The sequence below is a fragment of the Artemia sp. Qi Xiang Cuo genome, chromosome 6, assembly GCF_049724085.1.
Source record: "Artemia sp. Qi Xiang Cuo chromosome 6, ASM4972408v1, whole genome shotgun sequence".
NCBI lineage: Eukaryota > Metazoa > Arthropoda > Branchiopoda > Anostraca > Artemiidae > Artemia > Artemia sp. Qi Xiang Cuo.
In genome coordinates this window covers 58,313,941-58,378,898 of record NC_142799.1, presented here as the reverse complement: position 1 = coordinate 58,378,898, position 64,958 = coordinate 58,313,941, and the positions used below count along the sequence as shown (strand labels likewise).

Here is a 64,958-nt window from a genome sequence, read left to right as displayed (position 1 = left end):
CACACACACACACACACACACACACACACACACACACACACACACACACACACACACACACACACACACACACATGCGCACGCTGAAATATTCTTACAGTTTGAAAATACGTTTCTAACCCCTTAGCCTATATTACATTAGCCTATAAGTAATTGTCTCTGAAGTCAGATAGAAACGTGCTGCGGGAACCAATTAACGTGCTGCGGAAACAAATTAGGAAATGTCAGAATTTATACTTTAAAAATTCTTAATTTTCTCATAACTTTTGATGGATTAAGTTAAACGAAATAATTTAAAGATATTCAAAATCAGCATTAAAATACAATTCAGTTGATATGTATATTGAAAAATTTACAGCACTCGGATCAAACATAAGAAATAATGAAATGGAAATATATACCATTCAATCATTATATCGTTATTGAATTTATACTATCTCAATGAATTATCGAGTAGACGTGGCGCATGCCCCGCACACTCACACACACAGAAAAACATGCGCACAAACGCACACATGCACTCACACACACACACACAACACACATGTGCACACACTCACACATGCACACAAACTCACACTCACACACACACACACACACACACACACACACACACACCTGCGCACACACTCACACTTACACCCTCACACTTACAGACACACTCACACACGCACACACACTTTTATAGTGTTGAAAAAAATGGCGAAAAGGCTAATTAATTAACCTATAGAAAAAAAGGTTTTTATTTTCTATGTGAAATAGCGATTAGTTTATAAAGTTAAAAAAAAAACATGTTCATTTTTTTTCACCCCATCCTCAAAACTCAATTCCTCCTAGAATTATTTAAACTATATACTTGCCTCCACCCCCCTCCAACAGAAAGTTCAGAAAGACGCAAAAGAGTGTTTTTTTTGTTAATAAAAAAATGCATTATATTCAGCTATCTCTGAGGGGAGCAGAGAAATCTAAAACAATGGTCGGGGGGGGGATTAACATTTTAATATCTCTGACATACAATTTTACGATGTTGAAAAACGGCGAAAAGGCTAATTCATTAACTTATAGAAAAAAGATTTTATTTTCTATGTGAAATAACCATTATTTTATTAAGTTAAAAAAAACATTCATTTTATTTTTCACCCCATCCTCAAAAGTCAATTCCTCCTAGAATTATTTAAACTAAATACTTGCCTCCACCCCCCTCCCACAGAAAGTTCAGAAAAACGCAAAAGAGTTCTTTATTTGCTAATAAAAAAAAATTTATTATATTCATCTATCTCTGAGTGGAGCAGAGAAATTTAAAAAAATGGTTGGGGGCGGGGGGATTAACATTTTAATATCTCTGACATACACTTTTACGATGTTTAAAAATGGCGAAAAGAAAATACTTAAAAAAAAAAGTTGGATAGAAATAGGTAGAAGCTAGAGGTGAAAATACTCACATTTCCAAATTCAGACTGCTGTTGAATGCCGTCCGTTTCTTGCATAGATGTGGTGCCGATGTCACTGGCTTGTACAGATGAGCCAGTGGGGCTCCCCATCATGTGAGCAACCATCCATTCTCTTTTCAGCTTTCTACCTGGCTGCATAGGAGTTGGCACTGGTAGGTTTTGAGCAGGCAGCGCCGGTCTAGTATGGATGTGAGTGGCCCCCAATGGACCGCCTATCTCCACTTGTTGTATTGGAGTAACGCCGTTAGTCTTAGCTCTCTTTATCTGGGGGAGAGTAATTGTGGGAATCCTCTTCCTTAAAAAGAAGAGAAAATTTAGCATGGAAAAAACAATTCCCTTTTTTTTACAGAAGAGAAAATTAGTCTGCACGAAGAATCCCCCTTTAACCACACGGAATCAGGGAACAGAGTCTCTCTCAAGCCCCGTAAAGTTCTTTTAAAAGATACAAGAATTAATTATTTAACACGAAAATTTCGTTTTTAACGGGTACCAAGTAAAGAAAACCGTGTTAGAATTAATACATTGCCCCCCCCCTCCTCCTTCCCCGTCATATATTTTTATAAAAGCCTCGTAATCATCTGTGAAATCCATTTGCTTTCATCAAATACAATTGAAAAATATCCGTTTAATTTGGCCAAAAACAAACTCTCTTTCTTCAAAGCGTTTAGAATTACACGATTCCATTCCATTGTTTTCTTAATTCAGATAATGCGCATGCCAAATGGTGTTTTGAAATTATCCCCTCATGGTAACAGTTTAAACACAAATGGTTTTATGACAGCACATTTTAAACGCACGATTAGAAAAAGGACATTTTTGAACGAAAAAGAACTGTTTCAAAACAATTAAAACTTGTAAACATAGCAGTGGAGGAGAGATTTTATTTACATAATGGAAAAAAGCGTAAAATGCGTTTTCTAGCGAATATACTCATAATATTTTAAGGTTTGTATTGTTGGAGGGGAGTGGGGGGCTAAGTCACCCTGAAATTTGAATGTACTGGAAAAAAGATTTTTTTTTATCTGGAAATACATGCTTTTTATCTAAGAAATTCAGTAAACTATGCTCACATTGACAAATGAAATATCCATTGTTTTCAAAGTTAATAAAATTCAGTGTACTATGTTCGATATTTTAAAACATAATGTAAATTAAATTGTAGTGCATGAACGTTTTATACGGAATTTCAATGATGAATTGTTAAGCAGTTCTCTAATTGGCTGCCTAAAAAACAGGTGTCAGCTCGAAAAAAACACTGGTTGAAAAACTTGGAGTTGAAACAATTTTGTGCGGGGAATCCCCGTTTTAGCCCAGAAACCTGTCTGGTTTGCCCACAAACCTGTCTGGTTGGCCAAGAAAGCTGTCTGGTAGGTTTTGTATAATTCCATATGCATTTGACAACAATAGCAATAATCTGCCATGGAAAGGTGCCATGGAACGTAAAGGCCCCGAAACTTAGAATTGCCCCAGAAACCTGTCTGGTAGGTTTTGTATAATTCCATATGCAATTGACAACAATAGCAATAACTTGCTAAGGAAAGGTGCCATGGAACGTAAAGGTCCAGAAACTTAGAGTTGGCCCAAAAACCAGTCTGGTTGAAAAACTGGGAGTTGAAACAAACTTGTGTGGGGAATCCCCGTTCATACTGCTATCTTTTTTGCAATGTTTAGGAACAGGAGGGGAATCCCTGCTCGTTTGGAATAGTACCAACTGGACATAAGCAAATAGCACGTAGTTTCATAACGTGTTTAATCACGTGTAGAGGTCCCGTAGAATAACAGTGGAAGGAACATAGAATAGCATGGAAGGAACATAAGGCCATGTGAGAGGATACTCACTTTCTTTGAAAAGGTGTAGAGCTTCTATAGAATAACATGGTAATTCCTATAGCTTCTATAGAAATGGTAGGTACTTGTCTACTTCTATTGGGTCCCTCCTACTATAATAAACATTTCGTTACTACAGCCGTTTGAACATTGTCGCATCTAATCAAGCAGTTCGTGGTAACGAACTATAAGTAAGGAGCGACCCGGCTGAATAGTGACCGAAACTCTAAAAAACGGAATTTTGATACCAATAGATAATCAAAATAATCAGATTTTTCTGTTAATTTCAGATATATAAGTTTCATCAAGTTTAGTTTTACCCATTAAAAGTTACGAGCCTGAGAAAATTCGCCTTATTTTTGAAAAAATGGGGAAACACCCCCTAAAAGCCCTAGAACCTTAATGAAATCACACCATCCGATTTAGCGTATCAGAGAACCTACTGTAGAGGTTTCAAGCTCCTATCTCCAAAAATTTGGATTTTTGTATTTTTGGCCAGAAGAAAGATCACTTGTGTGTTTATTTTTATATATATATATATATTTTTTTCTTCCCAGGGGTGATTATATCGACCCAGTGTTCCTACAATATTGTGAGAGGGCTCACTCGAACGGAAATTAAAAGTTCTAGTGCTCTTTTTAAGTGACCAAAAAATGGAGGGCAACTAGGCCCCCTTCCACGCTCTTTTTTCCCAAAGTCACCCGATCAAAATTTTGAGATAACCATTTTGTTCAGCATGGTCAAAAAATCTAATAACTATGTCTTTGAGGATGGCTTAATTCCCCACAGTCCCCGGGGAAGGTCTGCAAGTCATGAACTTGGCCAAATTTTTACATACAGTATTGGTTATTGGTAAGCATACAGAAGTTTTCAGGGGGGATTTTTTTCTGCTAGTGGAGGGGGGTTACGTGGGAGGATCTTTCCATGGAAAAAGTTTTCATAGGCGAAGGAACGTTGCTAGGAAGGGGGTGCCGGATTTCCCAGCATTATTTAAAAAAACGAAAAGAGATTAAATAAAAAAACAAGTTTTTCAACTGAAAGTAAGGAGCAATATCAAAACTTATAACGAACAGGAATTACTACGTATATTATTGGGTTCGCCCTCTAGTCAGTGCCTCACTCTTTACGCTAAATTTTTGTTTAGTGCTTTCATAAGAGCTATTTATTCTAATTAACGGCCTTTGTGATTAAGGGGTCATTGTTAAAGAATTGGAACAAAATTCGAACTTTACGTAAAGAGCCTGGTATTGACTAGGGGGTGAACCCCTTGTTATACGTAATAAAAATATACGAATATGGAAGTTCGTTACGTAAGTTAATTCTTAAGTTATGTATATTTATTACTAAAAAGAACGTTCGTAAATAAAAATAAAAGTTATAATCCCCTTTTTAAGTAACGAAAAAAATTGGAGGACAGCTACGCCCTCTCCTCCGCCCCTTTTTTCTAAATATCGCAGATCAAAACATCGAGAAAACCATTTAGCCAAAAAAAAAGTAAAATTGATATGCAAGTTTAGTTTTAGTTATTCATGTACAGTGAGCAAAAATCAAAACCTGCATTAAATCAAAAACGTTCAGAAATTAAATACAAAAAATAAGTTTTTTTAACTGAAAGTAAGGAGTGACATTAAAACTTAAAACGAACAGAAATTATTTCGTATATGAAAGGTGCTGTCCGCTCCTCAACACCTCGCTCTTTACGCTAAAGTTTGACTCTTTCTCACAAGTGTATTTTTTAAAACAATAAAAAAATTTTGCGTAAAGAGCGAGGCGTTGAGGAGGGGACAGTCCCTTTCATATACGGAATAACTTATATTTGTTTTTGGTTTTAATGTCGCTCCTTACTTTCAGTTAAAAAAAAATTTTTTTGTATTGAATCTAGCAACTACTGACGTCCTATAGCTATAGTTGCGACTTTGGAGCATCAAAGCTTCAGACATTCAGTCTTCATTGGCGGATTCTGGCATTAGATTCCAGGGAATGGATTCCAGCATTAGATTCCATGGTGACAACACTGACTACTAGTTCATGCTTGATATGGATTTTCGGGTACTTGCGTATTATTTAATGCGTATTTATTTAATATAATGCCTTCTGGGCGGCCTGCTTTCATTAATTCTCTGTAGTAGATTCCATAATTTTGTTAATAAAATTTATGTTTTAATCATATTTTCTATATTTCATTAGGACTAACTTCACTTCTTAGGTATGGTCAGTATAATACACAAGTACTAGGTTTTCAAATGTCTTAATATACTGGGTGAAGGAGACGGATATAGAAATTGTAAGAAAAAGTAAAGAAATATAGATGAATATGACGAAGATGATAATTGAAGAATGATGCTTCTTGAATAAATGAGTTGTACAAGAAAATTGCTACACCAGTAAATAGAATTATAGCACTTGAATAAAAATTTAAGATAGGCCAAGCTTATTTATCAGGAATAACAAAATGCGAAACTAAAATAGATCTAGACAGCTTTTTATAAATAGATGCAATAATAAAAAAAAATATTTGGACTTACTATTGCTAAATTCTTCAAAGTGATAGTTCCATACCTCCTTTTACGGTTAAGAGGAGATTTTCTTTGGGAAGGGATTTACAAAAACGGATATATAAAGAGCGCCATATGATGGTCATAGAAAACGAGGCTATTGGGCTACGAGATTTAGTTGGACCTAGCCTGAACTCCCTTGTATGTCTGCTATGGAAATTTTCTGCTTGGAATCAGTTTTACTCACTTTGTTTAAGCTTTTCCATTTAAATTGGGCTCTAAATAATAAATGACAAGTGGGTATACGATGGCTGTTAATTAGTGTAAACATAACAAGTCGTTGAGTCTCTAAATGAAAACTGTCTTAAAACTACTGAACAGAAATTTTGAAGAAAATAGGCAGACGATAGCCCTCAATTATTATTTTAGAATACCCACTAACCTATTCGGAACCTAGTCAGGATGTCGGGTAGAAAAAACAGCTTCTCAACTTAATTTCTGAAATGGAATTTTCCAGTGCTTAGTTGCGTGAAAGTTTCCGCAGGTCATGCCTCAAAACAAACTAGCTTCTCGTAATTAAAGAAATATTGCTGTCACTTCTTTGCAGTGAAGCTATACGCTAACATTCAAGCTGATGTGCAGTAGTCTCAACTTAAAAGGATTATTTTAAAGGTAAAAAGTTTATTATTTTATAAATGTTAAAAAGAAATAAAAAAGCATTATGTGTGCTAGCTAAACCTATCTAACAACTGGCGTAGCTTAACTATGGTTACGCATATAAGTAGACGGCAGGAATCTGCGATCAGCCAGATTCAAAGCATGTCACTGGCCACTTTTCAGGAGTTTGATTTGGATGCATACTATTGTATATGAGTTTAAGAAGTATGAAAGGAAGACACCTTCTTTTCAATTTACTCTGATTCAAAACTCTCTTTGTACCATCCTTTGTCTTGTAAATCTAGTAACTTCAGTAAGTTAACAATTTTTAACTCTTGCTTCCAACTTAGTTGTATGGGTCTTCAAGTAAATGGTACCATATGGCTGGTACTCTTCTGGTACCTGTGTAGGATATAGAGGATATTCAACATGAGAGCAGCCCGTCCAACTCTGAGCAGTAATGTCAGGTGCCTGACATAGGATAGTACAACAAGAGAAGCAAAAATGCGCCTTCAGCGCATTTTCACTATAGATTTTTTGGGTGGAGTTCGAAATTCAGGGGAAATTAGATCTTGCAGGGATGAGTGCAAAAAAAAAAAAAAAAAAAAAAAAAAAACAAAAATTCACAGACAACGTTACTAGATAGGTACAAATTGTGTGAATTTTCCTTTTCAGAATACTACAATTCAAGATTGGTAGGATTCAGTCTTCATTGACAGGTTTCGGCATCAGATTCCGAAATCGGAAACAATGAAGCATTTTTTGACTGATTGCACGCGCTTTTGCGGTCAAAATTTTCTGTTCTCAGTCTCTGGCTTGACAAGAAAGATATTTTCCTCAGTTCTCTGGTATGTTGTCAGATAATTAGATAAAAGCGGGAATTAAAGAAGATCTAACAAAAAAAAATATTTGCCAATATCTAAGCTGGCATTTTACATTACTTTCTGGCTGATATAGTAAATTATTCCCTATCAACAATAGAAATTGTGATTAAAGAACTAAAAGAAAAAAAAATAAGTACTCAGTATACTGATCTTGCAATATAGATAAGTTATACAAAAACTTGGAAGTTAAAGGCTCATTTGACAGAGATAACTAATAGATAGGATTTTCTAAAAAAAAAAGAACTAAAGAAAAGCATGATCCTTGAAGCATCAATGTTGACTTCCTTATACAATGTTTTTGTGACATTGCATTTCTAAGCTTCAAAAAGATGTAAATTCTCAAACTTAGCTATGAGAACAAAATCTTTCGTAGCTTTCGAAATATAAATTAGAACGACAGGAACGACCAAGTTAAAGATAAGAAATTAGATCGGCCGGTATTAATGCAACAGCGTAACTATCTATAAAATTGCAGGCCAAAGACAATGTTCTGAGATTTTTGTCATGAAACAGAATCCAAAGACATACATGAGACAAAATTGTACTTGGCAAGGTCCTTCAAAAGTTCTGATTCGTATTTTATTTGTGTTTCCCTTTTAATGAACTACGAAATAGTTTTGTACATTTTTTAATCAAATATTATATTTATCTTCGACTAGAATTCAAAATCATTTTCAAAGTTAAATAACAAACCCTCCTTCTATATCGCCCAAAATTTCCCCAAGAGTTTCATCTTGATTTTCATTGTCATTGGATGGTTTTTTGATGTCAAGCATGTCAATGGTAAATTTATTCAACATAGTGGGTGTAGAATCAAAGTCCCTACGGCACTTTCCCTGGCAATTTAGCTAAATTCGGATAGTCACAATAGAGTTAAGCATTTTTAGCTGCATCCTGTTTCGAATTTTGTACTTGACAAGATTCATAACAGAAAACACTCTCTCGACGAAGGAGTTGCTGCTGGGTAGGCTTAAGACAGAAAGAGCTGCTTGAGCTATGTCGAACAAAGGTCAGATTTTCCAACTCTTCTCTGTATTTTTTATCGAAATTTGACCACTTTCCCACATCTGGTTTTTCACGCTAAGGATAGTGCACGCTTTGATAATATAAAATTTAGGTCCTCATGGAGTCTGGAATGCGATATGAGAATCCCTGTGGGGTTCTTAAAATTCCATCTGTCTTTATTGACATATTCCTGAATCTGTCAGTAGAAGTTGTCAGTAAACACTAAACCTTAAGATTTTGAGTTTTGTCATTGTTATTGTGAAGGCAAAATACGCCTACTTTGCGCCGATATTTTTGACATGCGCAAATCGGCGCAATGTGCCAATTTGAAAAATTCAATGTGCAATCAAAGCGCCCAAATGGCGCAAATGTGCACCACTTGGCAACACAGAGGCTGACTTGCGTTTAGTCGAACCTTGTCTTTTGCTGAGAACGTATTATCTTTAACGGCCGTATAACTGTTTTCAAGGGACGACTCTAGTGGACTTATGAATGTATAATGAGCTAGGAGATGGCGAGCGGTTGGCCCCCTGAAACGCTCAAAGCTGGATGTAAGACTAATTTATAATGGAAGATGGTGAATTAAATTTAGCCTTTCTATTTTGACTGACTGATCACCTCCCCAGGAAAAATCTTCTAGCTTCACCATGCCTAGGAAACAGACCCGACTGAACTTGAAAGTGATTAAAAATCATATATATATATATATATATATATATATATATATATATATATATATATATATATATATATATATATATATATATATATATATATATATATATATATATATATATATATATATATATATATAAACATATAGACTACAAAAATAAGATATGTAGACTGTATTTTTAAAACCGGCAACATGATTTAGAATAGTCCAAGTCATATATACATCTCTACAATCATTCAAATAAAATTAAGCCTTAAGAAGAAAGATGGGTCAAGCTCAATCCTTCAGGGAATCAGCTATGGAAAGATTTTTTTTCAAGTCAATATGCTATTAAAAGCATGCAATTTTGCTTAGTCTTTCATATTTCAAACTAGCCCATTTTACTACTTTGATTCTTTATCCACGTTTCTACCTAGATGCTTTTTTACTATCAAATTTAGACTCTTTATCGAGGGACAAGTTATTTCTGAAACAGAGGAGGGGTAGAAGGAAAGGATTTACCGTCATTCTCGATCTCAAGATCTTACTTGTCCAGATTAATCCTTAATTCTACTTTATCCTAGGAAGATATATGCACACGCCATTCCAGACCATTAGTGAACTAAGAGATATTTCTCGGGGGGATTCCCCCATTTATTCCTAATTTAATGCACTCAGAAAAAGATCATCTGGGGATATGGCAGCCGTTTTATCGACCACATACACTCAAAAACGTCGTCCCAATTGATTAATCATTTTGCCTGATAACCACAATTTTTCCTGGAATGAAAAATTGCATCGATTAATATACGATTCTCACTCGGAAGAAGAAGAATAAAAGCAAGCTGCAGTGGCTAGTTCTGGTTTCTAAATTGACTTTGAACAAAATTGGACAAATGACGAATGACATCTTAACAAAACGAAAACTTTTTAAATCAAACAAAGAGCTGAACAATTGGTTATAAATTTAAATTCACAGGGAAGATTCGTAAAGAAAAACCAGGTTGCCATTTTAATGTTTTTTGAGGTCACAATAACATAAACTATGTCATAGCATTGAATACAGGGAACATTTTTACGATGACAGACTTTAAAAAATAAATGTGTTATTTGTGCATAAGCTATCATAACATATTCATCATTTGCGCATTAAACTTCTCTCCGAGCGATAGTTCCTATAAAGTATGTTTTTCTAAAATCGTTCCTTTTCACCTTCTTCATATACGCTTCTCGTTAAATGTGGGCTGCTTGCTCCAAGTAGATAACACTTACGCTAAACAGCATTCCAAAAGCATTGCTTCCACTATGGCGGATTTTTACAACTTTATCGGATTTTCGGCCCGCTTGTAAGAAAAAAAAAAATTGTGCCAGACGTCGGAATTTTGTCGGATTTTTAGTAAAAACTGGATATTTGCCGGATTTTTAGTTGTTCTAGATTTTATTTTATTTTTTACTAGAGAAGGATTTTCAAACTAGCGAAATGGGTGGACCGTTCTCTTAATGATTAAAAAAAAAACTATCGCTAGTTTAAGAAAGGCGAAAATTTTGGAAATTTGTTGCAGTTTTGTTCTGTAATAAGGAGTTTGAAATACAAATAGACCTCTTTGACGTGGTTGGGCGTTGTGATGGAAAAGTGGAAACCGTCTTCAACCTTATTTGTGATGTTTTTCAAGATAAAAAGATACCTACAGAGAACTGGGTTGGATTCTGCGTGGACACATGTAATACTATGTTTGGGTGTGATAAATCGGTTGTGAGCAGAATTAAAGACACATCTCCATCTGTGATATGTGTCAAGTACAGCAGTCAATCAATTCATTTAGTTGCTTCTTATGCTTGCAAGCAATTGCCAAAGTAATCGGAAGATCTGTATCGCACAGTATATAATCACTTCAGCATGAGTGCCAAATGCCGCTCCGAGTTTGGATTGCACCAGAAGTTTACAGACACCCCAATCCTGAATGTGCTTGCCCCAGGCGAAAAAACGTTGGCTGTCTTTTCGGATGTGCGTTTAGCGACTATTGCACAATTGGGATGTGCTTAGTAGCTACTTTCAGGGAGTAGCAGCTGAGCATCCAACTTACACAAATGACAAGGCATCGCAAGCCCTAAAAAATCCAAGTTTTCAGATTCTACTTGAGTGCCAACTTTATGTGCTGGAGTTGTTTACAGGTTTTAATTTTCTTTTCGAATCTGAAAAACCTTTGTTTCACAAAATAAAATTAAAGGTGGAGATACTTCTAAGAAATCTGACCATCAATTTCATGAAGACTAGCTACACTAGGTCAACCTCGCCATTGCATCTCGACGATGACAAAGCAAATGAGTACTCGCCAGCTGAAAATGCGTACTTTCGGATGGCAGCTCACGAGTTTCTTCAAACCTTGCAGTCAAATCCAAGTGCAAAAGCAGATGAACTTGAAGTGAAAGTCATCTATAAATGTGCTCGTAGGTTATATGTGGAGGGGGTGAAGCAAATCAAGCAGAAATTCTCGTTTGAGGACAAACTGTTGAGGTCGTTTGAGATCCTTGACCCTACAAAAGAAAGGTTATACAGAGATATAGTGCTCCGTCGTGAGATGGAAGAAAGATAGTAGAGGAATGGCGAAGTTTACTGCTTTTAGATCTTCCATATGTGACAGATGTCTGTGATTTCTAGTGACACTTGACTTCTATGAAAACATCAAATGTTCCTAAGAGGTTCTTTAACATAATCAGCATTGTCCGATACCTCCTGGCCTTGCCATTTTCAAACGTTGTTGTAGAGCGGTGCTTTTCAACTTTAAAAAGATTTTAAAACGGTTTCATAGAAACTCGTTCATAAGTGTGACCCTTACCTCAGATATGCAGGCCAAGTTTGGCATGAAAAGAAAAAGACATGTGTCCCATGATGCCAGTAGTGCCATGATTTAGAGATTGATGCCAGTAGTATAAGGGGTTAATTTCCGAAACGAACAACGGGACGAACATCGTATAAAGCAATAAGAACAGGTTATATTCTGACCAAAATGATATATGATACAGAACTTACAGCCCGAGGGACTAGACCATGTCAATAGGTACTGATTACACATAATTTAATCCAAGAATTAGGTAAATGAGATGCATTTTGATACCTGTATTTATGTAGCTCAACGACTCAAATTATGGTTTTCGTCCAGTATAGTATAGAATTCAAATTGTATGAAGGATCTTAACTCAGGACATGAATATCGAGATAAAACCATATGACAATAATAAGAATATTTTGTTTTATTTGGATTGAATAAAACAGGTAAAGGTTTGAAATTTTAAATGCTTACCAACTAAAGGTAAGTCTGAGGGAATTTTGACTCCCACGCAACATTATATAAATGTCAGAACATTATTAGAATATATTCATCCTTCACAAGTCGATTGATTCGATTGACCTAACTTCACTTCTAGGGTGTGGTCGCTATAATACGGAAGTACCAAGTGAGTTGAACATCCACATCCAACCACCAAGGACTCCAATCATTAAGGACCCCAATACCCCCTCCCCCAACTTTTTGGTCCCTCACCCCATTTTCTTATACTTTTTTGAAGTTTATTTTTTTTTTACTTTCAATTCTTATATTTTTTTAACATTGAATTTTTTTTCTACTTTTTTTACGCGTCTTAAAATGACGTGAAACATACTTAAAACAAAAAAATCACATTTTTTTTTATTTTCAAAATAAAAATGAGAATGATATCGATATGTTAGTTGTGATTTTTACTATTAAAAATAATGTTTGTAGTAACACTTTTCTTTTTTTTGTTACTTAGAATTTTTTGGACTTTATTTTATTATTTTTAATTATGCGGCAGTACCAATGGTACTCTATGGCTGGTTATCGACACTACCTAGTTTACTTTACGTAGTAAATCAGTAATTTTCATACATTGGAAGGATAAACACTTGCATAATATTTAAAAAAAAAGGAATAAAATATTCGAAAAAAGTATGTGCACATGATGAAATCATCATTCGTTAAATGCCGACAAGGAGAAATATTTGAACGATGAAACAAGCATTAATGGGGATTTTATTGGAAATGTATGCCTATGTTGTCATGACAGCGAGGAGCTAAATTCCTTTAGACTAACGAAACCATTCAAGTCTTATGATGGTGGATACAATAAGTGAGAGTGAGACATCCAGAGATGATATCGCTCAAAAAGAATGCCAATATAAAAATCACAGTTGATGAAGATGGGCATCTTCTTGCTAATGGTTCTGATAGCTGTTGATAGATCCTATTGCAATCGTTCTGGTATAAGTATTCAAATGAAAGCAAAGGCAAAAAGAAATGCCTGCTGCATTAATATCATAAACCATATCTTTTCTACGTACCAGAACTGTTGCGTGTGTAAAAATAATGTGATAATAGACAATGAAATCTCTGGAAAAATAAACAGGGTATTGGCAGACAATATCATTAATGAATATAAAGATGAATGGATTAATGATTATTCTACTGGATACGAACTAAGAGATGAGAATACCTACACTATCAAGAGAAAACATGATGAATTATTTTATGGAACAGATTCAAAATGTCCCAAGTTGTTCAATGATATTAATAATGTATAATAATACATGTAATGTATTTTTATGTTAATATTCTACATGTCACTATTTCAATAAAAATATTTTATGCATTACTTTGTTATGTTTCCATTTTTTTTAGGGTACGCTATCAAGTCAACGTTTAGAATGTTTATTTAAAAGTCGGAGATGTAAGAAAAGTAATTTTTAGACATAGATGCTACTAGCAGGCTCATAGGGGATATATTAGAAACTGAGATAGGTTAACAGAGCTTTTACCAAGTCTGAGAGAGATGAACTGAATTATGTTCTCCAAAATTCCCAGAGCCAAGCAAACACCCGCCCAGAAACACAGACACAGAGTTTGAGCGAGACAAAAAAAAACAGATTTAGACATACAAATAGACAAAGACACGTACTGGGAATAAGCAAACCTCTCCCCAGACACACAAGCCCAGAGAGTGAGAGGCGAAAATACATGTAAGTACACAGATTCAGACATACAAACAGACAAAGTAGACAGACTCTAGGACAAGCAAACACCCACCCAGGCACACAGACAAAGCGATTGCGAGAGCTAAGAACACATAGAGACGCAGAGATTCAGATATACAAACAGAAAAAGACAGATACTTGGACAAGCAAAGACCTTCCCAGACACACAAGCACAGAGAGTGAGAAAGACAAAATCACATGCAACCACACAGATTCAAACATAAAAACAGACAAAGACCGATACTAGGACAAGCACGCACCCGCCCAGACACACAGGCACTGATAGTGAGAGAGATAAAAACACACACAAACGCACAGAGTTAGATATACAAACAGACAAAGACAGACACGAGTAACAACAACACCTGCCTAGGCACACAGGCACGGAGAGATAGAGAGACAAAAACACATAAACACACAGATTCAGACATACAAACAAAAAAATACAGGCACTTGAACAAGCAAAGACCCACCCAGACACACAGGCTTAGAGTGTGAGAGAGACAAAAACACATACAAACATTTAGATTCAGACATACAAACAGACAAGGTAGACAGACTCTAGGAAAAGTAAAGATCCAGCCAAGGAACAAAGACACAGCGGTTGCGAGAGCCAAGAATAAAATAAGACAAACAGATTTAGACTTACAAAAAGACAGACACAGGGACAAGCAAGGCATAGCAAGGCATAGCACAGGCATAGTGAGCTAGAGAGAAAAAACACATACAAATAAACAGATTCAAACATACAAACAGAAAAAGACAGACACTAGAAAAAGCCACCCAGACACACAGGCACAGAGAGTGAGAGATAAAAATTAATACGAACAAAAAGATTCAAACATAAAAACAGACAAAGACAGACACTGGTAATAAGAAAACACCAGCCCGGACGCACAGGCACAGTGAGTGAGAGAGAAAAAGACACATACAAACACACAAATTCAGACATACAAACAGACAGAGACAGACACGGGGACAATCAAACACCCACCCAGACAAACAGGCATAGTGAGTGAAAGAGACAAAAACACATACGAACAGATACATTCAGACATACAAACAGTCAAAGACGGACACTGGGAGAAATTGTATTCGGGTAAAAATTTGATCATAGGCAGCACGCGCTAGCCTGGCTAAGTAAAGAACGATTTGGGCACAATGTGTTTTTTTCTCAATATCCGGGCACTTTGTATCGAAGGAGTTGTCGTAGAAACAATGAAAAGGGCTTATTCGATTAGAAATTGGAGTGGCTAGTGCCCTTTTTAATAGTCGAAGGGGATTGGAGGGAAACTAGCCCCCAACCCACGCCCACTTTTCCCCCAAACACATCCAATCAAAATTTTGAGATAGCCATTTTCTTCAGCGTAGTTGATTTCCAGATAGAAAATATTTTTTTGAGGAGGACACTCCCCAACAACCCTCAGGGCACGGGTTTTAAGTTATTCCAAAAGGGCATATAAGAACGATGTTGGTACAATGTACTATTTATTATTTTTTCCTTTAGAGCAGGGCAGTTCATATAGAAGGGGTCGTCGTAGAAACTTCAAAAGGGGCTCATTTGATTGGAAATTGAGAGTTCTAGTGCCGTTTTCAATAGTCGAAAGTGATTGGAGGGCAACTATTCCCCCTCACGCCCAACATTCCCCCAAACACATCCAATCAAAATTTTGAGGTAGCCATTTTATTAAGCGTAGATGATTTCTAGATAGAAAATAGATTTTTGAGGAGGACACACCCCAAAGTCCTTTGGGGCAAGGATTTTAAGATCTTCCTAAGGGGAATATCAGTTTATAAATGTAGGTGTTGGCACAACATGTTCATAAAAAGATCATTAAACTGGAATTTCAAAGGCCTCATACCTTTGTGAAGTGTAAACAGTAATTTAAGGACCGGCACCCCCCCACACCCATCCTTACCCCAAACACATCAAATAAAAATTTTGAGAGATCCATTTTGTTCAGCGTAGTTGATTTCAAGAGAGAAAATATATTTTTGAGGAGAACACTCCCCCAAAACTCTCAGGGCAAGGGTTTTAAGTTATGCCCTGGGGCATATAATGTTTTTATAGAAGGCGTTGTCGTAGAAACTTCAAAAGGGGCTCATTCGATTGGAAATTCAAAGAGCTAGTGCCCTTTTTAATAGTCGAAAGTGATTGGAGGGCAACTAGCCCCCCATCCCCCACGCCCATCATTCCCACAAACACATCCAATCAAAATTTTTAGATAGCCATTTTATTCAACGTAGTTGAAAGTTTTGGAAATTAGGTCTTTAAGGATGACAACTCCTCCCCCCACAGCCCTCAGGACAAGGGTCTTAAGTTATGCCCTGGGGGCATATAAGGTTTATATAGAATGTTGTTGTATAAATTATAGGCAGCGCCTATGTAACAGTAAAGTAAAGAAATGCCTAAGTAAAGAACGGGGACACTCGAAAACGAGACAAGAAACGGGGACTAAGTAAAGAGGAGGACACGCCCCTACAACCCTCAGGGCAAGGGTTTTAAGTTATGCCCTGGGGGTATATAAGAACGATGTTGGCACAAAGTATTATTTATTAATTTTCTCCTTTAGAGCAGGGCACTGCGTATCGAAGAAGTTGTCGTAGAAACTTCGAAAAGCGCTCCTTCAATTGGAAATTGGAGTGGCTTGTGCCCTTTTTAACAGTCGAAAGTGATTGGAAGGAGACTAACACCCCTTCCACGCCCCCCCCCCCCCCATTTCCCGAAAAACATCCAATCAAAATTTTGAGATATCCATTTTGTTCAGCGTAGTTGATTTTCAGATAGAAATTATGGTTTTGAGGACAGTCACCCACAGCCCTTAGGGCAAGGGTTGTAAGTTATGCCCTGGGGGCATATAAGGTTTTTTTATATAGAAGATGTTGTCGTAGAAACTTTAAAAAAGGCTCATTCGATTGGAAATTCAAAGGGCTAGTGGCCTTTTTAATAGTCGAAAGTGACTAGAGGGCAACTAACCTGCCTCTAACGCCCACCTTTTCCCCAAACACATCCAATCAAAATTTTGTATAGTCATTTTATTCAACGTAGTTTTAAATTCTGGAAATTAGGTCTTTAAGGATGACAAACCCCCCACAGCCCTCAGGGCAAGGGTTTTAAGTTATGCCCTGGTAGCATATAAGGTTTTTATAGAAAGCGTTGTCATAGAAACTTCAAAAAGGGCTCATTCGATTGCAAATTGAAATGGCTAGTGCCCTTTTTGATAGTTGAAAGTGATTGGAAAGCAACTAACGCCCCTTCCACGCCCAGCATTTTCCCAAACACATCCAATAAAGATTTCGAGATATTCATTTTGTTCCACGCAGTTCAAAGTTCAAGAAATTATACCTTTGAGCAGGACACTCCTCCAACATTCTTCAGGGCAAGGTTTATAAGTTATGCCCTGGGGGCATATAAGGCTCTTATTCAAATCTTTGTTGTGGGAACTTGAAAAAGGGCTCATTCGATTGGAAATTCAAAGGGCTAGTGCTCTTTTTAATAGTCGAAAGTGCTTTGAAGGCAACTAACCTCCCTCTCACGCCCATCTTTTTCCAAACATATCCAATCAATATTTCAGATAGCCGTTTTATTCAACGTAGTTGAAAGTTTGGAAATTAGGTCTTTAAGGATGACAACCCCTCCGCCCCCCCCCCCACAGCCCTCAGGGCAAGGGTTTTAAGTTATACCATGGGTGCGTATAAGGTTTTTATTGAAAATGTAGAAACTTCAAAAGGGCTCATTCAATTGGAAATTGAAAGCGCTAGCGCCTTTTTTAAGAGTTGAAAGTGATTGGAGAGTGACTAAGGCCCCTCTCACGCCCACCATTTTCCCAAACACATCCAATCAAAATTTTGAGATATCCATTTTTTTTCAACGTAGTTGAAAGTTCTTGAAATTAGGTCTTTTAGGATGATAACCCCCTCAGAGCCCTCAGCGCAAAGGTTGTAAGTTATGCCCCGGGGGCATATAAAGTTTTTATAGAAAGTTGTTATAGAAATTTCGAAAAGGGCTCATTTGATTGGAAATTGAAATCGCCCTTTTTAATAGTCGAAAGTGAGCGGAGAGTAATTAACCTCCCTCTTACGCCCACCATTTACCCAAAAATATTCAATCAAAGTTTAGAGATAGCCATTGCGTTCAACGTAGTTGAAAGTTTTGAAAATTATGTAGTTAAGGATGACAAACCCTCCAGAGCCCCAGGGGCAAAAGTTGCAAGTTCTGCCCTGGGGGCATATAAGGTTTTTATAGATAGAGTTGTCGTAAAACTTCAAAAGAGGCTCATTCAATTTGAAATTGAGAGGGCTATTGCCCTTTGTAATAGTCGGAAGTGATTGGAAGTTATATAACCCCCCTCTCACGCCCAACATTCCTCCAACACATCCAATTTAAAATTTCAGATAGCCATTTTGTTCATCGTAGTAGAAAGTTCTGGAAATTAGGTCTTGGAGAATGACAACCCCCCCCCCCAGCACTCAGGGCAAGGGTTGTAAATTATGCCCTGGGGGCATATACGCTTTTTATTGAAAGTTTTGTCGTAGAAACTTTAAAAGGGCTCATTTGATTTGAAATTGAAAGGGCTAGGGCCATTTTAATAGTTGAAAGTTATTGGAGAACGACTACCGCCCCTCTCACGCCCACTATTTCCCCAAACACATTCAATCAAAATTTTTAGATAGCCATTTTTGTTTAACGTAGTTGAAAGTTCTGGAAATTGGGTCTTAGAGGATGACAACCACCCTAACAGACCTTGGGGTAAGGGTTGTAATTTATGCCCTGGGGGCATATAAGGCGTTTATAGAAAGCGTTGTCGTTTTCAAAAATGGCTCATTCGATTGGAAATTGAAAGGCCTAGTGCCCTTTTTAATAGTCGAAAGTGATTGGAAGGCTTGACATTTTTATAGTAAAGATCGACGTGAGTATAATGCATTATTTTTTGTTGTTGTTGTTGTTTAGACCAGGGCACTTCGTATCGAAGGGGTTGTCGTGGGAACTTTGAAAATGGCTCATTCGATTGAAAATAAAAAGGGCTGCTGCCCTTTTTAATAGTCGAAAGTGATTTGAAGGCAACTAATCCCCCTTCCACTCCCACCCTCCTACGCCGACCCTCCCACGTCAACCCTCCCATTTCTGCTCTTAAAATTTAACCAAATTAAAATAGCGTAAGTGTATCCAAGCTATCAAAGAAAGTAAACAGATTTTTTTGCGAATGGTATCAAGTTTTCCATTTCAGATCAACTAGTGGAGGTATGAAACTATATTAAACAGTACTATTTGTGTCCAGATTTATAAAAGGGTGTACGTTGTTAAAAATTGCTGAAAATTTTTCTCCAGTATTGAAATAGCAGGCCAAACTATAAAGTCTTAAAAAACGAAAAGATTTAAAGTATTATTTTCTTTTTCACTAAAAAGACTATGTCAATATAAAACGAAGAGAAATTAATTTAATAAACTTTCCACAAAATAAGCTTTTCAAAGAAAAGTAAAGAACTCCATTAAACAAAAAATGAGCAAAAATAGAATCAAATAATCCACCAAGCGTCAAGCTAGCACAAATCATCATCAATAAATAAATGGAACCCAAAACGAACATAAATTACAATAATTAACCGAGTCAAACTCAAAACGAGCAGAAATTAAAATAAGTTGGGTGCAAAACCCCTATGCCTTCCCAAGGCCAGAACAAAATTTGCACTGTACTGAAAAAATACAAATGAATGTGCATTGTCAGTTTAATATACATATACTGATATTTAGTAATCAAAATGTTAATATTATTTGATTTATTAAAGTTATAAAAGTAAAAACATTTATATTTTTTCAGTAAAGTGCAAATTTTGTTCTGGCCTTGGAAAGGCATAGGGGTTTTGCGCCCAACTTATGTTAATATCTGCTCGTTTTGAGTTTGACTCGGTTAATTATGCTTGGTTAATTTGGTTCTTGTTTGTCATTAAATAAAAAAAACAAGTTTTTTTAACTGAAAGTAAGGAACGACGTTAAAACTTAAAACGAACAGAAATTATTCCGTATATGAAGGGGACTGTCCCCTCCTCAACGCCTCGCTCTTTACGCTAAAGTTGTTTTATGGTTTAAAAAAAATAGAGTTGCGAGAAATTCGAACTTTGGAGTAAAGAGCGAGGCGTTGAGGAGGGCACAGCCCCTTTCATATACGAAATAATTTATGTTCGTTTTAAGTTTTAACATCGTTCCTTACTTTCAGTTAAAAAAACTTGTTTTTTTTATCTAATTTTTGAACGTTTTTGAATTAATGCAGGTTTTGATTTTGGCTCACCGTACATGAATAATTAAAACAAAATTTGCATATTATATTTGGTTAAATGGCTTTCTCGACACTTGTTTAATTTTATTTACGAACGTTTTTATTAGTAATAAATATACGTAACTTAGAATTAACTTACGTAACGAACTTCTATATTCATAAATTTTTAACATGTATATTAGGGGGTTCGCCCCCTAGTCAATACCCTGCTCTTTAAACTATAGTTCAAATTTTTTTTTCCAGTTCTTTAAAAATTACCTCTTAATCACAATCAGTTGATCAGTTGAAAAACTTTTTTTTTATTTAATTCCTGATCTTTTTCTTTAATAATGCTGGGAAATCCGGCGCCGCCGTCCGAGCCCTGGCCCGGCCCCCGGGAACACTTCCGGCATGGCCCGCTCCTTCCCTCTAGCCCCCGACCCTCTCCTTCCCCCAACTACCAGAAAAAATCTCCTCTGAAAAAGTCTGTATACTTCCCAATAACCAATACTATATGTTAACATTGAGTAAAGTTCATAACTTTCAGCCCTCCCCTGGGGACTTTGGGGGATCAAGTCATCCTAAAAGACATTTTTATCATATTTTCGACCATGCTGAACAAAATGGCTATCTCAAAATTTTGATCGGGTGACTTTGGGAAAAAAATGAGCCTGGGAGGGGGCCTAGTTGCCCTCCATTTTTTTTGGTAATTTAAAAAGGGCACTAGAACTTTTAATTTCCGTTCCAATTCGCCCTCCAACTATTTTATAGCACCACTGGTTCTATACGAAAACCCCGGGGAAAAAAAAAAAAAAAAAAAAAAAAAAAAAAAAAAAAAAAAAAACACGCAAACGGTATCTTTCTTGTGGCAAAAAATTGAAAAATACACATTTTTTTATATAGGAGCTTGAAACCAATACAGTAGGGTTATCTTATAAGCTGAATATGATGGTGTGGTTTTCATTAAGGTTCTTTAACTTTTAGGGGGTCTTTCTCCCTTTTTTCGAAAATCAGCCAAATTTTCGCAGGCACGTAACTTTTGATTGGTAAGATTAAATTTAATGAAACTTATATATTTGAAATCAGAATTAAAATCTGATTCTTTTGATGTATCTATTGGTATCAAAATCCCGTTTTTTAGAGTTTCGGTTACCATTGAGCCGGGTCGCTCCTTACTTACAGTTCGTTACCACGAACTGTTTGATAGTATATGTCTTTGTCGATTTTTATATCTGAATCTGTGTACTTCCATGTGTTTTTGTCTCTCACTCTTTTATTCCCAGTGTGTGTCTTTGAGAGTAAAAAGAGATTGGAGGGCAACTAGCTCCCCCCTTCACCCCTTTTTTCCCAAATGTATCCAGCGAAAATTTTGAGATAGCCATCTGGTTAAAAATTGTTCAACAGTCAGATAACAAAAACATCAGGTGTCGATACAAACCCCCGGGGCCCAGGAGCAGGCCCCGGGGGCCTGCTCCCGGGCATATATATAGGTATCCCTGGGCATATATAGTTCTCATGAAAGGGATGTTCGTATCAACTTCAGGGAGAGCTCATTTGATTGGAAATTGAAAGTTCGAGTTGACTTTCCAAGCGTCAAAAGAGATCCGAGGGCAACTAGCCCCCCCCCCCCCCCCTACGCCTTCTCTTTCCAAACCCATCTGATGAAAATGTTGAGATAGAGTTTTTGTTGAAAATACATCAAAGGTTGGATAAGAAAAACTCCGGTGACAATACAACCCCCCAGGGCCCGGGGGAAGGCCTTCTAAGTTATGCCCTGAAGGCATGTATGGTTCTTATGAAAGGGATACTCGTATAGACTTCATAGAGTGCTCATTTGATTGGAAATTGAAATTCTAGTTCACTTTTTAAGCGTCAAGAGATTGAAGAGCAACTAGCATTCCCCATGCCCTTTTCTCCCCAGCCCATCGGCTACAAATTTTGAGATAACCATTTTTTTTAAATTGTTCAAAAATTAGATAACAAAACTCCGGTGTCGACACATCCTCCCAGGGCCCGGGGGTTAGGCGTTGCAAGTGTTGTCCTTGGGGCGTATGTGGTTATTATGGAAGGGATGCCCGGATAAACTTCATAGAGGGGTCATTCGATTAGCAATTGAAAGTTCTAGTTCACTTTTTAAGAATCAAGATATTGAAGCGTAACTAGCTCCCCCCCCCCTTCCTCACACGCTCTTTTCCCCCAAAACCCATCCAATAAAATTCGAGATACCCATTTCGTGAAAAATAGATCAACGGTCAAATAAGAAAAAGTCCTGTGTCGAAGCAACCCCCCCCAGGGTCCGGGGGCAGGCGTTGTAAGTAATGCTCTGGGGGTATATATGATTCTTATAGAAGGGATGCTCGTACAAGCTTTGGAGAGGGCTCATTTCATTGGAAATTGAATGTTTTTGTTCATTTTTTAAGAGTCAAAAGATATCGGAGGGCAAATAGCCTCCCCCCTCTCCACGCCCTATTTTCTTCAAACCCATCCGATAAGAACTTTGGCAGAGCCATTTTTGAAAATGGTTCAAAGATCATATAGCAAAAACTTCAGGGTCGACGCAATCCTTCAGGGCCCGGGGTAGGACATGCTTGTGTAAACTTCAGAGAAAGCTCATTTGTTTGAAAATTGAAACTTCTATCTCAGTTTTTAAGAGTCAAAAAATATCAGAGGGCAATAATCCCCCGACGCCTGTTTTCCCCCAAATGCATCCGACAAAAATTTTGATATAGTCATTTTGTTAAAAATAGTTGAAAGGTCAGATAAACATACTCCGGTGCCAACACAACCCCCCAGGGCCCGGGGGCAGGCACTGCAAGTAATGCCCTGTTGGAAGATATGGCTCTTATGGAAGGGATGCTCGTGTAAACTTCAGAGAGGGCTCATTTGAACGGAGATTGAAAGTTCTAATTCAATTTTTAAGAATCAAAAGAGATTGGAGGACAACTAGCCCCACCCGACGCCCTTTTTCTGTAAATCTGATACAAATTTTGAGAGAGACATTTTTCTAAAAATTGTTCAAAGGTCAGATAACAAAGGCTCCGGTGTCATCACAACCCCCAGGGCTTGAGGGCAGGCTTTGTGCTGGGGCCGTATGGCCATGTCCATGTCCTGGTGCCGTATATGGTTCTTATGAAAGGGAAGCTCGTATAAACTTCAGAAACGGCTCATTTGATTGGAAATTAAAAGTTCTAGTTCCCTTTCTCAGAGTCAAAAGAGATCAGAGGGCAAATAGCCCCTCCCCCCTCCACGCCGTTTTCTTCCCCAAACCCATCCGATAAAAATTTGAAGCCGCCGTTTTGTTAAAAATGGTTTCAAACATCAGATATCAAAACTTCGGTGTCGAAACAGCCCCCCGGGGCCCGGGGACAGGCGTTGTAAGTTGTGTCCTGGGTACATATATGGTTCTTATAGAAGGGATGCTCGTATAAACTTCTTGAACAGTTTTAGAAAGAATTAATAAATTAAACGGAATATTTGATGTTTAATGATATTAATTACTGAAAGCTCATCAGTTCAAAATTTTACAGTAATTTTAATGTTTATTTTCAATAGTAGGCACGAAAGAACGTATTTGTAATACAATTTGTATTCAGTAAAGCGCCAATGACGCAGTAAGTTTCAGACTTTTACAGTGAGAGAAGGAGGCAATTTCCAAACTCTTGTTTGTAGTGAGTTTGGTTCGTTTCAAGCTTGATTTGCATATTCAATTTAAGTTTCAGTCTTTTTAAGATTTATTTATTCATTTACATTAGTATCTATTGTATGTTTGTTTAAATTGATTCTTTATTTAATTCCTGTTCGTTTTGGGTTTCATTTATACTTCAATAGCAAAACATTTTTTACGTTTTAAGCTTGAATTGCATATTCAATTTAAGTATTACTCGCTTGAAGATTTATTTATTCATTTGTGTTATTACTTGTTGTATGTTTTTTTTGCTATGATTTTTTATTTATTTCTGTTCATTTGGGTTTTATTTATTCTTTAATAGTAATTTTTGGTCATTTTGAGTTTGAATTTTAACAGGTATTTGTATCTGCTGATCTTAAGTTTAACATGGCCTTTAACTTTCTTTGAAAAACTTCTTTTTCGGAAAGTTTTTTAATTAATTGTATAAAACAGATGTGTCATGACGACAGAGGACCTGAAAGTAAGCGTATTTTTGTTAATTGGCACCTGGACTATAGGCTATCCTGATTCCCTATGTTTGAACCATTTTTCCATGCACATTACAATTACAGACCTAGTTTGTGTGTTACCTACATTGGGAGGAAACAGACATTAGAAAAATCAGTCAAAATTTGTGTGGAAGACTCAATAGTCTGCGGTTTTTGTCCACCCATTAGCTAAAACACAAAACACTTCATGGGTCAGTTTTTCCTCCGCCGTGAGGACTTGCCACACCAATGGGTGCTTTACATCCTTTTTTGTTCAGTTTTTCACCACTTTTGAGCCAAAACTAACCATGCACCCTTGTGATTTGAGCATATTATCATTGTATTCAAAACTGTCATTGTAAATAAAATACTGACTGCAGAATTGTTTCCTCAATAAAAACGAAATTTGTTGGTTGTATCCAAGCTTCAGATTTTCAAAGCTTCACGTGATATACTGGATGTTGATCAAGAGGTGGAAGGGACTGAAACTGAAGCCATAGAATAAAAAATATCATGTCAGATAGAGAAAAATGTTCAAATTTTGTTCAACAGAATGAAACTTGGAAAAAATACATCAAACATTATTTTTCATATTTGTGGTAAATTTACTAAAAAAAACTTACTAAATTTCAGAAATATTCAGAAATTTACTAAATATGACCTTGATTTCCTAAATTTACTAACTCGGGTTTGTTTTTTACTAAATTTAGTAAAATTTTACTAAGTGTGGCAACACAGGATATAAGTATGTGAAATTTCCGCCCAATTGTACCTATGCCACTGCGGATGTGGGCGTTTCCAATAGACACAATATCAATATGAATTATTGAACATATTTTATTTTGACAGACCACCAGAATCCTAGCTTGTTGATAAAAGGGTTCTGACTATAACTGATAAGGGGCTTCAACTATTGGAAGTTGATGGAGAAGGGGTGTCGACTAACATTTGAGTGGACATTAACCCTAAGTTCGTTAACTTGAAACCTAATATATACAAGATCAGTGTGGATTTAAGCTGTAGGAACTAAATCCTGGGCTTCCATGGCCCTTTACAAACACCCTCCAACACCACTCCACCTCCTATTTTCCTTCTAACCCAACCAGTCATAAGTTTAAGACAACACACACCAGCGAAAGGCTAAGAAACCTAGCTAAGAAGAGGCACGAAATTGGAAATAAAACATCCCAAGTATGAATTACACAGAATTCTAACCAGCGAAATACAAAAAATATGTATCCCAAGTCATAAGTTTCAGACAACGCATGCCTAAGAAAGGCTAAAAAACCTAGCTCATAAAGGCCCGAAAGTTTCAAACGACACACATCTATGAAAGTCTAAGGAAACTAGCTCAGAAAGCCCCTGAAATGGAGCACTAAACATATCAAGGTTTCATGCAACTTATACCTATGTGAGCCTAAGAGGCCTAGTTCAGAAAAACTCAAATTGGCAAACCAAACAACTGAAATCATAAGGTTCAGAGACATCAAACTATGAAAGGCATGAAAACATAGTCCAGAAAGAACTGAAACAGCAACTTAAACTGCCGAAATAATAGGTTTCAGACAAAAGAAACCATGAAAGACAAGGAAACCTAGCACAGAAAGAACTGAAACAGCCAACTAAAAACCCCAATTCATAGGTTTTAGACGACATACACCTACCAACGACAAAGAAACCTAGCTCAAAACAGTTCCAAATCAGCAAACTTAACTTTCCCAAATCATAATTTTCAGACATGTCACTGGGGAAACACCATAAATTCATAAGTTTGGGACATATCAAACCACAAAATACCATACTAAACACCCCAAATCATAATACTGAGCCAACATCCATCTGCAAAAGGCTAAGAATCCTAGCTCAGAAAGGCCCGAAATAGAAAACTACACACTCCAAATTCATAAGTATCAAACAAATCAAACAAAGAAATATCAAACTCAAATCGTAAGTTTCAGACAACAAACACTTCCGAAAGCCTAAGATTTAGCTCAGAAAAGCTCAAATAACCAAAATGAACATACAAAGTCATAATTTTATGACAACACACACCAACGAAACCCAAAGTAACCTAGCTCATAAGAACTCGAATTAGCAAACTTAACATCCAAAATCACAAGTTTCAGACAACTCACACCTACGAAAGCCTAAGAAACCTTGCTCAGGATGGACTAAAACAGCAAACTAAACATTACTAAATCGTAAGTTTCTGACAAATAAAACGGCAATTTATTAAACTAAACACCCTCAAATAATTAGTTTAAGACAATACACACCTGGTAAAGGCTAAGAAACCCAGCTTGGAAAGGCCCCAAATAGTAAATAAAAATTCCCAAATCATAAGCGTCTGCCCAGTCAAACCAAGAAATACCATGCTAAATATACTGAATTCTGAGGCCTCAGACAAGCCAACCATGAAATATCGAGCTAAACATCCCAAATTATACGTTTCAGACCACACACACCTACGAAAGGTTAAGAAACCAAGTTCGGAAAACCCAAATTACCGAACTAAATATTTCAAAACGTAACCTTCTGACAAGTCAAACCATGAAATACCAAACAGTAAGCAACACAGAACTACGAAATCCTAATAAACATAGCTCAGAAAATCTTAAATTATCAAGCTAAACACCCCAAATTCTCAAGTTTCATAGAAGTCAACCAATTAAATACCAAACAAAACATCCAAAATTGAAAGTTTTTCGAACAACACTTACCTACGAAAGCCTTAGAAACCCAGCTCAGAAATTCCCCCACAATAGCAAACTAAGCACCCCAAATCATAAGTTTTGGACTAGACACACGAACAAAAGCCTAAGAAACCTAGCTCTGAAAAGGTCTAAAAGCAAACTAAACATCCCAAATCATCCCAAATCAATTTCAGACATGTCAAGCCACGAAATGCTAGACTGAACATTCTATATAAAAAGTTTCAAACTACGCCCACCAAAGAAAGCCTAAGAAATCTAGCTCAGGAAAACCCGTATAGCATACTGTGTAATTTGTGTGTGTGTGTGTGTGTGTGTGTGTGTGTGTGTGTGTGTGTGTGTGTGTGTGTGTGTGTGTGTGTGTGTGTGTGTGTGTGTGTGTGTGTGTGTGTGTGTGTGTGTGTGTGTGTGTGTGTGTGTGTGTGTGTGTGTGTGTGTGTGTGTGTGTGTGTGTGTGTGTGTGTGTGTGTGTGTGTGTGTGTGTGTGTGTGTGTGTGTGTGTGTGTGTGTGTGTGTGTGTGTGTGTGTGTGTGTGTGTGTGTGTGTGTGTGTGTGTGTGTGTGTGTGTGTGTGTGTGTGTGTGTGTGTGTGTGTGTGTGTGTGTGTGTGTGTGTGTGTGTGTGTGTGTGTGTGTGTGTGTGTGTGTGTGTGTGTGTGTGTGTGTGTGTGTGTGTGTGTGTGTGTGTGTGTGTGTGTGTGTGTGTGTGTGTGTGTGTGTGTGTGTGTGTGTGTGTGTGTGTGTGTGTGTGTGTGTGTGTGTGTGTGTGTGTGTGTGTGTGTGTGTGTGTGTGTGTGTGTGTGTGTGTGTGTGTGTGTGTGTGTGTGTGTGTGTGTGTGTGTGTGTGTGTGTGTGTGTGTGTGTGTGTGTGTGTGTGTGTGTGTGTGTGTGTGTGTGTGTGTGTGTGTGTGTGTGTGTGTGTGTGTGTGTGTGTGTGTGTGTGTGTGTGTGTGTGTGTGTGTGTGTGTGTGTGTGTGTGTGTGTGTGTGTGTGTGTGTGTGTGTGTGTGTGTGTGTGTGTGTGTGTGTGTGTGTGTGTGTGTGTGTGTGTGTGTGTGTGTGTGTGTGTGTGTGTGTGTGTGTGTGTGTGTGTGTGTGTGTGTGTGTGTGTGTGTGTGTGTGTGTGTGTGTGTGTGTGTGTGTGTGTGTGTGTGTGTGTGTGTGTGTGTGTGTGTGTGTGTGTGTGTGTGTGTGTGTGTGTGTGTGTGTGTGTGTGTGTGTGTGTGTGTGTGTGTGTGTGTGTGTGTGTGTGTGTGTGTGTGTGTGTGTGTGTGTGTGTGTGTGTGTGTGTGTGTGTGTGTGTGTGTGTGTGTGTGTGTGTGTGTGTGTGTGTGTGTGTGTGTGTGTGTGTGTGTGTGTGTGTGTGTGTGTGTGTGTGTGTGTGTGTGTGTGTGTGTGTGTGTGTGTGTGTGTGTGTGTGTGTGTGTGTGTGTGTGTGTGTGTGTGTGTGTGTGTGTGTGTGTGTGTGTGTGTGTGTGTGTGTGTGTGTGTGTGTGTGTGTGTGTGTGTGTGTGTGTGTGTGTGTGTGTGTGTGTGTGTGTGTGTGTGTGTGTGTGTGTGTGTGTGTGTGTGTGTGTGTGTGTGTGTGTGTGTGTGTGTGTGTGTGTGTGTGTGTGTGTGTGTGTGTGTGTGTGTGTGTGTGTGTGTGTGTGTGTGTGTGTGTGTGTGTGTGTGTGTGTGTGTGTGTGTGTGTGTGTGTGTGTGTGTGTGTGTGTGTGTGTGTGTGTGTGTGTGTGTGTGTGTGTGTGTGTGTGTGTGTGTGTGTGTGTGTGTGTGTGTGTGTGTGTGTGTGTGTGTGTGTGTGTGTGTGTGTGTGTGTGTGTGTGTGTGTGTGTGTGTGTGTGTGTGTGTGTGTGTGTGTGTGTGTGTGTGTGTGTGTGTGTGTGTGTGTGTGTGTGTGTGTGTGTGTGTGTGTGTGTGTGTGTGTGTGTGTGTGTGTGTGTGTGTGTGTGTGTGTGTGTGTGTGTGTGTGTGTGTGTGTGTGTGTGTGTGTGTGTGTCTGTTAGCATTGTTTGTGTTTCCTTGTCTATCTCGAAGGGAGTTTATTTAAATGTTAGGATTGGGCAAATTCAAATAATAATTTTTTATTATTTGAAGTGTATGTGTTAGTCCTTTCTGAGCTAGGTTTCTTAGGCTTTCTTAGATCTGTTTGTAGTCTGATATCTGTGATTTAACTATGATTTTGAAAGTATTCTAAATCCTCCAGAAACAACCATGGAGAAATACACTTTTCTTTCAGGGAAAATAGGTGAGTTCGTTGACCTGTTCAATTCCCTAACAAGTGGTAGTATTCATACTGATCCAATTGACACAGCATACTCTTATGTAAGCATGATTCGGGCACGTCTCGAAATCCATATGCGGAGGCGGATGGACGGGACAGCATAAAAGCATCCATCACACTTAAAATCATTTTTAATGCAAGTTCGGGTGAATTGCGTGACCGTCACATACAGACAAGAATGCAGACACTTCACCCAGACTTGCAGAATTATGAGGGTGTTTTCGGATTGGGGGGGGGGGGTGAAATTTTTAGTAGGATGGAAGGATACAATGAAAACGATAGTGGCTTAGTAGTTTTGTTTATTGAAACATTAGAGGTTAATATTACTAAAATTAAAAGAAAATTTGTTTTAAGAGGCGGGAGGAGGGAGTTTAAAAAATATAATGTAAATTTGAGGGGTACTAAGGGTGTACAACATTTTCGTTTCGACACGTGCATGGAGTGTTTCAAAATATTCCGTCCTTGTTGAAGGTCATAAGCCAGAGAGAGATACTGTTAGCAAGACAATGTTAGACAATTGGGCATTTAATGGCGATGGAGAGGGAGCAGAATTTCCGAACGTAGATTTTAATTGTTTAAAGGGGTATTATCCAATTACACTCAGGGGATTGACATTTTTGAAAAACACATGAACATTTGAAAGTTGGAGTTATAGTTTTACAATTTGACGAAGAATATGAAGAACGGGAACTTAGTGGTAAAAAGAGGCTAATATATTCCATAAGGGCACCATCCACTGAATCAGTGAAACACTGGGTATGGCTTCTTTACGAGCTGGCAAAAGCTCCTGAGTTAATTGGATATTTCTTTTCAATTCCAGATATTAGTTGGGTTTTAAGTGAGGGTAAAGGTCACAATTCACGTCATTGATGTCCAGTGTGTCTGTCTAGATTTTATAAAGAATGAAAATTAAAATATCACTTGAAATACTGCAAGCGGCATGGGTACCAGTCTGTGGAAACCGTTTCTGGGAACAATACCACCTTGCGGTTCAAAAGCTTTCAGAAAACGCTAGTGCAGAGCAACAAGGCGTCATTGGACATTGATCTACGCTCACGAATGTGTCCGATCCGTAAAATTTGAATCATGTTAAGGAACTTAAAGTCATTGCAATCTCTTTCGCCCAAGCACGAAGAGATTCAAGTAATACCATACAACTGCTGGATTTTGTTAAGACCTTCGGAGGAGAGGATTGTTTTGGCACTGCTATGGTTGCTCTTATTAAAACAGCAAATGAGGCATTTTCATGGCTGCGCCATACACATTATCCAATAAATCTATCACCAAAAGACAAGATGGCTATTAAAAATCTAGATATTTGTTGGGTTTGTAAAAAGAAAATTAATGAGGGGGATGTGAAAACCCACCATCATGATCATTTATGGTAAAAAATGTTATCAAGGGGAAGTAAATTTGGGAGGTTGCGCATAAATCGTGTAATTTAAATGTTAGACAACAACACTTTTTACCGGTTAAATGCACAATTCCAACTTTGAATGGCACAATTGAAGAAAGATGAAGTTGTAGATGGCGCACGGGTAGATATTTTATTTTTCGTATAACATCATACCGAAATCATCTGAAAATATCCTAATCTTAGAATTTAAATATCAAGCAATTGATAATGGTAAAGCGTACTTGAATAAACTCTGTTTCTTTGATTCCTTTAGTTTTTCCCCAAATCTTTAGTCAATTAATTCAAGTACAGAAAAGTGACGATTTTAATAGTTTCCCCCTCCTCAAACAGCACTTTCCAGATAAAGAACTGTATGATTTATTAACATGTAAGGGCATATACCCGTACGATTACTACGGCTCCGCCTCGAGGCTAAGTGAGAAAAAATTACCGCCCATTGCAGTTTTACGATTCACTTCGCGATAGTTAATGCACCACTGCTGATTATGAATTTGCCAAGAGGTTTTGGGCAAAGCAAGGGTGTAAAAATAGGTACGATTATTGTAAAATGTACCTGGCAAGTAATGTGTTGACGTTAATGGATATTGTCTGTAATAACACGGACAAAATTCATGAAGAATTTGGGTTCGATTTGCGGTATTATTTTTCCACTCCTCATCTGGTGATTGATTTAATTCTTAAAATTAGTGAAGCTGAAATAGGTCTGATTACGACGTGGACCAACATCTGCTTGTAGAAAGATCAGTGAGGGGAGGGTATGTTTTCCACGGGGATCGTAACCTTGAAACCGACCCAACTGAACAACACACCGGTGAAAAGCCAAATGTCGTTTTCTTGGATATGAATTACCTTTATCCGTCGGCAATGTCTCACTTTTATTTGCCATGTGGGAATTGCTAATAGCTTGACAATCTTTCTGCTCTAGATTTCCCCAACATTCACACTGTTGAGGAGAATGGACCACAAGCATGATTTTTTGAAATTGACGGTGAAATGCCTCTGAAACTTCATGATTCAGTACAAGACTTTGTTTTCCCTTGCATTAATAGGCCAGTGCATAAGGACTCTGTGAGTCCCTAAAATTTATCATTAGTAGAAAATACGGGTATACATTGGACACCTTCAAAACACAAGTTTATCGCTAATCTTCAGCCGAAGCGGAATATTGTTGTACACCATGTTCTTTTGCGGTGGATGCTGGCCAACGGTTTCAATATCACAAAGATTCATAGAGCCCTTCAGTTTGACCCTAAACCTTATATGAAGACGGTTGTTGACACCTTTCTCAACAAACGGTCTCAAGAAAAAACTAGGGTCGAAAAAGAAATATTTAAACTCATTTTAAATTCATCCTTTGCTAAAATGTTTGAGAGTGTGCATAACAGGGGTCGTTGTGACGTTGTAACCGACCCAAAAGAATGTGCCCGAATCATTGCGGGTCCAAAATTCACATCCTTCACGATCATAGACTCTATTATGGTCCTTTTACATAGAAAAAAGAGAAATGTAGTTTTAAATAAAAACATTGCCGTTGGCAGTACCATTTCAGAAACTTCTAAAAAACTCATACTGAAGTTTATTACAATGTGTGTAAGCGCCAATGGCCAAGGGATGGGAGAAGTTCAGATGTATTATGGAGACACCTATTCACTCCTGTTGAAAATTAAAACAGATAATCTGTTACATGTTTTGGAAAAAGGAGAGTAATTAGCTGCGGGATGGGTTACACGAAAAGGGATGAGTCCCTCTATCCGGGGCTGGCGAAACACCAGGCCCGAATCAGTTGTTGAAATTAAAATCTGAGACGGGGAGTGACTTGGTATTCCATTGTGTGTTTTCCGGTACGAAGGTGTACTGTGTGGAAACGCACAATGAGACTACCAAAAAAGTCTACAATGGAGTGCCGTCATACTATGTAAAGGAAATCTATGTAAAGGAGATTTTTTCTTTGTGGACCGTCCATGTCCGGCAAAACAATACTTTTAACGAAGATAATTCAAAATCGTAATAAAATGTTTTTAGAGAACCCGAAAAATATCTATTATTATAGAATCTTATGACAAAATAAAGAAAATTGATCCAAACATATAATTCATATAAGGACTTTACATGTTTACTAGTATTGCGCCAAACTCGTGGTTGATTATTGACGATTTAGATGAATCTATTGAAGGATGGTCTCAGGAAATGTTACAATTATTGACGGTTCGGTCCAATCACAAAATAATTTCTGTAACTGTCGTGATCTATAATCTTGTTCATCAGAGTAAATGTATGAGAATACTTGCTTTGCATTGTACTTACTATATCATCTATAGAGTGGTTCGCGATTCAGGTTCTCTTATAACTCTAAACAAACAAATCTGCCCTGGCAAACCCAAATTTTTACTTTCGGCCTACAATCAAGCTTCTAATAAGCTTTATGACTAAATTTTATTGGATCTGAATCAAAACACGCCCGAAAGGTTGGGTGTAGTCATTGATATTTTAGATAATGAAATTACTGTACATCATACCCGTGAATCAAAGGCAGCACAATCGCGCTGCCTAAGTAAAGAACGATGTTGGCACAATGTATTATTTTTTTAGGCCAGGGCACTTCGTATCGAAGGAGTTGTCGTAGAAACTTCAAAAAAGCTTCATTCGATTGGAAATCTGAGTGGCTTGTGCCCTTTTTAATAGTCGAAAGTGAATGGAAGGCAACTAGACCCCTCCACGCCCATCATTCCCCCAAACACATCCAATTAAAATTTTGAGATTGCCATTTTGTTCAGGGTAGTTGATTTCCAGATAGAATTTATATTTTTGAGGAGGACACTCCCCCTCAGCCCTCAAAGCAAGATTTTAACTTATGCCCTGGGGGAATATAAGGTTTTTATAGAAAGCGTTGTCGTAGAAAATTCAAAAAAGGCTCATTCGATTGGAAATTCAAAGGGCTAGTGCCCTTTTTAATAGTCGAAAGTGATTGGAGGGCAACTAGCCCTCCTCTCACACCCATCTTTTTCCTAAACAGATCCAATCAAAATTTTGAGATAGTCATTTTTGTTCAACGTTGTTAAAAGTTCTGGAAATTAGGTATTTGAGGATGACACTCCCCCCCCCCCCGACACTGCTCTTATGGCAAGGGTTTTTAGTTATGCCCTGGGGCTAAATACGGTTATTATAGGAAGCGTTGTCGTAGAAACTTAAAAAAGGGCTCCTTCGATTGGAAATTGAAAGGGCTAGTACCCATTTTAATAGTCGAAAGTGATTGGAAGGCTTGACATTTTTATAGTAAAGATCGATGTGGGTGCAATGTATTATCATTTTTTGTTTGTTTTTTTTTGTTTAGACCAGGATACTTCGTCCCATCAACACATCCAATCAAAATTTTTAAATACTCATTTTGTTCAACGTAGTTGAAAGTTCTGGAAATTAGGCATTTGAGAATAACAACCCTCCACCCAACAGCCCTCAGGGCAAGGGTCTTAAGTTATGCCTTGGGGGCATATACGGTTTTTAAAGAAAAAATTTGTCTTACAAACTTGAAAAAGGGCTCATTTGATTCAAAATTGAAATGGCTAGTGCCTTTTTCAACAGTCGAAAGTGATTAGAAGGCAAATAACACCCTTTCCACAGCCCACCATTTATCCAAACACATCCAATCAAAATTTTGAGCTAGCCACTTTGTTCAAAGTAGTTGAAAGGTCCGGAAGTTATATTATTGAGGATGAGACTCCCCGACAGCCCCAAGGTAAGGTTTTTAGGCTATTCCCTGGGAGCATACTAGGTTTTTATTGAAAGCTTTATTGCAGAAAATTGAAAAGGGGCTCATTCGATTGGAAATTCAAAGGGCTAGTGCCATTTTTAATAGTCAAAAGTGATTTGAGGGCAACTAAATTCCCTCTAACGCCCACCTTTTCCCCAAACACATCCAATCAAAATTTCTAGATAGCCATTTTGTTCAGCGTAGTTAACAGTTTTAGATATTAGGTCTTTAAGGATGATAACCCCCTCAGAGCCCTCGAGACAAGGGTTGTAAATTATGCCCTGGCGGCATGCAAGGTTTTTATAGATAGTGATGTTATAGAAACTTCAAACAGGGCTCATTTGATTGGAAACTAGAAGGGCTTGTGCCCTTTTTAGTAGTCGAAAGTGATTGGAGGATAACTAACATCCCTTTTACGTCCACCACTTCCGCTAACACATCCAATAAAAATATTGAGATAGCCATTTTCTTCAGCGTAGCTGAAAAGTCCTGAAATTATGTTTTTGAGGATAACTCTCCCCCACAGCCCTCAGGGCAAAGGTTGTAAGTTATGCCCTGGGGGCATATAAGGTTATTTTTTCATAAAAAGCGTTGTCATAGAAAATTCAAAAAGGAATCATTCAAATAGAACTTAAAACGGCTAGTGCCCTTTTTAATAGTCGAAAGGGATTGGTGGGCAAATAACCCCCCTCTCACGCCCACTATTTCCCCGAACACATCCGATCAAAACTATGAGATAACCATTTTGTTCAACGTAGCTAAAAAGTCCAGAAATTACGTTTTTGAGGATGATTCTCCTCCACAGCCCTCAAGGTAAAGGTTGTAAGTTATGCCCTGGGGGCTTATAAGGTTATTTTTTTATAGAAAGCATTGTCGTAGAAAATTTAAAAAGGAATCATTCGATTGGAAATCGAAACGGCTAGTGCCCTTTTGAATAGTCGAAAGTGATTGGAGGGTAAATGACCATCCTCTCCTGCCTACTACCTCCCCAAACATATCCGATCCAAATTATGAGATAACCATTTTGTTCAACGTAGTTTAAAGGTTCGGAAATTATGTCTTTGAGGATGACAGCCCCCTCACAGCCCTAATATCAAGGGTTGTAAGTTATGCTCTGGGGTATATAAGGTTTTTATAGACAGTGTTTTTGTAGAAACTTCAAAAGGAGCTCATTCGATTGGAAAAGGAAAGAGATGGTGCCCTGTTTGATAGTCAGAAATGATTGGGGGGCAACTAACCCGCTCTCACGCCCATCATTTCCCCAAACACATCCAATCAAAATTTTCAGATAGCAATTTTCTTCAACGTAGTTGAAAGTTCTGCAAATTAGATCTTTGAGTATGACCGTCCCCCCAGCCCTCGGGGCAAAGGTTGTAAGTTATACCCTGGGGGCATATAAGGTTTTTATTGAAAGCGTTGTCGTAGAAACTTCAAAAGGGCTCATTTTATTGGAAACTGAAAGAGATAGTTCCTTTTTTAATAGTTCAAAATGATGGTAGAGCAACTAACGCCCCTCTCACGGCCATCATTTCCCCAAATACATATAACCAAAATTTTGAGATTGCCGTTTTGATTAACGTAGTTGATAGTTCTGGAAATTAGGTCTTTGAGGATGACAAACTCCATAGAGCCCTCAGGGCAAGGGTTGCAATTTATGCCCTGGGGACATGATAAGGTGTTTGCAATAATAATTTATTGAGAACCCACTGCACAAACATATGATAAACAGCGGAGTAAAGAAAAAAAAAGAAGAAAATAAACACACACAGTACTTGTGCACAAAGTAAAAGAAACAAATGAAAAGAACATTCAGCAAAACAAACGAATATCAATAATATATTTTTTCTACTTACAAAAAGGAAAAAAGGGAAATACCAGGAAAGAAAACAAAAAACTACAAATAAGCAAAAAATACAAAAAAAAGAAACAACAGATTAGCACAACAAACAGGCAGATAAGACGATGGTTAGAACCAAGACGGATTGCCGCATCGTCAATTAAATTTGAACTTAATTTTTCCACTGAATGAACAATATCTGTGGCCTGATTAATGTGGACTAATTAACCTCCGGTTCCGGAATGATCGTGGTAAATAAATTAAAAACTTGGAATAGTGATAGTAATCCGTCTTGGCCCTTTTTACGTCACCTTTGTTCAGAAGCATATACACAACAGAGTAATATAACACGGAATGGTCGCAGAAATTTGAGCACAGATTTGTTAGTGCTTGTCACCGGAAATGTCCACGAATTCCAACAGTTTTAGAATGTCCCAGTTTAAGCTTATTCTTAATATCACGAATTGTCTGAAACTGAAAAGAACTTAGTGAATTGCAGACAGAGATCCCGAGCCATCAAAAAGATGTGACTTGAGGTATAGAAAAAGAGCTGCAATTCAAAGGATGAAACAAACTAATCCCATTAAAAATAAGATCCAATTCCGAACTAATCTCATTCCAAGTATTTGGAATAACCAAATACTTGCAAATGCAGCGGCGATTATTATTATTTTTTTTGCTTAGACCATAGCACTTCGTATCAAAGGAGTTGTTGTATGAAATTCAAAAAGGCCTCAGGCGATTAAAAATAGAAAGGGATAATGCCCTTTTTGATAATCAAAAGTGATTGGAGGGCAACTAGTTCCAATCCCACGCCCACACTCCCATTTCTTCAATATTTTTAAAAACTAAATGTTGCTCTAAGATTAAATCAAAATGCACTGTGTTAGTGTTAATTCCCAATAAGGCATCTCAGCATTATCCCAAGAAAGACTGAGTGTATTACGTTCAACTTTTGGGGCTATTTCTGCTCTTAAAATTTAACCAAATCAAAATAGCGTAAGAGTAAGCTATTGAATAAATTAAACAGATTATTTGCGAACTGTATCAAGTTTTCTATTTCAGGTCAACTAGAGGAGGTATGAAACTGAATTAAACACTACTATTTGTGTTCAGATTTTTAAAAGGGAGTATGTTGTTAAAAATTCCGAAAATTTTTCTACAGCACACAAATAGCAGGCCAAACAATATTGTCTTAAAAAACGAAAAGATTTAAAGTATTATTTTCTTTTTCCCTGAAAAGACTATGTCAATATAAAACGAATATAAATTAATTAAAAAAATTTTTTACACAAAATAAGTGTTTCAAAGAAAATTAAAGAGCTTCATTAAACCAAAACAGAGCAAACATAAAATAAAATAATCTACCAAGCGTGAAACATCGATAATCAGCATCGATAAATAAATGAAACCCAAAACGAACATAAATTACAATATTTAACCGAGTCAAACTAAAAACGAACAGAAATTAACATGAGTAGGGCTCAAAACCCCTATGCCTTACCCAAGGCCAGAATATAATTTGCACTTTACTGAAAAAATACAAATGAATGTGAATTGTCAGTTTAATATACATATACTGATATTTAGTAATCAAAATGTTAATATTATTTGATTTATTAAATTTATACAAGTATAAACATTTCCCATTCATAAGTGTTTCCCCATTGATCACATTTATCATAGTGACAATTGGTGCATAAGAATCCTCTATTGTGAGAGTCATAAATCTCTTCAATACATGGATTACAGTTCTTAATGTGCACTGGTTATTCTCTATGGAATTTACACGGATTGCATAATTTACACTTTTAATTATATTCATCAGCAAAAGTACAATTCTCACAGGATGACCAGCTGCCCAGAGTATACAAGCATAATGGGCTTGTGTAAAAGATTTTTTGATGTTGACTGTCTCACTTCCAAAAAAACTGGCTCAGGATCAATAAAAATGTCTCCTAGAGGCGTCACAACACTTATTTAGACACGATTTCGCACAAAATGGCCGTCTAAGTAGGTGATAAGAGCAAAACCACAATATCATTTTGTTTTGGCCCAATTAAAATATCGATAAATTTAGTAAGCTTGGGAACCACAACGACAAAGTTTCATACAATTGTCCAAAGACGGGGAATCAGTTCCCATTATATCGTTAAGCATTTCTTGAGAAAATATTATTCTTTGAAGAGTTAATTTTAGAATGTCCTAATCTAGAATTAGACATTTTACCAATTATACTAGATTACATAAGAGTTTCTGATTCTCAAATCCATCCATTTTAACACTTTCACTACCAAATACAGACTAACCGTTTTCTATAACTTGTTAACTTCAACATATTTCGCCAGCGCATTTAATCCGTCTTGTAGTCTCTGTATATGCACCCTATTCACCTTAGCCGCAAAGCATAATTGTTCTTCCGACTTGAATTTGCTTAATGTAATAACATATCTAGCATACATCTTGTTCCATTCTAGGGTTAGTTTGGAACCCCTTGCAATTTCCACCGCCACCTCAGGCTCTTTAGGTTCCATTTTATCAACACTTTCAATATTCAATCATTTATAAGCATCCATTTCAATTTCTTCTGTCTCACTTCCAGAAAGAAACTGACTTTCGATCAATAAAAATTGCTTCTACCACCTGGAAACATTTTTAGACAAGATTTTCCTATAAAATGGCCCTCTAAGGTGTTTAATAACAAAAACATCGTGGGGGAAATAAAAACACCTGGATTCCAGAAAATTCGTCTAGACATCTATATGGGAAAAACTAGATGGAAGTCTGCCACTAACAATTAAAACCAATGAACATAACCATCAAAAATAACCAACAAACATAACCAACAAACATAACCAACAGACATAACCAACAACCATAATCATCAACAAACAATCATAACCATAACCATCAACCAACAATCATAACCAACAATCATAACCAACAAACATAACCAACAATTATAACCAAGTACCAACAGTAATAATCAACAACAAACAACCACCAGACATTACCAAAAAACACATAGCCAGCAACAACAACCATCAAACATAACCAACAAACATAACCAGCAGACCACATAACCAACAATCAAAACCAACAAACATAACCAACAAAGATAACAAACAAACATAGTTAAGAAACCTCATAACCAACAATAATAACCGACAATCATAATCAGCAAACATAACCAACAAATATAACCCAAACCATAGCCAGCAACCAGCAAACAACAAACATAACCACCATACCACATAACCATCAATCATAACCAACAACCATATGTTAATTTCCCTTTGTTAATCTGCTATGTGTATCGCAAAAATCCTGCTATGTGTGTCGTAGAAACTGAAAATAGGTCACTACTGTTATGACTGTATTTCTGCCCATTTTTGGTTTAATGAAGCTCTTTACTTTTCTTTGAGAACTTGTTTTTTTGAATCTTTTAAATTAATTTACTTTAAATGTTCTATAGTTGTGTTTGAATCATTGTGATGATCCATAGACTTCAAAACAAAAACATCTGGCCCATGTTTGTTTCTACCAGTATTATAGTTTTCAACATTTCGAAAAACAATATATAAGACAAAACATTATATATAATAGTCAAACAGTTTCGTGGTAACGAGCTATAAATAAGAAGCGAGGCAGCTCAATAGTAATCAAAACTCTAAAAAACGGAATATTGACACCAATAGTTATACCAAAAGAATGGGCTTATTATGCTGATCCTGAATATATTACATTTATTAAGTTTAGTGTTACTCATCAAAGATTGCTAAAGGAGCCACTAGGCCCCTTCTAATGACTCCTTTTTCTCCAAAATCGTCGGATGAAAACTTTGAGATAGCCAGTTGGTTCAGCATAGTTGAAAGGTTTAATAGCTATGCATTTGGACATACCATAATCCCACACTGCCGCTGGGGAAAGGTCGCTAAGTTAGAAAATTTTCCCCTTCGTTTACGCACGGTATTTATTATTGGGAAGTATACCTATATTTTTCGGGTGGGAGGGGGTATTTTTTGATGGGAGTAAAGTGCAAACAAAATTTGCACTTTACTGAAAAAATACAAATGAATGTGCATTGTCAGTTTAATATACATATACTGATATTTAGTAATCAAAATATTAAAATTATTTGATTTATTAAAATTATAAAAGTAAAAACATTTATATTTTTTTCAGTAAAGTGCAAATTTTGTTCTGGAATTGGGGAGGCAAGGGGGTTTTGCGCCCAACTTATGTTAATTTCTGCTCGTTTTGAGTTTGACTCGGTTATTTATTTTAATTTCTGTTCGTTTTGGGTTTCATTTATTTATCGATGCTGATTTGTGGTAGTTTTGAGCTTGGTAGATTATTTGATTTTATTTTTGCTCATTTTTTTTTTAATGGAGTTCTTTACTTTTCTTTGAAAAACTTATTTTGTGGAAAAAGTATTTTTAATTAATTTCTGTTCGTTTTATATTGACATTGTCTTTTCAGAGAAAAAGAAAATAACACTTTAAATCTTTTCGTTTTTTAAGACATTATAGTATGGCCTGCTATTTGTATGCTGGAGAAAAATTTTCAGCAATTTTAAATAACACACACCATTTAAAAATCTGGACACAAATAGTACTGTTTAACTTAGTTTCATACCTCCTCTAGTTGACCTGAAATGAAAAACTTGATACCATTCGCAAAAAAATCTGTTTAATTTCTTTGATAGCTTTGATACACTTACACTATTTAGATCTGGTTAAATTTTAAGAGCAGAAGTAGCCTCGAAAGTTTGAACATAATACCCTCAGTCGTTCTTGGGATACTGCTGAGATGCCTTATTGGGAATTAGCATTATCACAGTGCATTTTGATTTAATCTTGAGGCAACATTTAGTTTTTAAACATAATGGGCAAATGGGAGGGTGGGAGTGTAAGGGGGATTAGTTGCCCTCCAATCACTTTCGACTATTAAAAAGGGCATCATCCCTTTCTATTTTCAATCGAATGAGCCCCTTTCGAAGTTCCCACGACAACTCCTTCGATACGAAATGCCCTGGTCTAAACAACAACAACAAAAGAACATTACTAATCACTTTCGACTATTAAAAAGGGCACTAGCCCTTCGAATTTCAAATCGAATGAGCCCTTTTCTGAAGTTTTTACGGCAACGTCTTCTATAAAAACCTTATATGCCCCCAGGGCATAACTTAAAACCCTTACCCTCAGGGCTTTGGCGGAGTATCCTCCTCAAAAACATATTTTCTATCTGTGAATCAACTACGCTGAACAAAATGGCTATCTCAAAATTTTAATTGGATGTGTTTGGGGGAATGATGGGCGTGGGGGGGGGCGGGGGGCTAGTTGCCCTCCAATCACTTTCGACTATGAAAAGGGGCACTAGCCCGTTGAATTTCCGATCGAATGAGCTTTTTTTGAAGTTTCTACGACAACGCCTTCTATATAAACATTTTATGCCCCCTGGGCATAACTTAAAACCCTTGCCCTCAGGGTTGTTGGGGAGTGTCCTCCTCAAAAAATTATTATCTTTTTGCAAATCAACTACGCTGAACAAAATGGCTATCTCAAAATTTTTATTGGATGTGTTTGTGAGAATAATGGGCGTGGGGCAGGGGCTAGTTCCCCTCCAATCACTTTCGACTATTAAGAATGGAGCTAGCCATTTGAATTACCAATCAAATGAGCCGCTTTTGAAGTTTCTATGACAACGTCCTCTATAAAAACCTTATATACCCCAGCATATAACTTAAAACCCTTGTATTTGGGAGAATGATGGGCGTGGGGGGACTAGTTGCCCTCCAATCTCTTTCGACTATTAAAAAGGGCACTAGCCACTCCAATTTCCAATCGAATGAGCCCTTTTGGAAGTTTCTACGACGACTTCTTAGATGCGACGTGCCCAGGTATAGAGAAAAACAAAACAAAAAAACAACACATTGTACCCACATCGTTCTTTACTTAGGCAGCGCTAGCGCGCTACCTATGAAAAGGTGGCCGTGAGAGGGGGGTTAGTTACCGTCCAATCACTTTCAACTATTAAAAAGACCACTAGCCCTTTGAATTTCCAATCAAATGAGCCTTTTTTGAAGTTTCTATGACAACGCCTTATATAAAAACCTTATATGCCCCCAGGGCATAACTTGAAACCCTTGCCCCGAGGGTTGTGGGGAAGTGTCGTCCTCAAAAACATATTTTCTATCTGGAAGACAAATACGCTGAACAAAATGGCTATCCCAAAATTTTGATTGGATGTGTTTCGGGGAATGATGGGCGGGGGGGGGGGGGGCTATTTGCCCTCCAATCCCTTTCGACTATTAAAACGGGCACTATCCGTCTGAATTTCCAATCGAATGAGCCTTTTTTGAAGTTTTTACGACAAGGCCTTCTATAAAAACTTTATATGCCCCCAGGGCAGAACTTAAAACCCTTGCCCCGAGGATTGTGGGGGAGTGTCCTCCTCAAAAAGATATTTTCTATCTGGAAACCAACTACGCTGAAGAAAATGGCTATCTCAAAATTTTGATTGCAAGTGTTTGGAGGAATGATGGGCGTGTGGGGGGGGGGGCTAGTTGCCTTCCAATCACTTTCGGCGATTAAAAAGGGCACTAGCCCCTTGAATTTCCAATCGAATGAGCCTTTTTTGAAGTTTCTACGACAACGCCTTCTATAAAAACATTATATGCCCCCAGGGCACAACTTAAAACCCTTGCCCAGAGGTTTGTTGGAGAGTGTCCTCCTCAAAAAGATATTTTCTGTCTAGAAATCAACTACGCTGAACAAAATGGCTTTCTCAAAATTTTGATTTGATGTGTTTGGGGGAATTATTGGCTTGGGGGGGGGGGGTTAGTTGCCCTCCAATCACTTTCGACTATTAAAAAGGGCACTAGCCACTTCAATTTGCAATCGAGTGAGCCCTTTCCGAACTTTCCACGTCAACTCCTTCGATACGAAGTGCCCGGGTATGGAGAAAAAAACAACACATTGTGCCCACATCGTTCTTTACTTAGGCAGTGCTAGTGCGCTGCCTATGATTGTCCGGGGTAAATTATCACCGGGATTGAATTTTCTAAAGGATCTTTCTGGGGAGAGAGGGGATCTATCTATGGAGGTGCCAGATTTCCAAGTATCATTTAAAAAAACGATAAGAAATTAAGTTTTAAAATCACGTTTTTTCAACAGAAAGTAAGAAGCAACATTAAAATTTAAAACTACCAGACATTGGTTCTAGGCGTTTACTCCCTATCTACTCCCTTATGATTCCCGGGAATATTTCTGGTCTACGCTGTTATTAAGAAATTAAAGAGTAACATAAAACCTCGAAATGAGCAGAGTTTTTTACGTATAGGAGGGGGACGGCCCTACCTCATCCACATTTCCACCTCGTGGTCGCAAAAGCTTCGGAGGGTGCTCATTAGCTCATAAACTGAGATTTTAAGTCATTTTTCTTTAAGTCGAATGGGATTTTAGACCAACCAGCAGTGGGGGGGGGGGGTTCTGAGTGAAGATTTTCTGCGGAGAGTATTTTCCTCTGGGAGGTATTTTCTGGGGGAATTTTCCACGGGGGGGGGGGGGGGTTGGTGAGTGTATGTTTTCTGGGGGCTATTTTCCAGGGGGGGGGTATTTTCCATGGGAGGGGTATTTTTCAGGGGAAAGGGCATTTTCTGGTGGTATTTTTTCAGGAGTGGGGGTATTTTCTAGGAAGTATTATCTGTGGGGGCGTGTTTTCCACGGGGGGTGGGTATTTTCTGGGTGATATTTTCCATGGGAGGGGTATTTTCCGGGGGGACGGGGAATTATCTGGGGGGTATTTTCCTCAGGAGCGGGGGTGTTCTGCAGGGGGTATTATCCGTAGGGGCATGTTTTCCGCGGGGGAAGGGAGATTTTCTGGGGGTATTTTTAGGGGGGTATTTTCCTGGGGCGTTTTCCAGGGGGAGGTGGTAAACGCCGGACACCCAGAAATTGTTACATATAGAAGAGGGATTGCACTCTCCTCATTACCTTACTCTTTAGGCTAAAGCTTGAATTTTGTCCCAACTCTTTAAGGACGACTTCTGAAACACAGGGGTCGTTTAATTAGATCAATAAGAAGTTTTTTTAAAAGTAGTAAATTCTTTAGCTTGAAGAGTGAGGTGTTGGGGAGGGGGAAGCGCCCTCATAAACGTATTAATTTCAGTTCGTTTAAGTTTTAATGTTGCTTCTTACTTTCATTTGAAAAAGCTTATTTTTTTTAAAATCTATTAAAGGCATTAAATAAGATAAAGCAAAATGCTCAAAAGCTTCAAAAGAATGCTTCTTTCTTTCTCTGATTGTTCACCTTTCGAGTCAAATGCTGGATGAACTACTGATGAATTACGAAAGAAGAGAATATCCCTGACCGCAACATTCCCTTATGTTTCATTCTTCCCGCTTATTGAACTTTTTTCTCCCGCACTTTTTTTAATTACTCAGTTTGCACCTGCTACAACATCAGATTTCAAAATACTATACATTTGCTTTTTCTTTTTTTCTTAATCAGTTAGTACATTCAGTGGAAACAATAAACTTCTTCTAAATATTTTATGTTCTTAGCGTGTATAAAGGTACGTGTATCTTAAAACTCTTGATTTAGCGTACTGACATTAGTACCCTGACTTCTTAATAAAAAAAACTTGTAAATTCATATACAGCCACTCTACAGCATCTCGACCATAGTGGTTTCAGCGGATTATCTACAAAAAATTTTTGAATTACATCGTTTGTTTTGTGGACATTCAAAATGGCGCCTTTGCAAAGCTATGTTCTTAGCCATTAACTACCCTTACTATTTTTCGTTTATGGATCCATTTTACTAATTGTCCTTGACATTTCTTGGGGTTTGGTATAAATTTTTCTATTTCTCAAGCCCTTTCTGTTTTTCTAGCGATGAGAGGGGGTTTTGGAAGTTCAGTTTATAACACATTCAACAGATTCTCTCTATTTCAACTTATTTAACAAAATATGAAAGAATAAATCGGGTTGATGACCTCTGAGGTATGAAATGATATTTCAAATGTACCAAAATGAAATCTAAATATTTAAACTCATAATAATAAAAGGAAAGAAATAAATAAGGAAAAAGATACATTTTTATTTAAAAAAAATCTAAACAAAATTTGTGTATATTGGAGTGAAAAGCAGGAGGAAAAGCTCCTCCAAGCAACAAGACTGTGATTATAAAAACAATGTACGATATATCGTCACTGTCACGTCTCAAAGTCTTATCTGAAGTTTTGACCTAAGACCTTTTACAAAGCTGTTCTTAAAAGGACAGATAAGCAGTGTAGGTCTATATTGAATCTGAATGATTTGATGCTGGTTGTACCCCCAAAAACTCAAGACTAAATTCCTACCTGTATTTCAATCATGCCATGATCCTCACAAATAACTTCCATTTTGACCCAAAAACGTGATTTTGAAAGTGGCATTGAACCGGTGTTAACCCTATCCCTAAAACTCACTAAAAGCTTCAATCCGACACCCCAAGCCACACATGAGATATTGCAGATACCGCATTTGGAACAGTCGGTAAAAACTTGCGACTCTGTAAATTTTGTCATAGAAAAAGAAAATAAAAAGAAGTAAAATTCAAAAATGCATCTATTTATGTTTTCTAAGGACATTTTAAGATCATAAAAGTATATTTTCAACCTGCAGTTCTTTTTTCATACTACCCCGTTTAATAAATAAAAAACTATAGGAACAGAATAATTTATCTTGTTTTCTAATACTTCCTTGTATGAATTGAGACCGTTAAGCATTAACTATTCGAACAAGTCCTTTGAATTAAATCGTTTTTCATCAGCATGCTTTGAATTCAGATTCTTGTTGCATCAACAAACGTTTCAATTGTCAATGGAAATTAATTCCTTATCGCTCAGAATACATAAATAATTTCTTTGAACTGTGTTCTAAGAAGACTGTATTAACCAAAGCCTATTTAACGATTCCCAAGAACTATTTTGACATTTACTGGTAATTTCATCAACTGTTCTAAACTTTTTACCTTTGTTAAAGAGAGCCAAGAAACAACTTATAGGATATGGGATTATCCCAACTTGCATTTGTAATTAGTTTTCAAGAAAAGAGCAGATTAAAACTTTGCCGCCGTATACTCCTTTGAACTTTGTATTTTGAACTTACTAAATCAAGGAAATAAGGGCTTACAAAACAATATGTGATTTAAATTCCACCATATATAATCAATTATAAAGAAAAGTGAATTTGGCAGTTACGTCATCTGATGGTAGAACTGTACTGAGTTCGGTACACAGGGCAGTGCTTTTGGAATCTAAACCAAGAGTAGCAGCTTTCTAGTTTAGGATCCAAAGACATCTAAAATCTGGATAGAAAATTTCTAATTTCAGTCTGCTTTGAAAACCAATAAATAAGTCAAACGACATGTTGTCATCTCCATTTATATAAAGAAAAGCAGCCGTTGATTCTTCCTAGCAAAAATAAATGTTTGATTTTTACGACTCTGCGTTTTTGGCTCTTGGGGGAGGTTAATACATCAGCCATGAATTTTCTACTTTCTTTTATACATACGATCGACTTCTGTTTTCGTAGCGTAGTGGTTTTAGCAAGTGTTGATTCCAGTTGTACGCTGTATACATGGAGATACTATCATATTATTTACATCAAAGGGGAAAATTCCAAAATGTTTCTTCCCCAAATTTAGATGGCTTAAAGTTTCTACTTTGGCTCATTAGTGTTCAGCACTCTTCGCAGCTCCCAGGATTATATTTCATAGTCTTTTGAGTAAACATTGTCGGCCATGATTTAGTATCTTTTGGATGACCAAGTATATTGTCTATAATTGAGCCTGTATTACTTAAATACATAAAAAAAAACATAATACACTTTTTGGCTTAAAAGACCCAAAATGATATTTTGGGTCTATCCATGAAATCCAAGTACGGGCCAAATCCTTAAGTAAACATCCTTAAATTTGAACTCGGAACACAAGCTTTTATGGGATGTACTCATCCATGGTTTGGCAAACACATGTGAGATGGATTAAGGTACTTTCCTTACAAACGCTTCAAGAAAACTGAAGTCTATGTATTGATTTTAAACTTTACTTGACTAAAGAAAAAGTTAGTGAAGAAATCTAATGAATATTTTCTTAATTCTTACATTTACTTTGAAACACTAAATTAACTGCACAATTAAACGATTATTCTCATATTGTTACGTATACCAATTTCTGTAATACTTTTCGCCGCTAAAATTATATTTTTCAAAGAACAAAATTATATTTTTTTTTTCATTATATTTTGTATTTGGTTTTGAAAGATTAAGACGTGATACATTAAGAATTGAAGAGATCATATGACAATTCCTACTACCACACATGACTGCCAACCCTACACTAAAATTCAACCTGGCTAGCAATTTTTACATCACTGTTTATGCTAGTACTAAATTCAAAACAAAATAACGTAAAGTAAAAGGTTAAAATCTGTAAAATAATGTAAAGCAAGGATTAAAAGCTTTCAAAAAAAGGATTTATTCAAATTAGCCGTATGTCTCAGTTGCAAATCAAACCCGAATTACGCAAGCACAATATTTTTTATGCATTTCAAGTATTTTCCTGTATTTCTATCAGGGCTGTATCCAGGATTTTGTTCGGGGGAAAGAGATATTTTTTCAGGGGGAGGGGATTAAAAAACTTTAAAAACGCAGCAACAAATTTTATACGCCTTTTTGTTACATTTTTACGACTTAGAAAAACATTTGGGTGGGGGGGTCAAACCCCTAACCCTCCCCCTGGATACGGCCTTGAAGTCTATGATAAAAAGTATGCTTTAATTCCATTGGTTGATTTTTATGATGCCAACCGTCACGTTTTTTTTCTAGCCAATCACATTATTCCTAAAGTGTATGTCGGAACAGAAAGCCAAATAGCCTACCTTTTTTACGTGTTGGTGTAGTTGCCTCCTGTTGCTGTATCACATTTTGAGCCAGTAAAAAGAATGAAAAGTTTTGAGTCACAATATTTGTCAAGTTCAAGTTCTTTCATTCAATAAATATAAAAATCTCTACAATCCAAAAAATCTCAAAGGGCCCAGAGGCCCACTAACTGGAAAAAAAATTAACACTACATATTAATCATTTGCAGGCTACTGAACTAGGTCTAGGCAAAAAAGTAAGAAGTACTGCTCACGCGAATGCTGACACGAAGACAACCGATCTCCACATGACCTATACCAAGAAAGAATCTCACTGCAACATAAAGAACCAACGTGAAATCATAAAAAAAAACACTCCATTAAATTTCCAATTTAAAACTACAAAATTTAGGAAATTTTACAATCAACTATTTTTCTCCAACAAAAATCTTTCTATGTGTTTTTCCAAAGGAACCAAGGTTGTGGGAGTTTAAAGGAATCAAGAGAATGAGAGTACCACAAGTAAACTTTATGTTTTCCGGGGATTGAAGGATTATATTATGGATAAACGACAAAGCATTCGCACGGGATTCTGATCAATGGACAATTCTTCTGGGCTTGGTATGTTTTGAAGGGCGTCTTCGGGCTGAAAAACCTCTTCCTAGCTAATTTATCTACTATGGGCTGCATCCCCGTAGTAGCATAATATTTGTAGGCATGAATATATAATGAGTCGGAGGTAATAGGCTTGATATTGTCTGTGCAGGATTTCGACTCTTGTTGATATCTGCCCAGGATTGCACAAACCTCAATTCACGGAGGTCCCAGGAACTACTTTCTGTCCGGTTCTAAGCCGGCTTAAGCACTTCGGTCTAGACTTGAGAAGATATGTGATCCCCATCCTCAACTGGTATCCGGGATCATTGCTTTTCCTGAGACCAAAATAATTTCAAAGATTTAAAGAGCATAACAATTGGAACTTGGAATGTTAGAATGTTAAATAATGGCCATCGTATCGAAATTTTGACTGACGAATTCAGATGATTCGAACTGGACTTATTAGGAGTTGAAGAAACTCATATCCCATGGGTAGGAAGCCAGAAATTAGGTGATTTAGAATTTGTTTGCTCAGGCAGGAAGGATGGGGTACATAGACAGGGAGTAGGGCTGATGATGAACAACGAAGCTGCTAAGTCTTGTTTAGGCTGGAAAGGTATTAATAATAGAATACTAATGGCCCATTTTATGACTAAAAAGTTCAGGGTATCAGTTATAGTAGTATATGCCCCAGTAGAACTGACTGACGGAGATACTAGTGACTCAGATGAATTTTACTTACAGTTACAGGAGCAATTAGAAAGAGTCCCAGGTAAAAATATGATGTTTTTACTAGGAGATTTTATCGCCCATGTCGATAGAAATAGGTATAGATGGTATCCTAGCCTAGGTAAATTTGATGTAGGAAAAGAAAACAGTAATGGACACAGAATTTTGAAATTTTGTAGGTATAACAATCTAGTTATAACCAACACGGTGTTTGGTCATAAAAGGGCTAACAAGTTAACATGGTATTTACGTGATGGTAAGACAGCAAACCTTGTTGATTATGTTATAGTAAACCGAAGACTGGCAGGATCAATACAGGATACTAGGGTACAAAGGAGTGCTGTTATTGATGTTAAAAGTAAAGATCACCATCTAATAGTGTCAAGGGTTAATTTGAAGCTCAAATTTCAGAAGGGTAACTACCTCCCGGGAGATTATGATGTTGGTAGACTCCAGGACGAGAATTTGAGAGAAACTTTCCAGGAACAGCTGAATACTAAACTTGAGGGTTTAAAATTAGGCAATGTGGAGGATGGTTGGAATAATTTTAGAAAAATAATATTTGAAGTTGCCGAAGGTGTACGAAAAAATGTGGTTCAATACCGCTCTCGAGGGCTATAATGAAAGAAAGGTTGAGGTGGCTAGGCCACGTTGTGCGGAGGAAGGATGACATATTGCCGAACATTGTTCTTTTCGGCCAACAGTCTAGGGCTAAACAGAAAACCTGTCGTCCTCGTCTGGGTTGGGAGGACGTCATAAAGAACGATTTAAAGGAAATGGGAACTTCATGGGAAGATTTAAGGACGGAGGCTTTTAATGGACTGGGATGGAGGAGGAGCGTTCGTATCTGTGTTGGCCTCAGGCGGCTTGGTGCTGCGGTGAGTTGTTAGTAATAGTAGTAGCATAAAAACATCCTATATCTGAATCAGCAGTGACGCATGAAGATAACTACTACCCAGAGGCGCAAGGAAAAAATTCTTTATGAAAAAGACGTCTTTTCGACGTCTAACTGTGTACAAAGAAAAACTGTGTAATGTTTCAGTAGGTGCGAATATTCATGAGCACAACCTGTGACGCCAGTACATGTAAAAAATTATTATCGTAGCTGCATCAACCAAGAGTTACTACTAGGGAGGGGGTTACTTAAGGGCAATGGAACCCCATAGTTTTGAGTAAGTCCGCATTATCTAAAACAATAATCTTTAGAGTATGTTAGCAGTGCTTTGAATGTTATTGCTATGTTTCTTATAGGTTATACGCCTGCACGATGGGTGTTCTAATAACTACGCTTTTAATGATCATCTCTTTAGCCAACTGTTTCAGTCAAACGCCACATTTGCGAATCAATAGGCAATTTGGCACTCACGTGGATTCAGAAAACCCCTACTTGAACTACGTTAGTTATTTTTATTTATTTTTTTTTTTTTTTCCAAAATTCTCCTTCTGCATGTCTTGCCATCCGCAGAACAGTATGCGAGATAAAAGTCAAATTTTTAGTCATGTCAGAGAAGATTACCTGTAGTTATTCTGCTAAGCTTTCGTTTTTCGAGCCGTGTTTTCGCATTTAAGTGGAAAGGTTCGTTCAAGCAAGCAAACAAACAGAAGGCAATTACAGATTGAAGTTGGATTCAGATTAAAAGTAAGCTACTTAATATGTGTGGTAGTTCCCCTGCTAGTGGGGCTGACTCACAAAAACTTTGGGAGGGGGCAAAATATATTTTTTTTAAAATCTAGCAGGGACAATCTTGTCGTTTTTCAATTTTCTCCATTGAAAGTACCAAAGAAGATATATTTCAATGTTAACTAAAAATGAGAGGGGTCTTCAAAATTTTGAGGAGGGGCAAAAAATCTAGGAGGAAGCCCCTGACCAAAATTTTAACTGTTGTCCCTTGCCCTATTACAAAAATATTTTCTTAAAATAACAGATAGAAAAAAATTAGAGATCCATGAAAGGAACATTTTCCCAAGGGTACCAAAACTGCTGCTATCTACTTTTACAAGCTATTTCTGTTTAAGATATAATTGAGTTTGTGATTTTACTTTTGCCATTAGGAGTTAAGCTAAAGATACAGTTTCAAATTAGCCTACTAAAGGCAATATTAAAATTAAATGTAGAGTGATTCCCTCTGCTCCTTTTTTAGTAGTAATATTTGAAAGTTGTCAAAGAGAAATAAAAAATCAATTTTTGAACCAAGTGAGATAAAATTTTTCTATATAACCCAGATCAGTACTCCTTCTTGAGCTGATAAATGTGTATTTCGTTATATTTTTTAGAAAAAAATTATTCATAATATACTACACTTCGAAAATTTCTAGACCTTTGCTCCTAAAGAGTTCCAGACCTAGCTTGCCCCTTGCTCCATTGCCCCTTATTCAAACAACTCTCCAGTTACCCTCCTATCCCAACTCTGTCAAATAGATAGACTATTACACCTCAAGAATTAGAATCAAGCACGGATTTTAACTTATATGATCGAAAAGCCAAAGTGTGCCGATGGCCCGTCCCAGTCTCACAAAAAGGAGTTTCTCAAACATCCTCAATCTCTAAGACACAGGCACCAAAGCTGTCCAGTACCTTCTCAAACATCCCTTCGAATGGAGGAAGGAGAAAGGTAATATTGGAAGGAGATTCCTTCGAATGTCACCCTACTCCTGCCACAGCCCACTTTTAGCAAAAGGTGGACATTTTACACGCTGTACAAACGGAATCACTAAGGATTTACACTCTGTGGGATTGTAAAACAAAATAGGGGGCCTGTCCCTCTGGAGAGCGCTCCGATGCCCCACCGGCTATTTAGAACGACGCTGTGTATTTTGCATCTTCTTTTAACCAGAATCAGATAAGAATTTTTAATCCCAACCACTAGAGGACCGAAGTCAGTCCGTGGCCCTTTCGAAACCTCTTCCCTTGCTATCTCCAATTTATTGGTGGAAAATAAGGGGTGTTACACCATATTTCAATCGAAAAAACGCAATGATTTTCAATCTACATGATTTGAGGTATAAAATGAGTCCAGGGCCCCTCCCTCTCTCCTTATCAACTGTTTAGCCGAAAGCTAGACATTCTACACCCTTCAACAACCCTGTCGTTGTTTCTTGTAATTCCCTGCCCAAGTTCAATGTAAAGTTTTAGTAGAACGGAAGGCATGTTGTGTGTTGTTTTTTTTTTCAATGAATCATGCAAGTATTTTAAACCTATATTAATGAGGGGGAAGTAGAATAGTTGAAATTTATAGGGTAGGAACCCTGGGCCATGTGGACACGAGAATGATGATTTTTAACGACCTATTTTCCTTCTCTAGCTTCAAATCTGTTCTAAACTTATAAGATAAGTATTTTCAACCAAGGGAAGAGACTGGAGGAATTTTTGGAGTCATCCATAAAATATGGGCACCCTGTCCACATCAACTAATGCGTCTACGTTCACTGGAAATTTGGTAGGAGAGTAACTACAGCCGAGGAGACGATAACTAAGATATTTTATGCCTTGATTTTAGCAGCCCAGATGCTAGCAGACTTAATATTTTCATTGTCCCAGGATTTCTTCCTTTTCACAAAGAGTGAAACTGTAGGCAAGACTGCAAGAGAGTGAACTAAAAATTGCAAGACTTGTTCTTCATCAGAGATGAGGGGCTGTATCAATGTGCTATTTGGGTCGTACGTTTTTTTTCCGTTATATTTTAGGATTAGACAATGTCTTCATAGAAATGTTTCTGAAACGATTGTAAATAAGATTGAAACGGAATGATCTAATTCGGAAATTATTATTTAAGTGTGTATGCGACAATCCGTTGGTGATAGACATACAATCGACTTATTTTCCCTACCAGGTACATATGAAACAATAAATAGTTTGTATAATTTGGCGCAAAATAATGTAGCCTTAACTAGTACGTCTTGCAATTTTTTAAATGACGACAAAGATTGAGTTAAGTTTTATGTTTTGAGGCAATACTCGCACTTCCAAAGTACCATCATGCACGAAAAAAAAATGAAGAACGAAAAATATCAAGAAACGAAAACTAAGAGGTTTTCCATCCATTAAATAAAGAAAACACAGCAGATATTTCAATTCTTCCAAGCCGTTTTCAGTGCTCAAATATATATAATACAAAAGAAAAATGATCTTTGGATGTACTCAAGAAGACAACACCACTGTAGTCTTACAATTTACTTAATGTTTCTTGATCTTATGCCGGTAACTTCCAAAAGTAGCTTTTATGAATCACCGATCTGAATGAAGGTTTAATGCAAGCATTTGAAATTAGGGACCATTGGAGTTTGAAACAACAGCGTCTCTTTATCTAAGCCAAAGACAGATATATAATATAATATTGATGCAATAGACAGGTTATACCAGTTCTAATATATATTAGAACTTAATATATATATATATATATATATATATATATATATATATATATATATATATATATATATATATATATATATATATATATATATATATATATATATATATATATATATATATATATATATATATATATATATATATATATAATATTATAGACAGATATATAATCTATAAGACAGATATAAAATATATAAAAACTCTGAACATATTTTATCAGGACATATTTGGAACAGGATGGTGCTGCACTAATAAGCCTAAACTTTTCCAACCACGCTCCAATCAATTAAAGAATCCACTTCTTTACTGCATGTTTGGTGCTAAAATCAACTAAGAATGTTGAAAATTCAAAACGCTTGGCTAGTAAATTGTTTATAAATTAGTATTTATATAACTATGTTAGTATTAATAACCAAAATCCCAAGGTGAAAGAAAAGACGAACTAATGTCTCATTCAATCTCGCTCAATTGAGGCCCAAATTCCTAATTTCCTGCAATTTCCTTATCTATTTCTCAACACCTCAATTTCCCGCTCAGTAGGGAAGATGAAATCTTGGAACATCAGTGTCTCTTTATCTATGCCAAATTCAGATATATCAAACAGTTCGTGGTAAAGTAAGGAGCGACCTGGCTCAATGGTAACCGAAACTCTAGAAAACGGGTTTTTGATACCAATAGATATATCAAAAGAATCAGATTTCAATGCTGATTTCAAATATATAACTTTCATCAAGTTTAGTGCTACCCATCAAAAGTTACGCGCCTGAGAAAATTTGGCTGATTTTCAAAAAAAGGGGGAAAGACCCTCTAAACGTTATAGAACCTTAATGAAAATCACACCATCAGATTCAGCGCATCAGAGAACCCTACTGTAGAGGTTTCAAGCTTCTGTCTACAAAAATGTGGAATTTTCCATTTTTTGCCCGAAGAAAGATCACGGATGCGTGTTTATTTGGTTTTGTTTCCCCCAAGGGTGATCGTATCGACCCAGTGGTCCTAGAATATCGTCGTAGGGCTCATTGGAGCGGAAATTAAAAGTTTTAGTTCCCTTTTTCAGTGACCAAAAAAATGGAGGGCAACTAGGCCCCCTCCAACGCTTATTTTTTCCCCAAAGTCACCCGATCAAAATTTTGAGATAGCCATTTTGTTCAACATGGTCGAAAATATGATAAATATGTCTTTTAGGATGACTTAATCCCCCGAAGTACCCAGAGGGAGGGCTAAAAGTTATGAAATTTACACAAAGTTAAAATATAGTCTTGTTTATTCTTATGTATAAAGAATTTTTCTGGTGGTTTTTTTTGTGATTGTGGGTGGTATGGGGGGGTCGGGGGTTATGTTGGAGGATCTGTCCATGAAGGAAGTTTTCATGGGGGAAGGGAAATTGCCATGAAGGGGGCGCCGGACTTGCCAGCATTATTTATTGGTTATTGGGAAGTAAACAACCATTTTCAGGAAGGATTTTTTCTGGAGGGGGGGGGGGGGGCTAGAGGTTGGGGTTACTCTGGAGAAAATTTCCGTAGAGGATGTTTCTTTGGGGTAAGGGACATTTCTATGAAGGGGGCGCCGGATTTCCAAGCATTATTTAAAAAACGATCAGAAATTAAAAAAAACAAACAAGTTTTTTCAACTGAAATGTAAGAAGGAATATTAGAACTTAAAACGAACAGAAATTATAACGTATGTGAGGGGGCTCTCCCCCAAGTTAATACCTCGCTCTTTATTCTACAGTTTTTTTTAGTGCTTTCAAAAGAGCTATCTATTCTAATTAAACGGCCTTTGTGACTCAGGGGTTTGTGAATCAAATTTTTTTTTAACTTTTAACGTAAAGAGCGTGGTATTGACTAAGGGAGAACCTCCTCATATACGTAACAACATATACGTAATAAAAAAAAACAATAAAAAAACAAGCGATACGGCTCAATAGCAATCCAAACTTTTAAAAACAGAATTTTCATGTCAATAAATGTATCAAAAGAATGTGTTTATAATGCTGATTCTAAATATATAAATTTTATTATGTTTAGTATTACTCATCAAAGGCTACGAGCCTGAGAAAATTTACTCGATTTTTTAAAGAGGGGGGTAACTTCCCCTACAAGTGAAAGAATTTTAATGAAAATCACACCGTCAGATTCAGCGTATCAGAAAACCCTATTACATAGGTTTCAAGCTCATATCTGCAAAAATCTGCAACTTTGTATTTTTTGCCAGAAGAAAAATATACGAATATTGAAGTTAGTTACGTAAGTTAATTTGTAAAGACATCCATTTAGCAAAAGAAAAGTAAATTTTTTATACAAATAAAAGCTGCATTAACTAAAAAACTATCAGAAATTAAATAAAAAAAAACATGTTTTTTAAACTGAAAGTAAGGAGCGACATTAAAATTTAAAACGAACAGAAATTATTCCGTATACGAAAGGGGCTGTCCCCTCCTCAATGCCTCGCTCTTTACGCTAAAGTTTGACTCTGTCTCACAAGTTTATTTTTTAAAACAATAAAAAACTTTAGCGTAAAGAGCGAGGCGTTGAGGAGGGGACAGCCCCTTTCATATACGGAATAATTTCTGTTCGTTTTAAGTTTTAATGTCGCTCCTTACTTTCAGTTTAAAAAACTTGTTTTTTTTATTTGAAATAAAGACATGGTAGTGGGATGCATCTTAAACGAAATAGTGCCACAGTTAACGACGCCATGGCTGCCACCCTTGTGAAATTGTTCTAGTTCTATTAAAAAGCAAGCACACTTAGTAAACATAGCAAAATAGCTGAATCTAACAAAATCAATTATACCTAATAAAATTTAGTGAAAACCTAGTAAAGTTATTGCATTCTAAGATTTTATTTTGATTTTGTGAAGATTAGTCCCCTTCGTCTGATCATTCATCCTTGGCTCCGATGCAATCTCTGCAAATGAATGTGCATTGTCAGTTTAATATACACATACTGATATTTAGTAATCAAAATGTTAATATTATTTGATTTATTAAAGTTATAAAAGTAAAAACATTTATGTTTTTTCAGTAAAGTGCAAATTTTGTTCAGGCCTTGGGAAGGCATAGGGGATTTGCGTCAAACTTATGTTAATTTCTGCTCGCTTTGAGTTTGACTCGGTTAATTATTGGAATTTCTGTTCGTTTTGGGTTTCATTTATGTATCGATGCTGATTTGTGGTAGTTTCACGCTTGGTAGATTATTTGATTTTATTTTGCTCATTTTTTGTTTAATGGAGTTCTTTACTTTTCTTTGAAAAACCTATTTTGCGGAAAAAGTTTGTTTAATTAATTTCTGTTTTTTTTTTATATTGACATAGTCTTTTCAGGGAAAAAGAAAATAATACTTTTAATCTTTTTGTTTTTAAAGACTTTATAGTTTGGCCTGCTATTTGTATGCTGCAGAAAAATTGTCAGCAATTTTTAACAGCATACACTCTTTTAAAAATCTGGACACAAATAGTACTGTTTAATTTAGTTTCATACCTCCTCTAGTTGACCTGAAATGGAAAACTTGATACCATTCGCAAAAAAATCTGTTTACTTTCTTTGATAGCTTGGATACACTTACGCTATCTTGATTTGGTTAAATTTTAAGAGCAGAAATGAGAGGGTTGGCGTGGGAGGGTGGGAGTGGAAGGGGGATTAGTTGCCCTCAAATCACTTTCGACTATTAAAAAGGGCATCAGCCCTTTCTATTTTCAGTCAAATGAGCCCTTTTCGAAGTTTCCACGACAACTCCTTCGATACGAAGTGCCCTGGTCTAAACAACAAATACAACAAAAAATAATACATTATACCCACTTCGATTTTTACTATAATTAATTAAAAAAACTTTTTACACAAAATAAGTTTTTCAAAGAAAAGTAAAGAACTCCATTAAACAAAAATGAGCAAAAATAAAATCAAATAATCTACCAAGCGTGAAACTACCACAAATCAGCATCGATAAATAAATGAAACCCAAAACGAACAGAAATTACAATAAATAACCGAGTCAAACTCTAAACGAGCAGAAATTAACATAAGTTGGGGTCAAAACCCCTATACTTTCTCAAGGCCAGATCATAATTTGCACTTTACTGAAAAAAATTAATGTTTTTACGTTTATAACTTTAAAAAATCAAATAATATTAAGATTTTGATTACTAAATATTAGTATATGTATATTAAACTGGCAATGCACATTCATTTGTATAATTTCTATCTGGAAATCAACAAGACTGAACAAAATGGCTATCTACAAATTTTGATTGGATGTGTTTGAGGAAAAGATGGGCGAGAGAGGGGGCTAGTTGCCTTCTAATCACTTTCGACTATTAAAAAGAGCACTGGACCTTTGAATTTCCAATCGAATGAACTCTTTTTCAAGTTTCTACGATAAACATTTCAATAAAAACTTAAATGCCCCCAGGCCATAACTTATAACCCTTGCTTTGAAGACTGTGAGAGGAGTGTCCTGCTGAAGGGTATAATTTCCTGAACTTTAACTGCGTGAAACAAAATGTCTATTTCCAAATTTTGATTGGATGTGTTTGGGGATGTGTTTTGCCCTTTTTGAAGTTTTTACGACAACGCTTTCTATAAAAACTGTATATGCCCCAGGGCATAACTTACAATCCTTGTCCTGAGGTCTGTGAGGGGTGTCATCCTCAAAGACCTAATTTCTAGAAGTTTAAACTACGTTGAACAAAATGGCTATCTCAAAATTTTGATTGGATGTGTTTGGGGAAAAGGTGGGCGTGAGAGGGGGGCTAGTTGCGCTCTAATCACTTTCGACTATTAAAAAGAGCACTAGCCTTTGAATTTCCAATCGAATGAGCCCTTTTTGAAGTTTCTACGACAACGCTTTCTATAAAAACCTTATATGCCCCCAGGGCATAGCCTACAACCTTTGCCCTGAGGGTTGTGGGGGAGTGTCCTCCTAAAAAACATATTTTTTGTTCTGGAAATCAACTACTCTGAACAAAATGGCTATCTAAAAGTTTTTATTGGATGCGTTTCGGAGAAGTATGGGCGTGGGGGGGGGCATAGTTGCCATCCAATCACTTTTGACTATAAAAAAGGGCACAAGCCACTCTAATTTCCAATTGACTGAGCGCTTTTTTAAGTTTCTACGACAACTTCTTCGATACGAAGTGCTCTGCTCTAAAGGAAAAATTTTTAAATAATACATTGTGCCAACATCGTTCTTATATGCCCCATGGGCATAACTTAAAACGCTTGCTCTGAGACTTATGGGGGAGTGTCCTCCTCTTTACTTAGTCCCCGTTTCTTGTCTCGTTTTCGAGTGTCCCCGTTCTTTACATAGGCAGCGCGATCGCGCTGCCTATAATTTATGAAGAAAACTTTTTATATAAACCTTATATGCCCCCAGGGTATAACTTACAACCCTTGCACTGAGGGCTCTGTTGGGGTTATCATCCTAAAAGACCTAATTTCCAGAACGTTAAACTACGTTGAATAAAATGGATACCTCAAAATTTTGATTGGATGTGTTTTGGAAAATGGTGGGCTTGAGAGGGGCGTTAGTCGCTATTCAATCACTTTCAACTATTGAAAACGCCACTAGCCCTTTCAATTTCCATTTGAATGAGCCCTTTTGAAGTTTCTACGACAGCACTTTCAATAAAAACTTTATATGCCCCAGGGCATAACTTACAACCCTTGCACTGAGGGCTCTGAGGGGGTTATCATTCTAACATACCTAATTTCCAGAACTTTCAAATACATTGAACAAAACGGATATCTCAAAATTTTAATTCGAGGTGTTTGGGAAAATGGTGGGCGTGAGAGGTGTGTTAGTTGCTATCCAATCACTTTCAACTATTAAAAAGGCACTAGCCCTTTCAATTTCCAATTGAATGAGCCCTTTTGAAGTTTCTACGACAACGCTTTCAAAACTTTATATGCCCATAGGCCATAACATACAAGCCTTGCTCTGAGGGCTGTGGGGGGAAGGGTTGTCATCCTTAAAGACCTAATTTCCAAAACTTTCAACTACGTTGAATAAAATGGCTATCTAAAATTTTGATTGGATGTGTTTGTGGAAAAGGTGGGCGTGAGAGGGGGGTTAGCTGCCCTCAAATCACTTTCGACTATTAAACAGGGTACTAAGCCCTTTGAATTTCAAATCGAATGAGCCCTTTTTCAACTTTCTACGACAAAGATTTCAGTAAAAACCTTATATGCCCCCAGGGCATAACTTGTAATCCTTGTCCTGAGGGTGTGGGGGGAGTGTCGTCCTCAAAAACATATTTTCTATTTGGAAATCAACTACGCTGAACAAAATTGCTGTCTCAAAATTTTGATTGGATGTGTTTGGGAAAATGATGGCTGTGGGGGGGGGCTAGTTGCCCTCCAATCACTTCCGACTATTGAAAAGGTCACTAGCCTTTTGAATTTCCAATTGAATGAGCTTTTTTTGAAGTTTCTGCGACAACACTTTCTACGACAACACATATAAGGTTTAAAAACCTTATATGGGCATAACTTAAAACCCTTGCCCTGAGGGATTTGGGGGATTGTCCTCCTCAAAAACATGTTTTTTACCGGAAAATCAAGAACGGTGAACGAAATGGCTATCTAAAAATTTTGATTGCATGTGTTTGGGGAAGTTATGGGCGTGGGGGGGGCTAGTTGCCCTCCAATCACTTTAGACTATTAAAAAGGGCACTAGAATTCTCCATTTCCAATCGAATGAGCCTCTTTTGAAGTTTCTACGACGAGCCCTTCCATATGAGGTGCCCTGCTCTAAAGGAAAAAAAAAATAATAAATAGTACATTGTGGCAACATCGTTCCTATATGCCCTCAGGGCATAACTTAAAACCCTTGCCCCGAGGGTTGTGAGGGTGTGTCCTCCTCAAAAACATATTTTCTATCTGGAAATCAACTACGCTGAACAAAATAGCTATCTCAAAATTTTGATTGGATGTGTTTGGGGGAATGACGGGTGTGGGTGAGCTAGTTGCCCTCCAATCACTTTCGACTATTAAAAAGGGCACTAGCCACTCCAATTTCCAATCGAATGAGCCTTTTTGAAGTTTCTACGATTACTCCTTCGATACGAAGTGCCCAGGTATGGAGAAAAAAAAAACACATTGTGCCCACATCGTTCTTTACTTAGGCAGCGCTAGCGTGCTGCCTATGATATTTTTTCAATTTCTCTTTTGGCCTAGTCATTTCCGTGAATTTTTCTCTACCAATTTATTTTGGCGTCATTTGACTATCTTTCCTTAAAAATGGGCATTGTTTTGAAAGAAGGAATGGGAGAATTTGAGGTATACAGACTAGACATTTTCTAACCAGGAATAAAAATAAAAATTTTACATTTATGTGAAAGTATTTCGACAATTCATTAATCCATCCCAGCCTTGTTTATTATTAAATAAAAAAAAAAAAGTTTTTTTAACTGAAAGTAAGGTACGACGTTAAAACTTAAAACGAACAGAAATTATTCCGTATATGAAAGGGGCTATCCCCTCCTAAACGCCTCACTCTTTACGCTAAAGCAAGGCCGTATCCAGGGGGGGGGTCACCCGGTTTGAACACCCCCCCCCCCCGAAATTTTTAACCGAGTCGAAAATAAGTCGAAAATTAGTAAAACCTAGGTAAAAATCAGTAAAATAAGTCGAAAACTGAGTCAAAAATTAGTAAACCCCCCTCCCCCGGAAAAGTCAAAAACTAGTAACCCCCCCCCCCCCCGAAAAAAATCCTGGATCCGCCCTTGCGCTAAAGTTTTTTATTGTTTAAGAAAAATAGAGTTGTGAGAAAGTCAAACTTTAGCGTAAAGAGTGGGGCGTTGAGGAGGGGATAGCCCCTTTCATATACAGTATAATTTCTGTTCGTTTTAAGTTTTAACGTCCTTCCTTACTTTCAGTTAAAAAAACTTGTTTTTTTTATTTAATTTCTGAACATTTTTGAATTATTGCAGGTTTTGATTTTGGCTCAACATACATGAATAATTAAAACAAAATTTGCATATTAATTTTACTTTTGTTTTGTTAAATGGCTTTCTTCAAGCTTGTTTAATTCTATTTGCGAACGTTTTTATTAGTAATAAATATACGTAACTTACGAATTAACTTACGTAACGAACTTCTATATTCATAGATTTTTAATACGTATATTAGGGGGTTCGCCCCCTAGTCAATACCTTGCTCTTTACGCTAAAGTTCGAATTTTGTTCCAATTTTTTTAAAATGACCCCTTAATTACAAAGGCCGTTAATTAGCATAAATAGCTCTTATGAAAGTACTAAAAAATCTTTGGCTTAAAGAGCGAGGTATTGAGTAGGGGGTGAACCCAATCATATACGTAATATTTTCTGTTCCTTTTAAGTTTTGATGTTGCTCCTTACTTTAAGTTGAAAACTTGTTTTTTTATATTTAATTTCTGATCTTTTTCTTTAATAATGATGGGAAATCTGGCGCCCCCTTCATAGCAATGTCCCTTTCCCAATGAAAACTTCCTTTAATGGAAATATCCTCCCATATAACCCCCGACCCCCCCCCACCAACCAGAAAAAATCCCTCCTGTAAACCTCTGTATACTTCCCAATAACCAATGCTATATGTTAACATTGGGTATAGTTCTCAAATTTCAGCCCTTCCTCTGGGGACTTCGGGGGATTAAGTCATTCTAAAAGACATAGTTATCATATTTTTGACCATGCCAAACAAAATGGATGTCTCAAAATTTTGATCGGGTGACTTTGAGGAAAAAATGAGCGTGGGAGGGGGCCTAGTTGCCCTCTATTTTTTGGTCACTTAGAAAGGGCACTATAACTTTTAATTAACGTTCCAATGAGCCCTCCGACGATATTTTAGGACCACTGGGTTGATACGATCACCTCTGGGGAAAAAAACAAAAAAAAAAACAACAACAAATAAACACGCATCCGTGATCTTTCTCCTGGCATAAAATGCAAAATTCCACATTTTTGTAGATAGGTGCTTGAAACCGCTACAGTAGGGTTCTCTTATACGCTAAATATGATGGAGTGATTTTCATTAAGGTTCTATAATTTCTAGGGGTCTTTCCCCCTTTTTTCTAAAATCAGCTAAATGTTCTCAGGTGCGTAACTTTTGATGGGTAAGACTAAACTTGATGAAACATATATTTGAAATCATATATTTGAATTATATATTTGAAATCAGCATTAAAATCTGATTCTTTTGATGTATCGATTGGTATCAAAATTCCGTTTTTTAGAGTTTCGGTTACCATTGGGCCGGGTCGCTCCTTACTTACAGTTCGTTACCAGGAACTGTTTGAGAAGAGTAACATTTTTCAGTTAACCTTGTTAATTGTCAGCCTTGGAAGAACAAACGTGTCAACATATCCCAGATTACTGTTTGAGTAACTACAGTACCTGGAGTTTCATCAAAATTAAATAAAAAATTGAGTTTCGATATCTCGGATGTATCTCAAAGTAAGGTGTAAACACTTTAAAATGAAATAAGCTACGCGAAAGACAACTTCAAACAATTGGTGCATACAAAAACAAGGAAGAGTAAATCTTAGGGGAGAAGGGGACTCAGAGCTATTAGAAGTTAGGAGATATATTTTGTAATATTCTTCTCTTAGGGGACAGGAAGGGGCTAAACACATGAATGTAAATTTTAGGGCCAGCGCTGCACAAGGAGGTTGGCTCACTTGAACCAATCTCAGACAGAAAATTCAGCATACCCACCCTGTGGGTAGAAACACTTTAAAGATTCTGTTAACATCAGGAATGGAAAAAAGTAGGAACTTAATAGCACGCCTATTTTATAAGACTATAAAGGGTAGGAAAACTAGACTATTTTGCAAAATTTGAAAGGAAATTACCCTTTTCTGGTGAAATAAGTCTATTGATACATTAGCCTCTCCCTTTAAAAATGCTATATAGACTTGCCTCGTCTCCTAAAATGGAAGAAAGGGTATCTACTTTCTGGGTTCAGGTAGATCATTTGTCATTTTTTATTTTATGAATTTTCACTTGCTTCTTTTTTCAGGTTAGCTACGACACTTTTGGAGGATCAACACCAGAAACGAAATATCAACCAATCATTAATAGAATTGGCTCTAGATCAGAGAGAATCGACTTTATTCGGTATTTAAAGCACATTTTAAGCGATGACGAGGCTCCAGAATCAAGCAAGGAAAACCCATTACAGAGCTATGAAACTTTAAAAAAGTCTAAATTTTTTACTCCAAGCCGGGTGGATCGTGGAGAATTCGCCAACCCTCCTGGGAAACGTCAGATTCGGTTCTATCAATGTTACTTTAATCCTATATCATGCTTTCGAAAACGATCAACTCGTAGTAGCTATTAATAAATGTATCTTCATTATATCAAGAATAAAAGCCTAGTAACTATGCCACTTTTATTGTCTGTATTCCATTTATTAAGTATTTTTTTTAAACAAAAATCAAGTAATTTATTTGTAAGTGTTATGTGTTTTGCTAACTGACCTATGTACACACTAAATATATAATAAAATAATAGATATTAAATTAAGTACAAATAAATTTATATAAATTAATAAGGAATTGAAAACTTATATCTTTATTCCTTATTAATTTTTTTTGTCAAATGAAAGTAAAGGACGATGATAAAAATTTGACATAAACAAGAATTATCGTACATTTGTTTTTGTTTATAATTTTGGGTACTTGGGCATTATAGGGGCCTATCTAAAAAGTCAAGTTTGGTTAATGCTAATGAAATAAAATGAAATAGGATGAATATATAATAGTTTATAAACAAATTTGGGCCATATATTTTCACATTAGGGGTGGGGGGTAAAGTATAGCATATATTAAATGCGTAGCTTAACCTAACCTAGGTACCTTTTTCTCCTCCCTAAACCCCCCAACAAACAGTTTAAATATCCTAAACGCACTGAAAACCACGCTAAGAATTACATATCTGTATAGCGGCGTCATGAAT

General features: G+C 36.8%; 1 protein-coding gene across 2 annotated transcripts; it reads left to right on the top strand.

Annotated features, from left to right (window-relative positions):
• The first annotated feature begins 6,312 nt into the window (after positions 1-6,312).
• Positions 6,313-64,386, top strand: LOC148951448 (uncharacterized). Of its 2 annotated transcripts, none has more exons than XM_089090283.1 (3): positions 6,313-6,444; positions 50,909-51,053; positions 64,021-64,386. In XM_089090283.1, the coding sequence occupies exons 2-3, from the start codon at positions 50,925-50,927 to the stop codon at positions 64,339-64,341; spliced, it is 450 nt and encodes a 149-aa protein (XP_088946409.1). In that variant the 5' UTR covers positions 6,313-6,444; positions 50,909-50,924; the 3' UTR covers positions 64,342-64,386. The 2 variants fall into 2 exon arrangements, with proteins under 2 accessions (XP_088946409.1, XP_088946408.1); XM_089090282.1 differs by lacking the exon at positions 6,313-6,444 and adding an exon at positions 44,928-45,001.
• Positions 64,387-64,958: the final 572 nt, after the last annotated feature.

Coding starts and splice junctions, on each gene's coding strand:
- LOC148951448 (XM_089090283.1), top strand. CDS start 50,925: ATGGGTGTTCTAATAACTACGCTTTTAATGATCATCTCTTTAGCCAAC. Junction 51,054..64,020: donor AAAACCCCTACTTGAACTAC/GTTAGTTATTTT, acceptor TTCTTTTTTCAG/GTTAGCTACGACACTTTTGG.